Genomic DNA, 72,089 nt, shown 5'->3' on the forward strand with positions numbered 1-72,089 from the left:
AGCAGCTTGAGCCACAGGTACGCAGAAGAAAAGCCTTGAATGAGGTTTTGCATGAGACCGGTGGTGAATGCTTTGACGGGAGATGAAGTGTTTATCTGAAGAGTAATGCAATTTTGCAGTCCGGACTCTCAAGGTTCAGAAAAATTATGGAGAATTTATTTTTCTCTATGTGGCTGAGTAGCTTGATAATAAGTTCTACTGACTACTGAGAGGTTATTTCTCTCAGTGGTGGTGTACGACAATCAGATTCAGCAATCAAAGTTGATGTCCTAAATGATGGTGGAACATCATGATTACTGGTTGTTAACAAGTTCACCACTATATTCAGAAGTGGTGTTTCTAAATATAACAGGAGCATTATAGGGAGCTTCTGGCCCTATCCATAAGGGTGTATCGGAAAGGCAATACTTCTGAAGATGGTAATTAAATCTAGAAATTTCTAGAAGTTCAACATCAGATAAGGGATCTGATAGACATGTCTTTCAAGGAATTAGTTTCTTCTTCAACAAGGAACAGAGTGGCAGTCTGAAACTTGTGCAAAAAGGAAGCTAAAAACATTTGATATGAAATATGTGAAAAGTTCCAAATCAGGTGTGTCCTTGCTTATGTGAACAGCTCAGGGTACTTGATATCTCTCTCAAGGAGTTGATGATTCTGGGTCTGTAAAAGTCAAGATGATTTTACAGTATGAAGTCATACTCAGTTGGATGTCCAACCGGGAGTCAGTAATAATGGTTACCCTACACTAGAGCTGCAGTAATGTAGTCATGGGGATGGAATGTTAGACAAAATGTCGTGACATTTTAGTACATTTGACAGGGCGATGGTTAAACCAAGTAAAGGTGATTGGTGTAATCATTTGATCTCAAGTTTCTCAAGGTTGACTTTGAGAAATTATGGGGAGTCTGAGAGAATTTATTTTTCTCTGCAGAATCTGAAGGGGTATTGAGATCAATAAAGACATTGTACTTATGCTTCTAATCATATGGAAAGTCTTTCAAAGACTAATCTTTTCAAGCCAGAAGAATAATATCGAACAAGAAGTCAGGACATATCTCAAGACATGTTTTATCCTTCAAGACCAGCAGGGATTATTCTTAAAATGTTGTATCTAAGACGTGTATTGATGGTGTGTATCACGTGTTCTGACTTGGTGCATGTTTTGGAAACGGTCATTTCTAGAATAAACTGGGTGTATTAAAAGCATTATGAAGGATAGAAAAACACTTAGAAAGGGGGGGTTTGAATAAGTGTAGCTTTAAAAACTTGACAGATAAAAATAAATTGCACAGTTATTTTTATCCTGGTTCGTTTTTAACTAAACTACTCCAGTCCACCTCCGCAGAGATGATTTACCTCAACTGAGGATTTAATCCACTAATCGCACGGATTACAATGGTTCTCCACTTAGTCAGCAACTAAGTCTTCCAGAGTCTTCTGATCACACACTGATCACTCCAGGAACAACTGCTTAGATACCCTCTAAGACTTTCTAGAGTATTCTGATCCACACGATCACTCTAGTTACAACCTGCTTAGATACCCTCTAAGACTTCCTAGAGTATTCTGATCCACACGATCACTCTAGTTCCTTACAACTTAATGTAATCAATTCTAAGAGTATTACAATTGCTTCTTAAAAGCTATAATCACAAACTGTGATATTTCTCTTAACGTTTAAGCTTAATCTCACTAATATATTACAGCAGCAATGTAGTGAGCTTTGATGAAGATGAAGATTCTGAGCTTTGAGTAGAACAGAGTTTCAGCAAGTTAATATGAGTTGTTTTGTTCAGAATCGTTAACCTTGCTTCTCATCAGAACTTCATATTTATAGGCGTTGGAGAAGATGACCGTTGAGTGCATTTAATGCTTTGCGTGTTCCGTACAGCATCGCATTTAATGTTATACGCTTTTGTCAACTACCTCGAGCCTTGTTCACGCTGTGTCTACTGACGTTGCCTTTAATAGCTTTTAACGTTCCTTTTGTCAGTCAGCGTAGCTTGCCACTTGTACTTCCTTCTGATCTGATGTTTGTGAATACAACGTTTGAATATCATCAGAGTCAAACAGCTTGGTGCAAAGCATCTTCTGATCTCCTGACCTTGAAGTGCTTCTGAGCGTGATACCATCAGAACTTCATTGCTTCTGATCTCATGTTCTTCTGATGCTTCCATAGACCCATGTTCTGATTCTGCTTCGACCATCTTCTGATGTCTTGCCAGACCATGTTCTGATGTTGCATGCTGAACCCTTTGAGACAAAGCTTCTGAGCGCTGAATTATGCATACTCTTTATATATTTCCTGAAAAGGAAATTGCATTGGATTAGAGTACCATATTATCTTAAGCAAAATTCATATTATTGTTATCATCAAAACTAAGATAATTGATCAGAACAAATCTTGTTCTAACAATCTCCCCCTTTTTGATGATGACAAAAACATATATAAATGATATGAATTTGCGATCAGAAAGAGCAGACGGCAAAAGACAAATTACACAGCTATAGCATAAGCATGTGAATATGTCTCCCCCTGAGATTAACAATCTCCCCCTGAGATAAATAATCTCCCCCTGAAATAAATACTCGAAGAACTTTAATAAAAGACTTCCCTGATTATTTCGGTAGAGACGATCACATAAGCTTCTGTCTTCAGAGAATTCATAGCTTCTGACTTCTGCTTCCATTGGACAGCTTCAGAACTAGAATTTCTTTAGATCCCTAGAACACTCACAGCTTCTGATTCCTGCTTCCATCTAGGACAGCTTCAGAACTTGAATTTCTTTGATCTTCAGAACATTCACAGCTTCTGATTTCTGCTTCCATTTAGGACAGCTTCAGAACTTGAATTTCTTTGATCTTCAGAACATTCACAGCTTCTGATTTCTGCTTCCATTTAGGACAGCTTCAGAACTTGAGTTTTCTGGATCTTTAGAACATTCACAGCTTCTGATTTTTGCTTCCCTCGGATAGCTTCAGAGCTTTGAATTTCTACCAACATCACTTCATGCTAGATTTGTATCAGAACATTGTTGAATGTACCAGAGCATCATCAGAGCATCTCTACATCCTGAAATGTTACAGAACAAAAACTAAACGACAAAAGTCAGCATGAACGAGTCAGAACATAAAATGTATATTAGAACACATGATATGTATCAGAGCCATATAGGCTAAAATAATGTAACAGAGCAAATAGAATTTTGTCAGAGCAAATAGACAAATATGGATCAAATTCTATTATCAGTGCTTCTGATTCATTCTTCTTTCTTGCTTCTGATTTCTGAAGCTTGACAGCACTCAGCTTGCTTCAGTTTCCATGAGCTTATTCTTTTTACAGAATAACACTTCTTATGGTTTTGCTTCTTGTGTTTGCTTTGAAGATTCTCTTCACTTCTTTATACCTGCAAAAAACTTAAACCATATAGAACTTGCAGTTCTTGTTAGTAAAAGCAACTGATTAAATCAAATCATTTATCACATATTTCTCCCCCTTTTTGTCATATCATCAAAAATTAAAAAAGATTCAGAGACAACCAAAACGAAACACACAGAGGAAGAAGATGATTTCATTGAAGTTCAAACAGCAGGTACAGAAGTACATGAAGATAAGTAAGATCAGATGCACAAAAAAAACAGATGCAACGAAAAGAAAGAAACAACACAGACTTAATCTAAGATGGCCCTAGCCTTGACAAGATCTTGGCCAGCATCTCTTGAACCTCATTGTTGTGTCCATCTTGCCTCACCATGAAAGCTCTATACTCAGCATTGAGTGAGCTTTGCTCATCCTGTCTCTTCTGAATTTCTTCCAGAGTCCTTGCAAGACGAGAAGATTCATCAGAAGAAGCTTCACCGCTTTCAACCACAGGAATAGCAACTTGATCTGTAGCTTCCATGGATAGATCATTTGCAGGGATTTCCTCAACAGGATCTGATTCAGCCACATGATCTTCAGCATCTGCTTCTTGCATAGAAGCATCTCCATATTCTGCAGCAGGAATTTCCGAGTCTCCATTCTCAAGTGCCTGAAGAATGGCAGCTAGATTCTTGGGAGCAGAAGGACCTTCAACTTCTGGTGGGTCAACAACTTCTGGAATGACCAAGCTTGGGTCTTTCTCAGAAGGGTTTTCCCTCAGATAGTCAAAGAGAGTCTTGAAGTCTCCGAGCAGAACAGGATAATCAGGAATAAAGATAACGATATCCCTGCATGGATTTGCTTCCATTTCAGCAGCCAGTCTTAATTGTTCCATCTCATCCAAGAAGGGCTTCTCTTCCAACAGATGTCTTCCTTTGAGACTAGCAAACCAGAAGTCTTCATAATTCCTCAGAATTCCACGAGGCCGTGGGGCAGCAGCTACACAGGCTTCCTGAAGTTCTAAAAACAGAGCATCTGATTCTCTGCGAAAGATCCTCCAGAAGTTCCGCATAGCAACATCATTCAATCCAGAACTTTCAGCAATTCTGAGAGTATCAAAGATACTTCTGAGATTCCTCTTTATGTTTTCAAAGACTACACCAATAGGGTATACAGGGCGGAATTTTATTTGGGTTTTTGAAAAGGCAGGGTTGGAAGTGAAGTACGGATGAGGTTCTCTATCCAACCTATAAGAAGATTCTGCTTCAGTATCAGAATCTAACACTACCACTTCAGCTTCAGGACGAGGCTTGGGAGTGTAGTTGCAATCACGGAGCAGCTGCTCATGTGATGCAGAGGTTGGAAGAGGAGAATCACAAAGATTGTTTTGAGAGGTGGATGGAGTATGTTCAAAGGTGGCATTGAGAGAAGGTTGAGATGGAAAGAGAGTTTGAAGGGGTGGTATATCCAGAACAGGATTTATGGTAGGTGGAGAGGAAGGAATGGTTATAGGAGAAGATGGAGGTGTAAGAACATGGACAAAGACAGGTGATTCTGATGTGGCTTTTTCTGGTTCAGGTGTAGGGACAACCTCTATTGGTGCAACTTCTGAACGAACAGCAGGAACAGAATCAGGTTCAGAAATGCATATACCTTTGGAACCTCTCAGAAAAGCTTTGGCCACATCCTCAGTCTTCTTCTGCTTCTTACTCTTCGGCTCTTCAATAATCTTTGCTTTGCCGCTAGAGATTTCTTTCCTTCTGACATATGCCAGAACTTCTGGTTGATTCTCAGCCTCTTGAGAGACATTTTCTTCATCAGACTCTTGAAGAATCATCTTCCTTTTTCTTGTTTTCTTCTTCTCAACAGCTTCTTTCCCTTTCTTCTCAAACCCATCAGAGACAGACTTAGCAACCTTTGCAATGACCTCTTTAGAAACATCTTGTTTCTTAGAGACAGCAGAAGGATAATCATGCTTTCTTTTAGTCCTTTCTTCCTTCTTCTTATTTATTTTCATTGGAGCACCCTTCTCTTGATTTTTGAGATATTTATTTTCTTCTTGTGATAACAGATACCTAGTTTTGACTACAGGTACCTCACAGTTGAAGAAAGTTTCAAACTCAGCAAGAACAGGTGCTCTTCTGATTCTTGTATCAGTAAGAGGTTGAGGAGTCTTACTGATAGTCTTAATTACTTTCATCTTCTTCAAAGTGAATGCATTCAGACAAGCCCCAGATGTGACAGCAAGGTCTTTCACAATACCTTCAGATTCCAAGCTTTCAACAATCTTTGAATGCACCAAAAGATTTGAAATAATCCTTCCAAAAGGAATGATTGTTCCACCTTTTTCTCTGAAAGCGTTTCTGGAATCCTTTACTGCTTTCCACAAGTGGTTGAAGATGATGTAGATCGCATCAACCTTCTTCCTAGTGGCAATGCAATAAAGAATATACTTTTGCTCATTACTGATGAAATCTGAGGCATGTGTTCCTTTCCTATGGTAGAAACACCCAAGAATGATCTTTGTCCAGATTTTGTAGACATCTCTCAAATCCTTGACGCTTTTTGTTTTCTTGACATTTGGATAGAGAGTGGATAGAACATCTTCCCAAACTGCCCTTTGATCAATCTCAAAAGCCCCTTCAGGGTTTTTCAGATCAAACATCACTCTTAGGATGTTTTCAGTAATAACAACAAACTTTCCATGGACGAAAGAAAGTATTGATTTTGGAGCAACCACAGCATGTGCCCAGAACTCCTTGACAAGATCCGGATAAACTGGGCCAACGAACTCAGCAAACAACGAGGTCCATCCTTGAAAGATGATGTCTTCTTTAAGATGAAATCCATGTTCTTCAAGGTTGTCAAAATCAACAATAAGTTCACATAGAACTTCTAATTTGTCCTTGGGAATAGAGCATGCAACAACAGGAGTAAGATGCAAAGTTTCTTCTTGGAGATGGTGAGGAACAGATGTATCAACATTTTGGGATGAGAAGGCAGCCATGGATGCAGAATGAACAAAAACGAACAAGAGAAGAGAACTGGGTTTTTGATTAGGGTTTTAGAGAACGGCTAAGAACTTTTCAAACGAGAGAATGCAAGAAGAAAGAGAGACAAGGGAGCGAAAAAGATGTATGATATGATTTGAAAAGAATATAAGGAGACGAATATAAAATAGAGAATGAAAAAGAATAAATAAACAAAATGAATAGTTTCAGAATCAAAAGAAATCATTTTCATTAAATGACGAGTGACGTGAGGAGAGAGATCGTGGTAAAAGAAATGATTTAAAGCAGTTACCTAGGTCGGCGTCTTTTCAACTGCACGCTTCGTACTGACCGTAGAGACACGTGTTCATCATTAGATAATGGATGACAGGTGTGAAATATTCAATAGGCTTTACGCCTTCTGATTTCGATCACTGCTTCTGAATTGATCAAATTTCTCTTCTGGAAACACTCCTTCTGAAGTGTGCTGATATAAATCTGAATGATCTTCTGATCCATTACTTCTGATACACACAGCTTCTGGAGATTCACTTCTTTGTTCTGCAGCTTCTGATAAGACAAAACTGTATCTGCAGAAATTCTTAAGCTGCTTTGTTTCATCAGAAACAAGTTTATCATCAAACCAGATATTTATTGATTCGTCCACAATCAATGTTTCAATATTGTATATTCTGTAGCATTTAGAGCATTCAGAATACTCAAGAACGAAACATCATTGCTATAGAAACAAACAAAACAAATGGTTCCAAGACTAATAAACTTTCTTTTCTGATCTCCTACGAACATAGTTTCTTCAACAGATTTAAGTACCAGAACTTGGAAGACAATCCTTCTTCCCTTCAAGTGTTGAGACCAACTTGAGTCCAGGTGACATGACATGTTGACTTTTATCTTCTTTGTCGCTAAGAGAATCTGCAAAAGAATTAGTCTTTTTCTTTGGTACCCACATCTTCTTGGGTCCTTTCTTGTTAGATTTTCTCAAGTTCTGATTGAACTTGGGTTTAACATTGTAAGCAATAGGAGGAACAGCATGATAATTTTTAATGTGAGTTTCATGATATTTCCTAGGTTGTGTCACATGCTTTTTGGTGTGTGTTATGTGAAAACTTTGAGCATGTGAAGTGTGCCTAATATCATGGGAGTGGCCATACTTGAACTGATCATACAATGGCTTGTATGTGAATTTCATTTCATCAACAGGTTCAAGTTTGTATGGGGTTTCACCCTCAAAACCAATGCCGACTCTTTTGTTTCCAGACACAGCATATATCATAGAAGCTAGCTGACTTCTGCCAATACTTCTAGATAAGAACTTCCTGAAACTTAAATCATATTCTTTCAGAATATGGTTTAGACTAGGAGTGGATTTTTCTGAATCAGAAGGAGATCCAACATTATTGGATAATTTTAAAAGTTTTTCTTTTAATTCAGAATTCTCCAACTCAAGCTTCTTTGTTTCAAATTCAAATAGCTTTTTCAGCTCTTTGTATTTGAGACTAATCTGAGACTTGAATTCCAGAAGTTCAGTTAGACCGGAAACTAACTCATCTCTAGTAAGTTCAGAAAATACCTCTTCAGAATCTGATTCTGATGTAGATTCTGATCCGTCATCTTCTGTCGCCATCAGCGCACAGTTAGCCTGCTCATCTTCAGAGTCTGAATCATCTTCTGACTCATCCCAGGTTGCCATAAGACCTTTCTTCTTATGAAACTTCTTCTTGGGATTTTCCTTCTGAAGTTTTGGACATTCATTCTTGAAGTGTCCAGGCTCATTGCATTCATAGCACATGACCTTCTTCTTGTCAAATCTTCTGTCATCAGAAGATTCTCCACGTTCAAATTTCTTTGAACTTCTGACGGCTCTGAACTTCCTTTGCTTGTTCTTCCAGAGTTGATTTAGCCTTCTGGAGATCAAGGACAGTTCATTTTCTTCTTCAGATTTTGATTCTTCAGGATCTTCTTCTCTAGCCTGAAAAGCGTTAGTGCATTTCTTGATATTGGATTTTAATGCAATAGACTTACCTTTCTTTTGAGGCTCATTTGCGTCCAGCTCTATTTCATGGCTTCTCAAGGCACTGATAAGCTCTTCTAGAGAAACTTCATTCAGATTCTTTGCAATCTTGAATGCAGTCACCATAGGACCCCATCTTCTGGGTAAGCTTCTGATGATCTTCTTTACGTGATCAGCCTTGGTGTATCCCTTGTCAAGAACTCTCAATCCAGCAGTAAGAGTTTGAAATCTTGAAAACATCTTTTCAATGTCTTCATCATCCTCCATCTTGAAGGCTTCATACTTCTGGATTAAAGCGAGAGCTTTAGTCTCCTTGACTTGAGCATTTCCTTCATGAGTCATTTTCAAGGACTCATATATGTCATAGGCCGTTTCCCTGTTAGATATCTTCTCATACTCAGCATGAGAGATAGCATTCAGCAAAACAGTTCTGCATTTATGATGATTCCTGAAAAGCTTCTTCTGATCATCATTCATTTCTTGCCTTGTCAGCTTTACGCCACTGGCATTTACTGGATGTTTGTAACCATCCATCAGAAGATCCCATAGATCACCATCTAGACCAAGAAAGTAACTTTCCAGTTTATCTTTCCAGTATTCAAAGTTTTCACCATCAAATACCGGCGGTCTAGTATAACCATTGTTACCGTTGTGTTGCTCAGCAGAGCCAGATGTAGATGTAGACTTTGCAGTTTCATCAGCCATCTTTTACTGAAGCGTTTTTCTCTTCCTGAATTTTTTCTAAACACGGTTAAGTGCTTGCACCTTAGAACCGGCGCTCTGATGCCAATTGAAAGATAGAAAAACACTTAGAAAGGGGGGGTTTGAATAAGTGTAGCTTTAAAAACTTGGCAGATAAAAATAAATTGCACAGTTATTTTTATCCTGGTTCGTTTTTAACTAAACTACTCCAGTCCACCTCCGCAGAGATGATTTACCTCAACTGAGGATTTAATCCACTAATCGCACGGATTACAATGGTTCTCCACTTAGTCAGCAACTAAGTCTTCCAGAGTCTTCTGATCACACACTGATCACTCCAGGAACAACTGCTTAGATACCCTCTAAGACTTTCTAGAGTATTCTGATCCACACGATCACTCTAGTTACAACCTGCTTAGATACCCTCTAAGACTTCCTAGAGTATTCTGATCCACACGATCACTCTAGTTCCTTACAACTTAATGTAATCAATTCTAAGAGTATTACAATTGCTTCTTAAAAGCTATAATCACAAACTGTGATATTTCTCTTAACGTTTAAGCTTAATCTCACTAATATATTACAGCAGCAATGTAGTGAGCTTTGATGAAGATGAAGATTCTGAGCTTTGAGTAGAACAGAGTTTCAGCAAGTTAATATGAGTTGTTTTGTTCAGAATCGTTAACCTTGCTTCTCATCAGAACTTCATATTTATAGGCGTTGGAGAAGATGACCGTTGAGTGCATTTAATGCTTTGCGTGTTCCGTACAGCATCGCATTTAATGTTATACGCTTTTGTCAACTACCTCGAGCCTTGTTCACGCTGTGTCTACTGACGTTGCCTTTAATAGCTTTTAACGTTCCTTTTGTCAGTCAGCGTAGCTTGCCACTTGTACTTCCTTCTGATCTGATGTTTGTGAATACAACGTTTGAATATCATCAGAGTCAAACAGCTTGGTGCAAAGCATCTTCTGATCTTCTGACCTTGAAGTGCTTCTGAGCGTGATACCATCAGAACTTCATTGCTTCTGATCTCATGTTCTTCTGATGCTTCCATAGACCCATGTTCTGATTCTGCTTCGACCATCTTCTGATGTCTTGCCAGACCATGTTCTGATGTTGCATGTTGAACCCTTTGAGACAAAGCTTCTGAGCGCTGAATTATGCATACTCTTTATATATTTCCTGAAAAGGAAATTGCATTGGATTAGAGTACCATATTATCTTAAGCAAAATTCATATTATTGTTATCATCAAAACTAAGATAATTGATCAGAACAAATCTTGTTCTAACACATTCATTGCTTTCAGCTGGTGCACAGTCTTACCAGATGCTATTTTTGTTAAATAGCGGTTCTTGACCAAGACAATTGTTACAGTCTAGGTACATTATTTTGGTTGCTCAGGTATTTAAAGTGTCTTTATGTTTCTTTTTCTTCACTTCACATTTTTTTGTGTCTTTGTTTATTTTGCTCCCATGTCCTTCGTTCGGACATGGGTAAGTTTAGAGTATGTGAAGGTTATGTTTGTCAACTTGTGGAAAACATAGGGAAAAAGGGTATTGTTCAGACATTGTTAAGTCTGAGGTTAATCTTTGCAAGTGTTTTGCAAAGATGTCGAATAGAATGTTCTATGCTGAGTCTGTTTTTGTTGTAGTTTTGCAAGCTTTTCTTTTTGTGTCTTGTTTTTGTACTGAACACAAATTGTGTCCTGTGTTCTGAGTTATCCAATATAGAGGTCTAGTTTCTCTATGTCAGTGAATGGATAGTTCAAGTGTTTGTTTCTGTTGGTGTGTTTCCTCTTATGCTCTAGAAGAGGATGTTGTGTTAATCTGTCTCTTAGCATAGTTCTTAGTTTGAGGGGGGGTTTTTAGTATCTTCTTGCTCATGTGCATCATGGCGTTAGTTTTTCTCCTTTTATGTAAAATTGGTGTCTGTGGTGTTATGTTTTGTGTGCTATAGTGAGTTCTCCTTCAAGAAGTCTTTGTCATATTATGGCTAAAAAGGGGGAGAAGTGGTTATGTTATGTTATCTCTAGAGAGCATCTTTTAAGGGAAAGAAACTATGTGTTATCCGTGGGATACTTAAAAGAGAGAGAAAACATTGGAAAGTGGGCCTGCCATAAAGATGTCCTGGTACGATGTCTCGACATCATAGACGAAGACTGAAGACTGTCTCATACAAAGATTGAAGATCATAAACAGTTACTATCCGAAGACTTCCAAATTGATGCTGTTGTACTTAATTATTAAAGACCATTGTATTTGTTTAGCTTTTGTAATACAAAGGCTGTATAAATTAGTTTTAGCCAAAATAAGCCAAAGGGGGAGATTGTTATTTCTCTATAATTTGAATTGGCATTATGTTTGGTAAAACTAATATAGTAGCAATTAGTTAAATAGGATATATTACTTGTAAGAGAAAGCAGGTGGAAGTTCTATTTGACAAAGGAACATGTAAAGTTGATTTGTTTCAACATCTGGAAAACATGTCAAAGAAGATGTCTGTAATACGGTGGGAGAACTGGCTTTTTGAAATGTTGCGGATAGCAAGAGTCGCCACCGACTTTTATTTTATCCAATTTGGAAAGGCAAAAAGAACAGGAAAAACCTTTGAAAGATTTTGAGTTCGGGGGGTAGGTTATACAAAAGGAAGGTGTAAGCACCCTTTGTATCCATGGTTATCCATGGGCTCTTAATTGCTTAGCTCACTTTTATTTTCAAAATGTTTGAAGTGTAGTGTGTGAATAGTAAAAAGAATTTGAATAAGAACTTTAGCTTGTAAATAAGCGTAGTCTTTTTGAAATTGTTTGAAAAGAGGTGTGAAAAGCAATTTGAATTTTTGAGACTTGAATATTGAGCAAGCAATTAAAAGGTAATTACCCTTAAGTTAAAAATTGTTCTTTTAGCTTTTCAGGACTATCCATACCATAGGAGGGTAGGAAGTCCTTTCATTGGATGTTGAAGGGTCATCGAGATATCGTTCGCCATAAAACTGTACCTACCATGTAGAGGTAGATAGTCTTTAGGGAAGGATAGAATAGTCATCAATCTTTTTAGGCATCATGCGAGGATACCTTAGCAATGGGGACAAATCATCATTTACCGAGGCAACATCGAGGGACAAAATTGATGATGAATGAACTAAGGGCAACATTTGCTTTAGGTATCCTCGGAATCGAGGGACTTGACTATTTTAAAGGCATAATTAGTAAGGCAACAAGGCAACAGTAATAAGGCAACAGGCAACAAGAGAGGTTACCAAGGTGTGTGTGTGGCACAATCACGTGGTTAAATTCAATTATTTTATCTTGTATAAGTTAGTGATTCTACATTCAATTCATGGTTTTCACTCCCTAAATTACTAACCACGCAGTTAGAATAAAATAAAGGCAGAAATAAAAGTTACTACGCTATTACAATAAACACCTGTGGGCAGAAAAATAAAGGCAGAAAAGAAAACCTAAGCTATTACAATAAAACCGTGAGGGTAACAGAAAATAAAGGCAGAAAGGTAGAAAACTTTTTACAAGGCTTTGGGGCAGATACATTACAGATCAAAAATTAAAGTTGTAAACCCTGCAGAGGCAGACGATGAAAATAAACAAGGCAAAAAGGCAAACCCTGAACAGGGAGAAGTTAATCATGGTTAATAGAACGAAGCAGGTTAAAAACCTAAACTAGAGTTAGGGTTTAAAATTATCTTGATCACAAACCTTAATCAATTAAAAAACCTAATCTAATTAAATTATCTAAACCTAATTTAGTTAACCTAAAATCTAATTAATTAACCTAAAATTAATCTAATTAAATTAATTAAAAAAACATTTTTTGGTGTTTTATGAATAAAAATTAGTAAATAAAAAAAATGAAATAAAATAAAAAAGAACTAATTTAAAAAAACCTAAAACTAAGTTATGAAACTAAAAACCTATATTAATTTTAGTTTTAATAAAATAATAAAAAGAAAATCATTATAACCAATAAAAGAAAAAAAAAGATAAAAGAAAAGAAAAAAAAAAGAAAAAAGAAGAACCAGCGCATGATTGAGTGTGGGCAGCCTTTGAGTGCCCACGATAGGGAGGAGTCCTTGGATTAGTCCTTCAGAATGAGAAATAGCATTCAGCAGAATAGTCCTTGACTTATGATGATTTTTGAATTGTTTCTTTTGATCATCACTCATTTCTTGTCTTGACATCTTTGCTCCACTAGCATTTACTGGATGTTTGTAACCATCCACAAGCAAGTCCCATAAATCACCATCTAGACCAAGAAAGTAACTTTCCAATCTATCTTTCCAGTATTCAAAGTTTTCACCATCAAATACTGGTGGTCTAGAATATCCATTTCCATTTCCATTGTTGTGTTGATCATTTGAAGTAGATGTAGAAGTGGGTGTAATAACATCAACCATATTGACTTAGTGTTTTTCTTACCCTGAATCTTTTTCTAACACGGTTAAGTGCTTGCACCTAGAATCGGTGCTCTGATGCCAATTGAAGGATAGAAAAACACTTAGAAAGGGGGGGTTTGAATAAGTGTGACTTTAAAAACTCTCGTTGTTAACGAAACTACTCCAGTCCACCCCCTTAGAGTGATTTACCTCAACTGAGGATTTAATCCACTAATCAATCTTGATTACAATGGTTATCCACTTAGAAACACTCTAAGTCTTCTAGAGTATACTGATCACACCTTGATCACTCTAGGAAATCAACACTTTGAAACTTCTAAGTCTTCTAGAGTCTACTGATCACAACTTGATCACTCTAGGAACCTTTTACAAATCAATGTAAAATAAATGTTTACAAGAGTATTCAAATGCTTCTTAAAAAGCTATAATCACAACTGTGATATTTCTCTTAAGTTCTAAGCTTATCACTCACTAAATATTACAAAGAATGTGAGCTTGAAGATGAAGTTCGCATGTTTTGATTTCAGCAGCGTTTTGGTATTCTTGCAAGTATTGTTCATAATTGCTTCTGATCAGAACTTCATATTTATAGGAATTTTGAGAAGAAGACCGTTGAACTGCATTTAATGTGTTGCGTGACTGAACAACTTTGCATTTAATGTTTTCACTATTTTGTCAACTACCTCGAGCCATGCTTTTCTCGGCTTTTACTGACTTTGCCTTTTGTAGCTTCTAACGTTCCTTTTGTCAGTCAGTGATTAGACTTCGTAGCCTGTCATCTAGTACTAACTTATGATCTCGGATTTTGTGAATACAACGTTTGAATAATCAGAATCAGAGTTACAACTTGGTGCAGAGCATCTTCTTGTCTCCTGACTTTGAAGTGCTTTAGCGTGATACCATAAGAACTTCAGTGCTTCTGCTTCTGATCTCAAGTTCTTCTGATGCTTCATAGACCATGTTCTGATTCTGCTTGACCATCTTCTGATGTCTTGCGAGAGCATGTTTTGATGTTGCAATCCTGAACCTTCTGAGTCAGTGCTTCTTAGCGCTGAATTGTGCATACTCCTTATATATTTCCTGAAATGGAAAATGCATTGGATTAGAGTACCACATTGTCTTATACAAAATTCATATATATTGTTATCATCAAAACAAGAATATTGATCAGAACAAATCTTGTTCTAACAGACTGGCCAATAGCATACAGCGATCAAGCCACGCATGCACTTCCACATTCCAAGGGCACTGTTCACGTTCTTCTTCGCTCACCCCTATGGAATTTCCTGTAGAATTACCCATGGGATTACCTGCGGATTTTTCCGCGAGTTCGTCCTTTCCATGGCTGTGATTAAAACCTGCAAAACCAGTAATCCAACAAACGCGAATACCACCCTGATCACAAAAATTGGACCTTGTGAACACGCTGGTGACATTAGCTTGGACTGAAACGCCCTTAATCTACGAAAACGAAAACAAACTTCTTAACACCATAACAATGGTGTTTTGCGTTTCCAGTCATGAAGCTTCATACCACTGCTGCTTTGAATCCTCTCTAATCATCACCAGGAACTCATTCATATGATTAGTTTTGATCAAAACACATTAAAACATGAGATATCAAAATCAGAAAGTATATGAATATGGTGGACATGATACATGCATTCTAAATGTTACGAAGCTTAAATAACGATTCAAACTCACTCTATATTACCTCAGCAACGAATTGAAATAGTTAGGATGCCTTGAAAGTCGCCTCACTTCAAATTCACTCGTGCCCTAGTTTTTGAATCTTTGGAAACTTGAAAAATCTGGCTGCTTTGTCTAATTTTCGTCCCCTTTCTTGTGGTTCTATTCAGAATATATAAGGGGTGGTTTTTAGGGTTAGCATGGACTTGGACTCTTGGCATTTGGAGAAATATAGAGTTGATTCAAAAAAATATGTGATTTCTTTCTATTTTTGCTTTCAATATTGATTCAATATTTCCAATCATATTTACCACGAATTTTTATAAAAAATAATGACGTTTGGATGACTGGATTTGATTGGTGAGCGAAGTTTTGATTAAATCTAATTATTTCATATTTTACTTAATTTATTTAATATTTAAATGAATAAAATTCAAATAAATTAAATAAATGCCATAAAAATAAAATAATAGATTTATAAGTCTTGATATTGTCCATGGATATGTTTGAGATCCAAGAATTGGGCCCATTAGCTCAAAAACACAAAATTATGCAGTTAGGGTTTTGGGCTTTTCTTGAAATTTGGCCAAGTTCTGAGCCTCATATCTCCTTCAATTTTTTTCATATGAATATGTTGTAGGTCTTTTTAGAAATCCCAAGATGTTCTCTACAAGCCACTTTAGAATATTTTTTCCATTTGGAGATTTTATCTTGAAGATATGGCTTTTGAGAAAAAATAGCTTTTTGCGAGCTTCTAGAAGGACCTGTAATATTTTGACTCATATCTCTTATGCTGAAGCATTTCTCGATCTTGGACCCAACATCAAAGTTGTAGAGAATTAAATTTCCTTGAGAATGAGCTTTGGTTGGGGAATTTCTAAGAAAGTATGAGAGAGATATGATCGGTCAAAGTTAGGTTGACTTTTACCTAGAAACCCTAATTTAGAAACTTGGACTTTTGATGACTTTAGAGCTTTTCTTGATGAATCATGATCAACTCTTGATCAAATGATGAATGTTACTTCAGAATGTTGATTTTGACTGTACTTTGGCCACAGTTGACTTTTAGGTCAAACTAGTCGACTGTTGACTATCTGAGCAATTGACTGAGTAATCTTTGAGATTGAAGCTTGAACTTTGTCATGGGGATAGTTTGAAACATCATAATTCATATGAAACCCTTTGGAGGCCTTGATTCATTACTTTCCTTCAGAGAACACAAAACCCTAATTTAGGAGATCTCTACTTAGGAGAGTGTGCCTTAGGTCAGACCTTTGAGTCTTGAACCTTGGCTTGAGTTTGAAAGTGGAAATGAGATAGGAAAATTTTGGGGTATGACAATGTCCTATGCAAGCCATTCGACATCGCGCCTGATTCAGAACTGTTGATTGAATCTGACTCAGCAATTAACAGCAATGCAGAATATTACTAACCAATATTATGCAATCATAGGTGGTGCATGAAAGATCTGGAAGAATCAAATCAGAATATGTTTGAATGAAGACTTTCTAATTTTGGAAATTTATTAGGAATATTTGATTGAAGACCTATTCTGTAGGGAATCTTTTAGAGATTTGTTATATCATATTTGCTGTAATTAGAAGCCCAATTCTAGTTGGGTAATAGGTTATAAATAGAAGCATTGTAACATAGAAAGTCAAGCCAGACACCATGTAAATTATAAGGGTTGTGTTGGTCGATGAACCACCTAGTTTGTGGGATGGTCACCATGTTCTCACTCAGAAGCCTGTAAGCAATTAGTTGAGTTGTGTTCTTGGAGGAAGCTTTTAAGCAACTCCGAGATGATGTTCTTAGTTTAGAGTCAAGACTGAGTATGGAGGGAATTGCGGATTCCTGCCTGGAATATGAGTGTGTCTCCTCATCATGGAAGTGTGTCTTCTACTTTTCAGGTGTTTGAAGAGTTGTTGGAAATTAGGTCGTCGATGTAGTGGCTGAGGTGTTGACTGCTAGACATCATTGTGATGATAAGGAGTGAGAGGGGTTTCTCATATCTAGGGAGGACCTAGGTAGAAGGGTCATTGGGTAGTGATTAAGTTCGTAAATCGTCAACAGGTGTGTTGGTTGTAGGGTCTGAAAATTGATACTGCTAATAATAGTGAACTTCATCCCTGGCTTGGTAGCCCCCAGAGTAGGTGTTGTTGTACACCGAACTGGGTAAACAATTCTGTGTGTTTTTATCTTTTCAGTACTGTTATTTTCCTGCCCGTGTTATTAATGTCAGATCAGATGTCTCAACATCCTTATAGGACATTTGAGTCTGTTGTACCAAAATTTTAAATTAGTTGCATATGAACTCAAATATGAGTGGATGTTGGGATGACCGATTTCGAAATAATGAGAAACCTTAATTGAGCAACAGAATATACATAGGATATGGGCCCAATAAACCGTACTATAAACATATTATTTTTTCTCCCGTCTGAATAGTGTGAAAGATAATAGGAGTATCAATTGAAGAAGACTCACAATCTAACCAGTGTCAATCACTAGTCTATGCACTTTCTTGTTTCAGGATTACCGCAAAAAGACTTTTATGCAATGGATCTAAGTATTCTTGCAATCTCATCTCTCATAGACTACGTTGTAGATCCTCTAATTATATACACATTCATTTGTTTATTCTATTCTACACTGAAGTATATGATATAATATATTAAACATGTATATGTGATTAATTGTTACTGATTTGATTCCAACAACGCACTCAAACACTAACACACTTTATTTTAAGCAACACATATCTTTAATTTTCTAGATGTGAAAGATTAAATATTGTTGCAAATATAAATCATACTAAGAACTTTTTATCCCAAATACAACACCTTAGTATCCATCTGGAAATGTCTCTATAATTCTCTCCTATATGAAATCAAAATTGGTACTTACAAAAGCAAAAAATAAAGATAATAGAGTATATATGTTGGCTAAGATTTCAATAAAAGGCAAAATCCATCCCAGAGATTTTAAAAACGGAGTCGAGTTAACCATAAACAAGATATGGAGAAGTCAATTGGGCCTGAAGATAGAAGTAGTTGTGTGAGCCTGAAGAGTTGGGAAGTCCAGTATAAGAGGAAGGCCTAATTGAAGTTAGTTTGTACGAAGTAAAATTAGACGTGGGTAACCTAAGTGTAGAACGTGAGTCCAATAGAGGAAGCATTAAGAAACTCTGAGGATACACGTGGCGTGCAAAGAGACGAAGACCGGCAAAAAGCAGTTACATTTTTGTATTATAAATAAAACTTTGTAAATAGTTGTAGTGGTGACCAAGCTACGAGGGAAATGAGTCAAGCAAGGGCAGTGTGTGTTTGAATCACCATTTTTCTTTCAATTTCAAATGTTATGTCATTTATCTTTCTTTTTCAAGTTTTCTTAATCTTTACAAGCTTATATTTTTCTTTTCAAAAGTTCTTTGAACGTTCCTTTACGCAAACAAACAGCTTCGACGCTGTGTCGAACACGTTTACAACATAATCCACTTGTAACTCTTGTTAGAATACTTTCAAAACTGAAGTGCTGTTCTGAGATTCTGTAGCCGATTTCGCAAAGTAACCTTTAAAAGGAGACTAGCGTTGTTTACTAAATTTCAAGATAAACAATATCACACCAATAATTTTTATGTGAAAAATCCTCTCAATATGAGAAAGATCAATCATGAGACCTACGCCATTAAAATATTTCCACTATAGAAAAGTAGGATTACTAGTTCTCTTAGTACTAGAGGATACCTATAAACCTAACCCAACTCGAAAAATACATAATATCCCTCGGCCCTCACCAAACTATGACAAAAATACGATATGTTTCCTCTCAATCAGACTAAAACTCTATTTCTAACTATTATTAAAAGTCTCACATAGAATAATATATGATCTCAACATGTGCTAATAAGTAGAGACAATTTACATCAAAGACATTTGAAGGTGTTTTAAATTGGCGGTATTTTGTGATAAAACATTCCTGGTGTATGTATGTGGAATTATGCAGGATCGTATGTTTATGGACGTCATGCTTGATGTCTTGACATTGGAATCTGACAGAAGTAGCTGTCATCTTTTAGTTGTGAGGTTTCCTTTTTTTATCTCAGGTCTCTTTAGGAAACTATATATTGTGCGATGTTTGTTTTGTGCTAAAATCGATTGAATCACAACGTATGTGATCATCCTGATGATGTGGAAATTAGGTTACCTGGGTAACCCTAATTTATGTATGAAAGGCCCATGGCCCAAGTCCTTCTGCCAGCTGACTATATATCGACTGCAAATCCTACTTTCAGCGGCAGAGTTTTTGAGCATGAAAGATTATTAAACTCTCTGTGTTTCCATCTAGTGTGTTTCTTGTGATCCAAACAATTATCATGTTGATAATTGTTGTGGAGTAGTTTGTCCATGACAGTGGATTGTGAAGAAATGTTGTTCTGTTTTTGTTACTTATGATCCACGCTATTATCCTTGATGATTGCGTTGGAATTAGTTTGTGTTTTTGTTGTGTCACTCTAAGCTTTTAAGCACGAGTGTGTGTCTCTTGATTGAAGCTTTTAAGCAGATCAAGGTGTGTTTTTGAAGTGTGTCTTCTATCTGTAATTGTTTATTGTGTATGTGTAATCACTGCTGTGATTGAGGGGGAGTGGAATGGAGATATTCCATATCTAGGTAGAACCTATGTAGAAGGGTCATTGGGTAGTGATTAAGTGAGAAGTTGTAAACGGGGGAGTTTAGATTTGAATTGATACTACTGATAGTGGACTTCATCCCTGGCTTGGTAGCCCCCATAGTAGGTTGTTTGAACCGAACTGGGTAAACAATTCTGTGTGTTCTTTACTGTTTTATGTTGTTTATTATTATTGTCTGTGCTGCGTAATTGTGGATGTCATAACATCCAGTTTGACATCGAGCGTGTGTTACTAGAATTTTCAATTGGCATCAGAGCAGGCACCCTGTCTGTTTACATCTGGGTGAGATCTAGGGACAACAAAATTCTGGTACTATGAACAAGAATAAAGAGGACACTGCACAATATGTCACAGCACTAAAGAGTGCTTGTGAATCTGATGATGATTCCACTAAAGATGAATTGACCTTTGATGAGCTTGCAACCTCCTACAAAGAGTTATATGCCAAAAGTACTGAAGTATGTAAGCAAGTGGAGAAGCAAAAGAGGATCATAAAGGAGTCGGAAACTGAAAAGAAAGAACATCTAGCAACCATAGAGTCACTCAATGATGAGATCAGCATGCTAAACTCCAAGATGGATCAAATGTCAAAATCTGTCAGAATGTTAAATTCTGGAACTGACTCCCTGGAAGAGATACTGCAAATTGGACAGAGATCAGGATACATGTTTGGAATAGGATTTGTGGGAAGATCAGAATCCATCTTAGGTCTAAAAAGTCCAAAACCTGAAGTTCACATTCCAGGTCGGATGTCTAGACCAATGTCACAACATCATAAGGACAGAAGGATAAATTATGTTAGGAGGAAATTTAATCAATGGAGATGTCATCACTGTGGAAGATTTGGTCACATAAAACCTTTTTGTTTTAGATTGTATGGCTATCCCAATCAGTTGCCTCAAAAGAAAACCAAGCAAAGCGCCTCAGTCAAGAAACAACAATGGGTTCCTAAAGGCATTGCCTTAATGGCTCACACTCCCCTGCGAGTTTCATCAAAAGAAGACTGGTATTTTGATAGCGGCTGCTCAAACACATGACAGGTACAAGAAATCTGTTAATAGATGTCAATCCTCATTCCACTAACTATGTCACGTTTGGTGATGGAGGAAAAGGAGAAATCCAAGGGATTGGAACTCTAGAATATCCTAAAGGTCCAAATCTGAACAATGTTCTTCTGGTAAAAGGACTGACTGTGAATCTAATTAGCATCAGTCAACTGTGTGACCAAGGCTTCAATGTCAGATTCATCAAGAATGAATGCATTGTCTCAAATGAAGACCATATGGAAGTCACGAGGGGCTCTAGGTCTAAAGAAAACTGCTACTTATGGGAACCTAGTATTTTAAACTGTTCCTCTGAAGACTCCATGACGAAGGAAGAGATCGAGGAAAATCAACAAGAAAGATCAGTTAAAAATGTAGCTGAAAACTTGAGAGAATCAGATAAAGAAACATCTGCCAGCGATCTCACAGCCAGAGAACTTGCTACTATTCTCTCTGAAAACTATCTAAGAAATGAGAGACTATATGCAAGAATGTTAGGGGATAGAAGTACTTACACTCTCCTACAAGAAGAAAACATAAGCCTTCGGTCAAACATTGATGCTCTGAAAGAGAAGTTGTTGAACAAATCTCACAACAAGGATGGAAAAGTAAGAAATTAGACTTACTTGACGAAACAGATGATGCCTAATCAAAGGATGCAACATAAAAGGCAACATCAAGAAAGGAGCAACTATTTCCCATATAAGAGATGATATCAATGTGGCAGGACAGATCACTTGAAGTCCACATGTCCTGAAGCTCATGCTCTTACCAGAAGGATGATATATCAACAGAGAAATCCTTTAAAAGCTGAATCATATCTCCTCGAGCTAAGTGATGAAACTGAGCATCCAAGTTTAAATACAAAGATTTTAGGAAGAAAAATAAACATTGTAAAAAGGAGAAAACCGTATCAAACTTCTAAAACTTGGTATGAAAGAAAAGCTGGAAATGGATACGAAGAAGAGATATTCAAAACCTTCTTTGTAAAAATTGAAGGTGAAAAACTAATGATGTCTGAATACAATGTCACTCAGAATGTCATGACATTGTAGTATGAGAGGGGTACTAATGTGTCAAAAAGGACCACCCAACTCATCAGAACCAAGCACATGGAAACAACATGTCTCTCTCTCTCAGGAACCTTGCATCTAACAAAGTTTTTATCATGAAGCATGAAACTTCTATGCTACCAAGTGGAGACATCCTTTCTGAGAATCTAAGCACTCTCCAAATTGAAATCTTGAAGAACAAATTAGGTATTTACTCCTATGAAGTGTTATAGAAATTATAGTGTCTAGGGAACTATTTTTTGAACAAAGAAATTAACTCAGATTTAATGATTGGTCAAAATTTAAATTCCCCCCTCCAAGTACAACACTTTCCTCTATTCCTTCATTCCCACTTCGCTGGTCTCCTACACTTCTCTCATCCGACAACAAAAATAACCAGACACTTAGATCGTCTCCAACATCTTCCTCAATGTCTCAACAATCTATTCCTCAGTCTTCGTCAAAAATGATCACTTCTGCTGCTCATGAACAAGACGCTTCCAATGCTCCCATTAACCCTAGTGAGATTCTTGAAGTCACTCCTTTGCAGATGGTAACCCCTTTTGATCTCGTGACAAAACGACCCAGAACAATGCATGCACGAAGAACCAAAGAGACTGCAAGAAGACCTAGGAATCCCAACTCTGGTCAGATTTCTCAATCGTATGTCCCTTCCTCTAGGGAAGATCCAACCAAAGAAGTCTCAAGGTCTAATCACATCGCTATTGTCAAAATTGTTACCGAAATCCTAAATGAGGACAATGTTTCATCCAAGATCCCTGGTCCTGAGAATCCTGTGCTTCCTAAGTCAAATGTCATTAGGCATGTTAGTGACACCGCTGGCGCCTATGTCCCAACAAATGATGAAATTAATGAGAATGTGCATGTGAATGATAAGAAAAGAAATGATGTTAGTATTGATCACATTGAAATTCCTGATGGTGCTGAACACAATGAAGAGATCCCCAGCAATGTTTCTACTAACACGTGTGTAAATCACCCTGAAAAGGGCTAAGCTAAAGAAAAAGAACCAGAGAAAACTCAGACTGACAAAGTTATCAACCTTGATGATCTCTCTGATGATGACCTGGTTGCTTCCATCAATCCAAGCATAGCCAGAAGGCTAATGAGGAGGAAAGGAAAGCAAGTTGTAGTTGAGGTCTCTCCGAAAAAGAAGACAGTGGCTAAGTCCGTTTCTGTTGGACCAAAGAAGGCATGGAGCAAAGTGGTGCCTAAGAAGAGAAAGGCCAGAAGCAGTTCTGAGAATGAGTCAGATTCTGATGTTGCTGCGGATGTCAATGACATTCATCCCAAGAAGAAGGTCTCTACTAGCAAGTTGGCTGCTAGTGTTTCTGAAGTACCTATTGATAACATTTCATTTCATTATCCCTCCACTGTACTCAGATGGAAATTTGTCTATCAGAAAAGACTGGCCTTAGAGAGAGAACTTGCTCAGAATGCTCTTGAGTATGAAGAGATCATGAATCTTATTCTTGAGGCTGGACTAATGAAGACTGTGACTCAACTCTCTAAGTGTTATGAAGTCCTGGTGAAGGAGTTCATTGTGAATCTACATGAAGACTGTGGCAATAAGGAAACTAAGGAGTATTTAAAAGTGTTTGTCAGAGGAAAATGTATTAACTTCTCACCCACTGTGATCAACAAATTTTTGGAAAGGTCAAATGAAGCTCAGTCAGAGCTGGAAGTGTCTGATAATCAAATGTGCAAAGAGATTACTGTTGGCCAAGTGAAGACATGGCCTGTCAAAGGGAAACTGACTGTGAGCAAACTAAGTGTGAAGTATGCTGTACTTCACAGGATTGGAGCTGCCAACTGGGTGCCAACTCAACACAAGTCTACAATCTCTACTCTCCTAGGTAAATTCATCTTTGCTATTGGTACTAAGTCCAAAGCTGATTATGGTACTTATATTTTTAAGCAAACCTTAAAGCATGTTGGTAGCTATAGTGTCAAAGGTCCCATTGCCTTCCCTTCCCTTATTTGTGGGATCATCTTAAAACAATTTCCTAATATATTGACTGACAAAGATTCTGTGTGCAAAAGAGCAAGTCCTTTAATTTTTCATCATAAGCTCTTCCAAAGAACTCATGTTCATGATGTTAACACAACTACGACTGGACCATCAAAAGAGAGCATAATTATGAGTAAAACTGCCATGATTGCTATGCTCCGAGAGACCTGTAAGGAGCTGGAGTCCAGAAAATTGGCTCTTGAAAGATTGATCAGCTCTCTTGAAACGAGTGAAAATGCTAAATCTGCAGATACTGCTGAGGAGGAATAGGGTGAAGATGATGATGGTTCAGACAGTGAGATTGAGAAAGAAGCCAGTACTGATGATGGCACTAATAATAGTGTAGAACTCAGTAGCTCTGAGTCTGAAGACTAAAGCAAGTGTGTATGGTAATCTTCCCTAGCATTGTTTTTTTTGTCTAAGAATACTTTGGCAACATTTCTGGTAAAAAGGGGGAGTAATAATGATATGGTTGGTTGAGACTGTAATGATGGGTTTGTTTTGGTATTGTGTTTTGTTTTGTTTTGGACATCTAATTTGTGTATTCGGGATGAATATTTAGTTAATTGGTATGTACTGGTAAGCTGCTTTTAATTCCATAATCTTCTTTATTTGTGTGTTTGTTCTCTGCTGCAAAGAATCTCTGATATCGTGGCAACAGAATGTTTTAACCAAAAATTTGCCAAATGGGGAGATTGAAGGTGTTTTAAATTGGCGGTATTTTGTGATAAAACATTCCTGGTGTATGTATGTGGAATTATGCAGGATCGTATGTTTATGGATGTCATGCTTGATGTCTTGACATTGGAATCTGACAGAAGTAACTGTCATCTTTTAGTTGTGAGGTTTCCTTTTTTATCTCAGGTCTCTTTAAGAAACTATATATTGTGCGATGTTTGTTTTGTGCTAAAATCGATTGAATCACAACGTATGTGATCATCCTGATGATGTGGAAATTAGGTTACATGGGTAACCCTAATTTATGTATGAAAGGCCCATGGCCCAAGTCCTTCTGCCAGCTGACTATATATCGACCGCAAATCCTACTTTCAGCGGCAGAGTTTTTGAGCATGAAAGATTATTAAACTCTCTGTGTTTCCATCTAGTGTGTTTCTTGTGATCCAAACAATTATCATGTTGATAATTGTTGTGGAGTAGTTTGTCCATGACTGTGGATTGTGAAGAACTGTTGTTCTTTTTTTGTTACTTGTGATCCACGCTATTGTCCTTGATGATTGCGTTGGAATTAGTTTGTGTTTTTGTTGTGTCACTCTAAGCTTTTAAGCACGAGTGTGTGTCTCTTGATTGAAGCTTTTAAGCAGATCAAGGTGTGTTTTTGAAGTGTGTCTTCTATTTGTAATTGTTTATTGTGTATGTGTAATCACTGCTGTGATTGAGGGGGGGGGGGGGGGGTGGAATGGAGATATTCCATATCTAGGTAGAACCTAGGTAGAAAGGTCATTGGGTAGTGATTAAGTGAGAAATTGTAAACGGGGGAGTTTAGCTTTGAATTGATACTACTGATAATGGACTTCATCCCTGGCTTGGTAGCCCCTAGAGTAGGTTGTTTGAACCGAACTGGGTAAACAACTCTGTGTGTTCTTTACTATTTTATGCTGTTTGTTATTATTGTCTGTGCTGCGTAATTGTGGATGTCATAACATCCAGTTTGACATCGAGCGTGTGTTACTAGAATTTTCAACATTATTTAACACCTACCTATCAAGCTCCGACACACCAATCAAAAGGCGTGTCCCCGCACCGGACACGTATTGGACACCGACACACGTACAACACGCGTATGACACGTATCAGACACTTTTTTGAAGTGTCCAACGAGAAAGAAAATTAAAATGCAACAGATACAGATACGACACACTATTTCAAATAACGGACACATCAACTTTTCAAATTCTCAGAATTGAAAGAAATAAAAACATTTTTTTACCTTTCATATTCTATTTCCCCACTATAAAGACAACTTGTATTTTTTTTTCATCTTCTCTGTTTATTTTCATCTTCTTTGTTTGTTTTCATCTTTGTTGCATGGCGCTTCGCCACAGTCCGATATTCCACCGTTGCCACCGCCGATATTTCACTCTTTCACTTCCTATACTGATTCTTTTTCTTTCTTAATTGAAAGTACTCAATTTAAGTGATGTTTTAGTTGATTAAGAGTACTAAGTTTGAATGTACATAAATTTTGGTTCTCATTTTAGACTCTTTATAAATTGTGCTCATAAATTACATTATTTTATTAATATATAAAATATGTATAGCCGTGTCCGTGTCCTATATTTTTTACATTAGAGGTGTCCTCGTGTCCGTATCTATGTCGTGTCCCGTGTCCGCAGTGGCAGAGCCAGAAATTTTAGAGAGCCTGGGCAAAAAGTTTACACCTTGTTTTTACTAATTTTACATCATGTCTCTACTAATTTTGCTCTTGATTTTATCTAAAAAAAATCTCTTGATTTTGTCCAAAAATTTCACACCATATTTTTACTGATTTTGTCATTAATTTTGTCTAAAAATTACTAATTTTGCCACTGGTATTGTCTAAAAATCAACTATTAAATGGAGAGTATACAACAAAAGGAGGGGTTGAGCGCAGACGCGTGTCCGGGTTCACTGGACTGTAGCTCCGCCCATGATTTTGAGTACCTTGCCTTTTCTAACTTGTACTCTAAAAAAGATGATAAGGAAATAATGAGTATTCCAATTATCTTTAGTTTTTGTTAGATCTATTTATAGTGAACAATAGTAAATATTCAATTGTAAACGTGTGTGCCCTTGAGGAAACTAAAAAACTTTAAAAATTCAAATAGTTTTTTTCCACTTTAGTTTTTATATTGATTTATTATAATATTTATAATTGAGTTGAAATTTCAAATTATTATGCATTTATTTTATTTTATAACTATAAATTTACTATACATTAATTTTAATATTATTTTTACTAAAGATAATTTATTCAATAAAAAAGAAAATAAAAAATGAGGGACATAAAATATAATCCCTCAAAAGCTAACAAAATAATAGTTGGACATTTTCAACTTATCTTAAAAAAAACCCCAAAAATTTTAATTTTATTTATTATGTGGAAAACTTAGATAATTTCACAAATTAATTTTGCTTGAACTCTCTAATTTGATCACATAGTAAAACTCATCATTTTCATACATTTCAATTTGTATTACTCTTACCTTTTAATTAAATTTAAACGCCCATAATTTCTTGTTTGATTTTATAATATATGAAAAATTATAATGTCGCTATAAAATTATAATAGAAAAGAAGTAAAAAAAATTATAAAATTAGGGAAGGTCTAATCAATTATAAATTTTTGAAAGCATAAATTGCAAGAAGACTAAAAAATGAAAATGATATCATTCAAGAAAAAAAGTCGAAGAAGATAATTAGCTGATTGGAGTTTTATCAACAATATAAAACTCTTATTATCATAATATTTAATAATAATGATTAAATATGTATATCTTGAAGCACCAACAGTCAAAGATAAAGAGGGGAAAGATGAAACATCAACCGTTAAAGACAAAGAGGGAAAGATGAAACACTAGCGGGTCTATAACACTGTAGCATAATTAATTTTTTTTAAATTTTTTTGTTATAATTCATTCATATATAATTAATTGGGTTGGGCCTGTCTGGATCATTGGGTACTCATCTATTTTAGTTTTCACACCCTTATTTTTATTAATTTTGTCCCTAATTTCGTCTAGAATTCGACTATTAAATTGGGAGAAATATAAAGAAAATAAGGGTTGAGCCCGGGCGCGTGCCCGGGCTCGCCGGGCTATAGAACCGCCACTGCGTATCCGTGTCCGAGTCCGGGCTTCATAGGCACCTACTAGTCTTTTGAATGACGAAAGTCACGAAACTATTCACAAAGTCTCATATGAATTAACAAGGACTAATAATTGTGTCCGAGCTGCCATCCATCTTCTTGGATCCTGGTACTCCTCTTAAATTATTCATTTAATTAAACTCTTCTCGGGGAGAAAAAAGGGGATCGCAAGCGTTGAAAATTTTCACTCATTTCAACTTTGTCTTCACAAACCATCTTAAAGGAGTATTATGGATAAGATTGAACTTCGCCCACTGTGCTATGTTACACTATTTAATTCATGGCTTTCCTTGTATAGAAAGCAAATCATTATATTATATTATTAATAATATTAAGATATACGTTGTTAGATCTCCAATACGAATGGAACCACGATAGCACCTTCTTCAAAGACTCAATAGCGCCTATAAAAAGGTTACTTATCTCTAAGTGGAACTCATTCACCACACTTAGTATCTTTCTAATAGAAGAAAGATGGCTCAGACACTAGCACTTCAGTTTCTTACTTTACTCCTTTTCTTTTTCATGGTAATTAATTCAATTATATATTTGGTTTCTGCTAGTTTGCAATGATGCCTTGTTAAGGAAACTTTCTATTTATAATTAAGACCTATTTGTGTGATTTGGAGAAAATAATGTGTTTTCATCAACTTTAAATATTTTTTATTTTGTTTTCTTTCTTATAATTTTTCATTTGAATATAATCTCTAGCCATATATAATTGTAAGAGAAAATACATGCCCTAACATTTTTTTAGCTAAAGGTTCATGCAGATAAGGCATGTAGCAATAATATTATACTAATGTTCTCTTTGACATCATTTTTAGAATGGACAAGGCATCACTGCAAGAGACTTGAAGACAGAGTTACGAGATGTGGATTCCAATGAACAACCTTACATTACACAGTACGGACACACTAAACCAGATTATGCAGCTTCATATAATACTCATGATTCCAATGGACCTTACAAAACTTCCTACGGTAACCATGAAGCCGAGAAACCAGATTATAATACCGGATATAGGACTCATACCCACCATTCCAATGAACTCTACAAAACTTCTTACGGTAATCATGAGGCCGAGAAACCAGATTATAATACTGGTTATAAGGCTCGTACACATGATTCCAATGAACCTTACAAAACTTCCTACGGTAATCGTGAAGCCGAGAAACCAGATTATAATACTGGTTATAAGGCTCGTACACATGATTCCAATGAACCTTACAAAACTTCCTACGGTAATCGTGAAGCCGAGAAACCAGATTATAATACCGGATACAGGGCTCATACCCATGATTCCAATGAACCTTACAGAACTTCCTACGGTAATCATGAAGCCGAGAAACCAAATTATAATACCGGATATAGGGCTCATAGTCATACCCATGATTCCAATAAACCTTACAAAACTTCCTACGGTAATCATGAAGCCGAGAAACCAGATTATGATACCGGATATAGGGCTCATACCCATGATTCCAATGAACCTTACAAAACTTCCTACGGTAATCATGAAGCCGAGAAACCAGATTATGATACCGGATATAGGGCTCATACCCATGATTCCAATGAACCTTACAAAACTTCCTACGGTAATCATGAAGCCGAGAAACCAGATTATAATACCGGATATAGGACTCATACCCAAAATTCCAATAAACCCTACTTAACTTACGCTAACCATGAAACCGATGAATCCAATGGACCGTACATAGCTTCCTACGGTAAACATGAACCCAATCATCCTTACATCACACAGTACGGACCAACTTCCCTTGATCTAAAAGACCTCACGTCTCCAAACTCAAAAAATCTAAAAGGGTCTGCATCTTCCAATTTGGATCGCACAGAAGCTTTCAAAACAGGCTTTTTCAATTTGGATGATCTTTATGTTGGACATGTAATGACCCTCCAATTTCCAGTCCAAGAGGTTTCTCATTATCTCCCAAAAAAAGTGGCTGACTCCATTCCTCTCTCAAAATCACAACTCCCAAGTGTTCTACAACTCTTCTCAATCTCTGAAGATACATCTCAAGCCAAATCCATGAGAGGAACACTTGAAGAATGCGAAGGAGAAACCATTACTGGAGAGACAAAAGTCTGTGCTAATTCTCTAGAGTCGATGCTCGAATTCGTTGATACAATCATTGGTTCAGACACCAAACATAGCATTCTCAGTACCAGCCAGCCATCACCTACCGCTATCCCTCTACAGAAGTACACCATTTTGGAAGTATCACATGACATTCACGCTCCTAAATGGGTAGCTTGCCACCCCCTACCTTACCCATATGCAATTCACTATTGCCATTACATAGCTACAGGGAGTAAAGTGTTCAAAGTCACACTTGTTGGTGATGAGAATGGAGACAAAATGGAAGCTCTTGGCATTTGTCATTTGGATACATCTGATTGGAACCCAGATCATATTGTATTTAAGCAGCTTGGAATTAAGGCTGGGAAGAATACTCCAGTGTGTCACTTTTTTCCTGTAAACCATCTTTTGTGGGTTCCTGTGGAGCCTTCAAAAGCCACCATGTGAAGGGACATGAACAATCTAGATATGTATAATAAAGGTTGATCAACCTTACCAATCCGCAATAGCTATAGCAGCATGCATGTTGGTGAGTGATGACTGATGACCAATTTCCTAATTGTATGTTTGTTAGCTGCTTTATGTATAAGTAAGTTAAGAGTATTTTTAACGTCAAAATATATTATGAACTATCACTTCAAGCACAAAATGTGCAAGAAGTAGAGAGGAAAAGTAGAAGATAATTTTAAGCATGAAGCTTAGTAAAATGATCCATAAATATCAAAACAACAAATACTAGCAATGACTGAGAAAAGCCAACAGTACTACCCTGCAACAACAAAAAAATAGCAACCCTAGACCAGTAAAACATGAAGAAAAATTGTCTGGAATGAAACCATGATTGTTGGGCAAGAGCGAAATCCCCCACTACAGCATCACAATATGCAAATTCTCATTAGGTAATTAAAACCCACAAGGGATCCCCATGAGTAGTCACTAATGAGACACGGATTAGAAGCCAAACTTTCAAGAAACTATTGCCAAGAAATGGACTTAGTATTATCAACTATCCAACGAACATCTTCCGCTGTGTTATTGAAAATACAGTCATTACTTGTGGGGAAATAATCAAATAATTGGAATATTTTTTAAGTGGAATGTTGGAAATAAGGCCTTTTTGTGTTTAGGGAAAGTGTTTAAGAATATTGGAGGCTTCAATAGAAACATAATAGATAGGAGAATTTTTTATGGAAGAGAGAACCTAGTATTTTTCTTAATGCAAAAGTGTGAGATTACATCTCTATTTATACACAAAAGCCCTAGGTGTATATAGATACAATGCAAAGTTTTTTAAACTGCATGGAGTGTAATTATACCGGATGTGAGTAAAACTATACATAAGTTCTTTGATAATGATAGAATGTACTTAGATGTTAACTTTGCCCTTGTTACCTTAATTCCCAAAACTCCCAAAGGCAACAACAATTAATAATATGCAACCTATAGCATGCTGGACAACCCTTTACAAGATTATTTCAAAAATTCTTACTAACAGATTGAGCAGAGTCATAAATAAAGTGGTGGACGAGAGCCAATCAACATTTCTACCTAAAAAAGTTATACAGGACAACATTATCATAACTAAAAAACTCTTAAAAGGATATAAGAGATAAAACATATCTTCAAGATGTGTCATCCAAATGGACTTACAAAAAGCATATGATACACTGGAATGATCTGCTCTTGAAGCTATTATCAGAGAGCTGAATTTTTCCACAAAGTTCATCAAGTGGATTAGCCTGTGTGTCACAACTATCTCCTATAAGTATAGTATTAATAGGCAGAACAACAAATACCTAAAGGAAAATAGGGGCTTGAGATAAGGGGATCCCATATCCTCATTTGTTTTAATTATGGAATATATGCATAGATGCCTAAGAAAGCTGCAAAGGATTCCAAACTTTAACTTCCATCCAAAGTGTGAGAGGCTTAAAATCAATAACATTTGTTTTGAAGATGACTTAATTCTCTTTACAAGATAAGACATAGTGACAATTCAAATCATGATGAAAGTTATGCATGAGTTCTCAGCAGCTATAGGTCTTAAAGCTAACTCTACAAAATCATTAATATAAAACATGCAAACAACAACGCCAAAGTCACCGAGGTTCGCCCCAAAACCGTAGTGACACTACTAAACTAATGCACTAACATTTTTTTTATATTTTTTAAGTGAAAATTTAAAGTTATAGTTACGGTTAATTGCATAACCGTAGTGATACAGTCTAAATTTTCTGGGATTGATCCTCAGCTCCCTTAAATAGTGTGAGAATTGGATCAAACTTTTGTGGGTCAAAGAGTAGCTTCTGGTTCGACAGGATTTATGCATGAGGTCGAAGATTGTTCGCATGCTGCTGTCTAAGTAGTGCGTGTTATAGTCGAAGGTGTTCTAACACGTATTAGTCGAAATGCTAGGATTGTTAGTATTTCGAATTGGGCCTGTTTGTTATGTCCAATTGTTTAAGTTAGCTTCTACCCTAAGTTGACTTGTAATGGGTATTTGTGAAAAAGCCCATTAGTTTAGTATGTTAGGTTTATTATAAATAGCATAGTAGTCTCCCATCATTGCATACGACAAATTCTAATTTAGGGTGAGAGAGTTATTTTTTATTCTTGTAACACTTGTAATCTTGTTTTAAAGAAAAAGTAAAGAATAGCAGTTATAACCAATTCCTTGATGTTCTTCTTGTTTCCTATTTTGTTCCCTATTATACTCTGTTCTTCGCATCTTTTTTTCACAACAAATTTGTGCGGTGAGCATGAAGAAGATGCCTTCAACAAAGTATGAGATTGAAAAGTTCACCATAGTGAACGATTTTGGTCAGTGGCGCTTGAAGATGAAAGCTCTACTGGTTCAACAGAGTTGTTTGGAAGCGTTGAAGGGAGCGGCGGCTATGGATGATGTGTAAACGGAAAGAGAAAAGACGACCATGATAGAGAAAACCCACAATGTTATTTTGTTGAGCCTTGGTGATAAGGTTCTTCGACAGATATCAAAGGAGACGATGACATCAGGGTTATGGGTAAAACTTAAAAGTTTGTACATGACCAAATCACTGGTGAATCGACTCTACTTGAAGCAATCTATGTATTCATTAAAGATGATTGAAGATAAAGTGTTGGCTGAGCAGTTGGATGTGTTCAACAAGCTGATTCTCGATCCTGAAAATATTGATGTGAAGATCGATGATGAAGATTAAGCGCTGTTACTATTGTGCGCTTTGCCTCAAACACATGCTCACTTCAAAGAAATTCTCTTGTATGGAAGGGAGTCCCTGAACTTTGAAGAAGTTCAATCAGCCCTGTACTCTAAGAATTTGAACGAACGGAAGGAGCACAAACCTTTGACTATTGGTGAAGGATTGACAATTAAAGGGAAATTCTTGTGAAAGGATGGTAAGTTCGAAAAGAAGAAGGGCAAAAGTCGGTAGAAGTCTTATAGTGGCGAAGCATATGGTATTCAATGCTATCATTGTAAGAAGGAGGGTCACACAAGAAAGGTGTGTCCTGAACGCCTGTAAGATCATGGAGGTAAGGATAATGGCAATGAAACTATAATTCAAGATGATTTCGAATCATATGATATTCTTGTGGTTTCGAGCAATGACTCTAGAAAGGAGTGGATTATGGATTCAGGTTGCACTTGGCACATGAATCCAAACAAAGACTTGTTCGAGGAATTATGTGATCAAGATGGTGGATCCTTATTGCTGGGAAATAACAAAGCTTGCAATATTGGGGGTGTTGGATCTGTGAGATTCAAGCTCCATGATGAGTCAATAAGGTTGTTGACTAAAGTCAGGTATGTTCCTGATTTGAAGAGAAATTTGATTTCTCCTAGTGAATTCGACAAGGATATGTTTTCCAAGGAGAGAAAAGTATCCTAAGAGTCATGAAGGGGTCAAAGTAAGTCTTGAGAGGCGTGAAGAAATAGGCTTGTATACCATTGAGGCTAGAGATGTGGGTGCTTCGACAAATTTTGCATCCACAAAATCTTTGTCGAAGACAAAAATTTGGCATATGAGATTGGTCCATGTCAGTGAAAGTGGTCTAGTCGAATTGGGAAAACAAAATCTGCTTGGTGGAGACAAAGTCAAAAAGTTGAAGTTTTGTGAACCATGTGTACTTGGAAAATCTTGTTGAATTAAGTTCATCAAAGACAAATAAAGAACACATGGATCCCTTGATTACATCCATGTTGATCTTTGGAGGAATGCAAGGTATCCATCACATTCAGGAACAAGGTATTTTCTATCCATAATAGATGATTATTCTACAAAATTATGGGTATTCATCCAGAAGACTAAGGATGAAAAATTTGAGAATTTCAAAAGTTGGAAGACTCTGGTAAAAAATTATTCTGACAGAAAGGTCAAGAGGTTAAGAACTGATAATGTCCTTGAATTTTGAAATGAGGCATTCGACAGTTTTTGTGCTGCCTCTGGTATTGCAAGGCATAAAACTACTGCAAGTACTCCACAACAAAATTGTTTGGCTGAAAGATTTAATCAAACTATTTTGGAGAGAGTCAGATGCATGTTGACTAGTGATGGGTTAAAGAAGTTGTTTGGGCTGGGGCTGTTTCGATAGCAACATATATGATAAACAGATGTCTGTCGACTATGTTAGATATGAATACACCTGAAGAAGTTTGGTTGGGACATCCACCAGATCTCGACAAATTGAGAGTATTTGGCTACGTAGCCTATGCTCACATTAGGCAAGACAAGGTCAAAATTAGAGCTCTGAAATGCATGTTCATAGGATATCCTTAAGGAGTAAAAGCTTATAGCCTATTGTTCCTAGAGCCAGGTCACAAAAGGAGTATCACCAGTTGAGATGTAGTTTTTAATGAAGCTGAAATGGCTTTTAAGAAAACTAATGATCTTGGTCAAAGTGCAGAAATATATGAGGAAGAGCTGAAACATGTAGAAAGTCCTGTTGAGGTGGAGCATGTTGATGCTGAATTGCATATCTGATAAGTGCCAAAATATACTTATTTTGTGTATGTAAATAGTGGCACTTATCGATACTTTTGTTAATACTGTTTGAATAATTCTCCGTTTTGTGTATAAATACGTATACTTTGTGAATAGTTGTATTTTCATATACTTTTATACCATTTGCTAGTTTTTCCTTTGTTTTTATTGGTATTCATGCTTATTGGAGCCTTGAGGAATAAAGTGTCAAAGGCACGACTTCGATTTTGCAATTTTGGTGAAAGCCCGCTTAGCCACCGTCAAGCGGACTTCCAAAGACTTAAAATAAGGATGACCAAAATCATCATTTTGGTTTCCATTCATTAATTATTGGATAGAGCATTGAATAAGCTTTCCAACGCTTCGAACCGGGCGCTATTCGGAGTTACGGTTCTCGAGTTATGGCGAAAACAAAATCTGATTTTTAGCAGACTCCGCTAAGCGGAGGGGGTCCGCTGAGCGGAGTTCCAGCGGAGCAAATCAGCGTCTGGATGCAATTTTGAGCCCGTTGAGCGGAGGGGGTCCGCTAAGCGGACCTGCTAAGACAGCAGCTCGTTAAAAGGGGCAAAAATCACATTTTTAGGTCATGGGTTGGGTATTTTTGAGTCCCAACACCATCAACTTCATTCTTAGATCAAAATTAGCTTAGAAAACAACTTCGGAGGTTGCATTCAACAAAATGGCGCCGTTGCCGGGGATGGTTGTGATTGCATCGCAATAGTTTTCGTGGTTTTGAGCTTTGTATATAACGTATATATTGTATAGTTTCACTTGTATATATATTTACTTGTACATGTTTACTTGTTTATGTTCACCATATAGTTACTTGTATATGTTTGCATACAAGTATACTTTGTTAGTGAATGTTGGTGAAACACGTTGAGATCGGACCAGTTTGTTATTCAAAATCTTCACTTTTCAACTTGTGAATCCAACATTCACCAATTTTCTTTTTTTGTATGATAGTAGTTGTTTGTGTTCCATACTTGTGCATATGTGTTTGTTTGTGTATATAATTGTATACTTTTGTTTTCTTTTATGATCGTATAGTTGTTGTATATATTTGTACCCGTAACGTTTGTTGAGTGGTTGGTTAGGACACTTTCTTTAGGCTTGTGCGGTGAGACGTCACCATGGCATGACGAGAGGAGGCTACTTTCCAAACACCAAAACAATAAAGGCGTCGAGCTAACGACGTAAAACAAGCGCTTGTTGGGAGGCACCCCAACGGTTGTAAAGTTTTGTTTATATTTCTGTTTATGAGGTATTTAGGTGAAGTGGTGAGTGATTAGAACAACTGTTTCTGTTCTGATTTTTCTGGTTTTTCTGTCATCTGCTAAGCAAGCCTAGCTCCGCTAAGCGATGACAGCAAAATTTTGTCTTTCTGCTCTGTACCAGTGGGGTTCCCATTCCACTTGGTTCACTTTTTTTCCCACTTTCACCAAGACTAATTAGTAATATATATTAGTTTTGTTTTTCTAATTCTTTTATTGGTTGTTTGGATTCAAATTTTGTTCGGTAATTCGAAGATTTTTGAGGTGATTTTCCGAAGCTTGAGTGTTTCAACTTGCGGATGTATGGTAGGATTTTTTTTTGAAGTTGTATCATTCAAGGTACTCATTTATCGCTTTCTATAGCATATCATGTTTAGGAAACTTTTCATTTGTACAATTACCATACAATTCATTCTTTTGCATTACTTGCTTATTGATTGAATCACTTTAGTTCCCAAACCATAAATGTGAGGAAGCTTTCCATTGTTTACATATGCTGGAGGCCACAATCTTTGTTTTAACTGGATTTTATTATGCTTAATCTTTTGTTTATGTTGATTTTATGAAAGCATGAAAAGGATCAAGGCATTTTGTTTCATTTTGAGCACAACCACCATAACCAAATAGTCAATTCACCTTGTGAGTGTGTGATCATTTGTTAACCCTTTTGAGCCTTTTTGTCAATGTCCATGTTGTTTTTGCTAAATGCTTATCATTGAGTGTTTAGTTCTCATTTTTGCATGGATGATTGTTTCTTTGTTTTCTTGAACCCTCAACCATGATTTTTGTTATGAATTTTTACCTTGCCTTAGAAAGTAGGGAGTATTCATATGATGGTGTGGTTGAATTCAAGTTGGGGAGAGAAATGGTTGCTACTTATGTGGTTGTTGATATGAGGTTGAAAAGAAAGAAAAAAAAAAGAAAAAAATGTGAAAAGAAAAGAAAAGAAAAAGAAAGAAAAAAAAAGGAGAAAAAGTTTTGAAAAACAAAAAGAAAAGAGAAGCTAATAATTGTGCTAATAAGTATTGTGATTGGTTTGAGAAACTTGTGGTTAAGGAAGAAGTTTAATCGAGATTTTGTTGTTTGAATCTTTGGTGGATTGATCACTCCCTTAGGTTTAGGCAAGTTTTTGTTTCGATTAGCCTTAGGACTTATCCTTTGTTTGTTAACCAAGCCACATTACAACCTTGAAAAGTCCTTGTGATTCTTGCTTTTGTATCTTCAATGTGATTTTTGGATGAATGCATAATTTAATCTTTTGTTTGCAAGATTGTTGGATGAGTGTTAAAAGTCCTTCACCTTTGTGTGTTCTTCATCCATTGATGAATTTTTGCTAGGTGTGATTCATGATGTGAGCATGTATTGTGTTAGAATGTTTTGTATGCTTTTTTTGCTTAGGATTTGTTTCGTTTACATGTTGTCGTTGTAGGATAGTGGTAAGTATTTACTTTGTTTATACGTTTTTGTATTAAACCTTACATTTGTTTTTGGTTTTCAAAACTTGTTGATTCACAATTCTTTGGTTTATTACTTTAAATTCTTTGATTTATTTGACATTGTTTGAGGACAAACAAAGTTTCAAGTTGGGGAGAGTTTGATAAGTGCCAAAATATACTTATTTTGTGTATGTAAATAGTGGCACTTATCGATACTTTTGTTAATACTGTTTGAATAATTCTCCGTTTTGTGTATAAATACGTATACTTTGTGAATAGTTGTATTTTCATATACTTTTATACCATTTGCTAGTTTTTCCTTTGTTTTTATAGGTATTCATGCTTATTGGAGCCTTGAGGAATAAAGTGTCAAAGGCACGACTTCGATTTCGCAATTTTGGTGAAAGCCCGCTTAGCCACCGTCAAGCGGACTTCCAAAGACTTAAAATAAGGATGACCAAAATCATCTTGGTTTCCATTCATTAATTATTGGATAGAGCATTGAATAAGCTTTCCAACGCTTCGAATCGGGCGCAATTCGGAGTTACGGTTCTCGAGTTATGGCGAAAACAAAATCTGATTTTTAGCAGACTCCGCTAAGCGGAGGGGGTCCGCTGAGCGGAGCTCCAGCGGAGCAAATCAGCGTCTGGATGCAATTTTGAGCCCGCTGAGCGGAGGGGGTCCGCTAAGCGGACCTGCTAAGACAGCAGCTCGTTAAAAGGGGCAAAAATCACATTTTTAGGTCATGGGTTGGGTATTTTTGAGTCCCAACACCATCAACTTCATTCTTAGATCAAAATTAGCTTAGAAAACAACTCCGGAGGTTGCATAAGGATGATCGGGGTTGGATTGAGCGTCGAACGGAGCTGACAAACCGGGAGATCTTCGGTTCATTTCTCTTCTTCTTTGTGTATTTCTCTTTGGTTGGGTTTTGTTTGTATATTTACTTGAATCTTATGTATATTTACCAATTATAATGTTATGTTTAACTTGCTTTACAAATCTGTGTTGATATTATCCTGGATTTTTGCTCTAGGCTGGGGATTTGGGGTGCTTTAGAGATAAACTTCTTGAATCCTTATCTAGGATGATAATCTGTTGGTTCTGAACTCAAGAGATAGATTTAGAGCTAACATTCATTGTGGGTATCTGTTTTTAATGCTTTCGTGTTTGAGCGGCGCGCGAGAGATCGCCGACGCGAGAACACGGATGTTCTCGCGACTTCGCGTTAGAGATAATCTTAGTTGTGAGATGATCTCGTTTGTGCTCCAGAGATGGACGCTTATGTGAGAGATACGTGATGACATAGACGAGTATCGTAGGTTGAATATAATGGGTTGGTAAGTGTATGTTTGTGAAGAGTGAATATATTTACATTCCTGATAAGTTCTTTCTCTTCTAAGAATGTGTTTGTTATTCTTTCCTGTCTATATCTTTGTTTACTTTTTGCTCATTCAAACCCAAGCTCGAAACCGTAGAAACTGTTGAATGGCATCTCTCCATCTCTGTGGACGATAATTCCTGGATCAATATTTCCAAATCTTGTTTGTTGCTTGCCCTATACTGCATTCAACAATATCCTAGATGAAGTCGAAGAAGAAGCAGAAGATGCTAAGGAAATTGAGGAAACTGTCGATGACTACCTATTGTCAATAGATAGGCTGAGAAGATTCATCAAGCCACCTTAGAGACTTGGGTATGCAGATCTTATAGCTTATGCCTTAATCTCTGCAAGTGAGGTTCTAGACGAAGAACCTAGAGACTATAAGGAAGTTATGAGGAGTCGAAATAAGATTGAATGCTGAAGGCCATGAATTATGAGATGAAATCTCTTTATGATAATCACACTTAGGAACTAATTAAGAAACCTGCTGGAGCAAGGTTAGTCAGTTGTAAATGGATTTTCAACGTTAAGGAAGGAGTAACGTCAAAAAGATACAAGGCAAGGTTGGTCGCAAGGGGTTTCACTCAAAAAGAAGGTGTTGACTTTAATGATGTGTTTTCTCCTCTTGTGAAGCATAAATCTATTAGAATGTTGCTTTCCATGGTGAAAAAGTTCGATCTTGAACTAGAACAGATGGATGTGAAGATTGTGTTCTTGTATGGTGATCTAGATGAAACGATCCTAATGAGGCAACCTAAAGGGTATGTCAAAAAGGGGAAGAAAGATTATGTGTGCAAGCTAAACAGATCTTTATATGGACTGAAACAATCTCCTCGACAGTGGAATAGGATATTCGACAAGTTCATGGCATGCATAAGTTTCATTAGAAGCTAGTTCGATCACTGTGTTTACTTTCGATTTCGACCTGGTAATTCATTTTTTATTTTGTTTATTTATGTGGATGATATTATCATAGAAAGCAACAATGTCGAAGATGTAATGAGGATGAAGGCTGAACTCAATAAAGAGTTTGATATGAAGGATTTGGGAGTTGCATCCAGGATTCTTTGGATTGGCATTCGAAGAGATGAAAATATTCGAAATTATGCTTATCTCAAGAGGCATACCTATAGAATATTCTTGACAAGTTTGGTATGTCGAATTCAAAGCCTTTTGTGACTCCGAAAAATCCCCAATTCAAGTTGAGTATTGATCAGTGTCCCAGTACTGATTTCAAAAAAGCATATATGAATAGCATTCCATATGTTAATATAGTAGGTTCTTTGATGTATGTTATAGTCTGAACAAGACCCAATATAGCATATGCAGTCATTCTTGTAAGTAGGTACATGGCGAATCATGGAAAGGCTCACTGGAAAGCATTAAAGTGGATTCTAAGGTACATAAACGGGTCTTTGAACAAAGTCTTAATTTATGATGGAGCCTTGAGTGAAGATAGCAAAATAGTAATCAAAGAATATGTCGACTTTGATTATGCAGGTTGTATGGAATCCAGAAAATCTATTTCGGGATATGTTTTCACGATGTTTGGCACAACAATTAATTAGAAAGCAACACTTTAGAAGGTTGTTGCTTTATCGATCACTGAAGCGGAAAATATTGCCCTCAGAAAGCAACACTTTAGAAAGCTGCATGAAGAAAGCTAGTTTGTTCTTTGATGTTATAGAGTTTGATCCAAGGTGGAGAATTATGAGAATTGGATCAAACTCTAGTGGGTCGAAGAGTAGCTGTTGCTTCAACAAGATTTATGCATGAGATCAAAGCTTGTTTGCATGTTGCTGTCGAAGTAGTGCGTGTTGTAGTCGAAGGTGTTCTAACATGTATTAGTCGAAATGCAAGGATTGTTAGTATTTCGAATTGAGCCTATTTGTTATGTCCAATTGTTTAAGTTAGCTTGTAACTTAAGTTGGTTTGTAATGGGTATTTGTGAAAAATCTCATTAGTTTATCTTGTTAGGTTTATTATAAATTACATACTAGTCTCTCATCATTGCATACGACAAATCCTAATTAAGGGTGAGAGGATTATTTTTTATTCTTGTAACACTTGTAATCTTATTTCAAAGAGAAAGTAAAGAATAGCAATTATAACCAATTCATTGTTGTTCTTCTTGTTTTCTATTGTATTCTCTATTATACTCTGTTCTTGGCATCATTTTTCACAACAAATAGTTTATCCCTTTTACGTTAATGCACGCCTTTTCAATTATATTTATATATAATTAAAAAATATAGGGATATCACTACGACTCTTTTGTAAAATCGTTGTTATACGCTGGCGATTCTTTATATATATATATATATATATATATATATATATATATACTAAACACTATGTACCAACGCCGTCGACATCGTCGGGAAGAAGAAAACAAACCTAACACTCATTGTTGTTGTCCAGTTTGGTCTCAATGTCGCATTTGAAGAGTAACTCATCCAAAACTGTAAAATTTCGATCTGGAAATTTCTGTGGTTGTGATAGTTGTATGGTTTCGTACCAATGCAAGAGGGGTAAAGACAAAGGAAGACTATTTTGGAGATGTCCAAATTGGTGGAATGGTGAAACATGTAATTTATTTATATGGGATGATGAACAAAAGTTGGAAGATGAGAGTAGTATGATGCCAGAGTTGGAATTTGTTGGATATTTGAAGGTTATGTATACAGATTCAAAAAAGAAGAACAAGAATTTGAAGAACAACCTGAAGTCAGAGAGATTTTCTGGAAATTTGATGGTGTTATGTTTTCTTATCTCCTTTATGTTTAATATTTACTTTGTTATAAAATGCAATAGTTGAATTAGAGTATGAAATTTGAAAATGTTATGTTTTGATACATCTTTTATGTTTAATATTTAAATTATTATGAAATGTAAAAGTTGAAGATGCGGTGAACTTGACAGGAATATGCAACTATTAGAAGGTTTCTTATGAGTAAGTTCATCGCAACAATTTTATTATGTGTTTTATGTATTTTGTAGTTTAAGCCGATAAGTTAAGTTGAATGTTTAAGATGATAACCTTAAGAGAATTAAGCAGATTAAAACTTCATTACATAAGACTTTCATTACATGATCAAAAACCATAATCAAATCTAAATCCTCTCGCTGAGAAAAAGTTAGACCAATCATAGCTATTCTCCTCCTCCTCATCATCATCATCAGAATTGAAGAAAATCATCATTTGCTTTCTCAACCTTCTTATTCTTATTTTTCTTCTCCTCACTCTGAGAGGTCTCATTAGTCTAAATGCAACACCTTCTACAATAACATCTTGAATCTGAGTATGGTTTTGCATCAAAATACCCTATATAACTACATCTTAATTTAGAAGCCGATTTTGCACCACAACACCCTCTACAACTATATCTTGATTTCGAGAGTGGTTTTGCATCATAACACCCTAGTAAAATTTTGATTCTCAACATTGTGGTTGGTAGCTTAAGCAGGATAACACATGTTGATTCCTTTGAATGAAGTAGTTTTTGTTGTTTTGGTTTTCATGCTTTTACAATGTTCCTTCTGATTCTTTATCTTCTTCTCTTGGAAGTTTAAAAACCAAAGTCATCATTGTTTCTTTAATTCTATACTCTATCTTTTTTCTTGGAAGTTGGGAAGATTGCATACCTCGAACTGTTCAAATTTTGACGTACTCAATGGAATTGTGTATTTGTAATACAAGTTTTGATATCAATTCAAAATTGGTTTAGTGCTGATTCTGGAATGAAAATGTGACATTTATTAATATGAAATATCACAACGGTTAATATGAATAACCGTTGTTATAAGGCGCGCTCTTTCTAGTTTACTACGACGATCACTGAACCGTGATTGTAAGTACCGAATATACAACTACACGCTACATAACAACGCATGGTCCCCCGTGGTTATATATCTTTCCCAACCGTTGTTAACTGTCTTTTCCGTAGTAGTGAATGTAGGGTCTACTATGGAGGAGTAATGAATGAAGCACAAAGTAAAATATAGGAAGAGAATCAATTTAATATTGGTAACCAAATACCAAGGTATGCCCTTTGGTAGAAGGAAATTGAGTGTGCATCACTGCAGACCCTTTATTAACAAGATGATGGCAAAATCAAACATTGGCCTGCAAAATCAAACCCCTTATTGAGGTAATCAAATTATTTTTTGGAAATACAATTATTTATTTAGCATGATTATTATAATATTTTAAAGGTTAAAAGATAAATTAGTTTTAAAACTCCTCCCCTCCCCTCGTAAATCAAACATATATTTGATTAAATATTCTCCCTCCCCTTTTATCCTCCTCTTTTGAACCAAACATACATTTAATTAAAATAACTCCCCTCACCTCCCCTCCCTTTCTCTCTCCTTTATTAAAATTCATCATCTCTCATCCGTTGAACCAAACAGACTCGTAGTGTATCAAAGGCAATTGATTTAACCATCTAATCCACAACACTATTTTGATAAATTGACTCCGATAAATAATATTTATTATTAAAACAGAAAAGAAAAATAAAAACTCAACTAAACATTCAGAAATACTTCATAAAGAAGTTTCCACCGATCGTTAGTGGGTTCAGTAGTGATTGACGTCAAACTTCATAGGGAAGACCACGATTTGATCCCTGTAACTGCGATCGAAAGAAGGTGCCAAAACTGGCCTCTGAACCAGATTAGACGGTCCATTGAATCGGATATTGGTAGTGAAAACCAAATCTCACGCAAGCGAAAACCTCTAGAAATATTCCTCCTCCTCCCTCAAACACGATAAGATTTTTATTCCTCATCCCTCTCACATGAATCTTAACACTTCTCCCTTTGCTACTCCTTCCACGTACGCAACTGTTCCTTCTCCCATCTCTCACTAAATTCACCACCACGGTTCTGCATTCAGCTGGAAGGATTCATAAATCCTTAGTGTTCTAGATTATCAATGTGGACACAAGTGTAAGGGAAAACAAGTCTACATCTTTGATTAACACTTTGAAATTGCGGCTCCTTATCAGGTTATAATACTTTTGCCTATAAATTGAATTTCTCGAGTAATGTTTCAATGAATTGGTTTATGCTACTATGCTGAGGTTTGATCTCTTCTTATTAGATTTTGAAGAAAATGAGTTTTTAGTGTGTTTTAAGTGGTTTGATCTCTTCTTATTAGATTTTGAAGAAAATGAGTTTTTAGTGTGTTTTAAGTGTTTATTTTTGTCGCTCTAAAAAATAGTTATGTTTTTTTATTTAAAAAGATCCATTATGTATATTGCAGTAGATATTTCTTGTTAATTCCTATGCATTTTTAATTTATTATCTTAGAGAAAAAACGCTCATAAAGTGTGACCTATATTTTTTAGAGAGTGAAGACTCATTTTGATCCCTCACAAACCTACACAACTCAAATTTGTCATCTAAAAAAAAGTATCCGATTTAATCCCTTACAAAATATAACCGGGTCATATTAGTCCTTCTATTAATATTTTTTTCGAACCGTTTTTTTTAAATACTAAATTAATTTTATTTTTTACTTTCGATTTTATTTTTAAACAATTCAAATTTTAAAATATCAAAAAAGATAAAAATTGTTTTGAGAAAGAATCGAACTCAAGACATTTAAGCCACATCTTATGCCTTTACCACTATGCCAACGTACACTACTGACAAATAATTCACATGATTTATAGTAATATTAAACAATTCTAAATTTAAAATAAAAAATAAAAAATTAGTACCCATGAGGTCTCAAACTCAAGTACCTTCAAATTTAATGATAGTCACTTCACTGTAAATATGAAAAATGATCTAAGAGCGGGTGAATCAGTTAGATTAATCGGTATTAGTGAATTTTTCTCGATTATGAATGTTAGTAATGTTGTTCTTATTTTTTCCGAAATTGTTATAATAGTTTTAAAAAAAATCAGAACATTGTTAACATTCATTATCTAGACATTTAAGCCACATCTTATGCCTTTACCACTATGCCAACGTACACTACTGACAAATAATTCACATGATTTATAGAAACTAGATGTTAACCCGCACGATGTGCGGGAAGACTTAAAAAAAAGCTAGTAAAAAATTATTATCATATTTTAAAATATTTTTTATTGTAAATGTTTTTAAATTATACTCCCTCCGTTCCTTTTTAAGTGTCGTTTTAGAAGAATTTTTTTGTTCCTATTTAAGTGTCGTTTTATAATTTAATGTTATAATTTGTCATTTATACCCTTATTTTCTCAATAACTCCACCTCAAATTTTTCAATTAGTTATTGGAAAAAGAGAGTGTATGATTGAATTTATTTGGAAAGAGAAAAATAAATAAGGGTATAATAGAAAAAGTAACTCTAATATTCCACTATCTTGGTTGAAGAGCTTTCTGCTAAAACGACACTTAAAAAGGAACGGAGGGAGTAATTTATTAAGATTATAATTTTATAAATTTAAAAATCTCAAAGCAATCTCTTCTATATTTTTTTTCTTTTGTCTTTAAACTAAAATAAAGATGTTGTATATTTTTTATTGTCGATAAAAAAAGTTGGATACAATACTTATTAATCAAATTTTTTATTGATGTAATTTTACATAGTATATTGAATAGGATATTGAGAAAACAAATTAGAGTTTAAAGTGAGAGGGAATATTTTTGTAGGTCTAACTCTTTCAATTTTTACAACAACATTGTAATATATTATTAAGCTTGTTAATATGATATAATTCATTGGACAAAAGAATTTACGTCATATTTAGTATATTATACTTTAAACTTGAAGAAATTGTCGCGCTGCATTTTTTTTTTGTTAGAAAGTAGTGACATATATAATTGTAATAAAATTATTACGACAACTAAAATAAAAAGTTGGAATTTATAAGAACTAATTAAGAAGTCAAATAAAATAAATAGAAGAAATATGAAGAGAGAAAATTTAATAAGGTTTATGTCACAAATAAATATGAAAGGTCGTGAAGCTTCGTAAGTAGGATCTCTTGTACATTAATTTAGGTCATTTACAACACTAATAAATATTGTATATCGATTACATTTCCATGTGTTCAATTTTTTTAAGATTGGGGAGGGGAGAACATCAACTCCTTTGATTCTCCTATACAATGATTTCAATAGAGACAAATATTGAGTATGTTTACTATTGAACAGCTAATGTTGAGGAGCAAATCCTTATATGATGTGAAGTTAAAATTATAAAATAAAATATTAGCAAATACAATAATCATATAAAACTACTAATCTAGCTAATAATAATAATAATAATAAATAAATGCTTAATTGATGAAAATGGAGAAATAGACACCTTATATCTAAAGCTTCATGGTTGAACAAAGTTCTTATAAAAAAATAATAATTAGGGCCAGTTTGTTTCAGCTTTAAAAAAATGGATTTTTTCTTTGTATTTTTGAAAATAGATTTTCTAAAACCGTTTTTCAAAATATTACAAAATTTTTTATATTCGTTTTTTCTAAAATGAAATACTTAATTTGACATCCTATAACTTAAACATACATAATTGAAGACTAAAACTTAGTCAAAATCATAATTTTTTAAAAAAGTTGTATTTCAAAAATGATTTTTATGAAAATCTATTTGAAATAGCTTCAAAATTAAGTGATTTTTTTAAAATTTTGATATGCAAATTTTTTTGCCATAAACAGATGAAATACCTAAAATCACATTTTATGAATAACTATTCAAACAAATGTACACTACTGACAAATAATTCACATGATTTATAGTAATATTAAACAATTCTAAATTTAAAAAAATAAAAAATTAGTACCCATGAGGTCTCAAACTCAAGTACCTTCAAATTTAATGATAGTCACTTCACTATAAATATGAAAAATGATCTAAGAGCGGGTGAATCAGTTAGATTAATCGGTATTGGTGAATTTTTCTCGATTATGAATGTTAGTAATGTTGTTCTTATTTTTTCCGAAATTGTTATAATAGTTAAAAAAAAAATCAGAACATTGTTAACATTCATTATCGAGAAAAATTCACTAATATCAATTAATTTAATTCATGCAACCCCTCTTAGATTACTTTTCATATTTACAATAAAGTGACTACTATTTAATTTGAAGGGACTTGGGTTTGAGACCCAGTAGGTACCAAAATTTATGTTTCTTGTTTTAAATTCAGAATTGTTTAATATTACTATAAATCATGTCAATTATTTGTCATCAATGTATGTTGACACAGTGGTAAAGACATAGGCTGTGACCTAAATGTCTTGAGTTCAATTGGACTAATTTGAGTTCTGTAGTTTTTGTGAGGGACCAAAATGAGTCTTCACTCGTTTTTAGATATCTATCGCAAAATACATAATGTACTTTTTTTTAAAGATAATCTTTGTAAAAGAAATACAATAAAAACTTTTGAATGACTTGGGACCAAAAAAAAAAGTTGTAAGATGTATGTCCGGCCGTTATTTTATGCAACTTTAAAAAAAATTATAAATCATAGTTGAAAAAAGATTTAAATTGAACCAATGCATTTGAAAATTATTCTTCATTAATATAGTTGAAAGAATAAATACCATATATAAATAATAGTTTTTCACTCCTTTGAATAAAAAGTAATTTTGTTTAAAAGCTATTAAAAATAACTATTTCATTTTCACAGATATCAAGCGTGATACGATTTGCATTATTGGAGATTATTGTATTTGTACCAGTCAACTAGTGTCTTACCCGTGCGTTCGCACGGGTACCCGTCGTTTTCGCGCATTGTGATTGAGAAAAATAAAAGATATTAGTAAAAGATTAAGTTTTGGGTAAAATTGAAAAAGTTATAAAAATAGTAATATTTTATTTAACAAATTATAATGAAGGAAAAGTTTTAAAATCGCAAATTCACGAATTATAATGAAGAAATATTCAATCAAATTATATAATTCAATTAGTGATAACTATTAGCCCAATCTCAAACTATCAGCTAAGGAGAATCGATTATTTTTTGCTAGCTAAGGAGAAAATTAATTATTTTGGCTCAATTATAACTACAAACTATCAGCCCAATCTCAAACTATCAGCTCTGTCTTATAGGCCAATGAGAAACCACTACAAACTCCATTTATAATAATGATTCATTCAAAATGCATAATTAATAGAAAAATACTTTGACCAGTTACTTCATGTTCCCGTTAATATTCATTATTTTGATAAGTAACTTCGTATTCCCGTTAATATTTCAAATTTCTTCCCGTTAATTTTCAAAATTTTGATCAGTAACTTCATGTTCTTGTTAATATTCATTATTTTGATCAGTAACTACTTGTTCCCGTTAATATTCATTATTTTGATCAATAAGTTCGTGTTCCCGTTAATATTCCAAATTCGTTTCCGTTAATATTCAAAAAAATTATCAGTAACTTAATGTTCCTGTTAATATTCAATATTTTGTCAATAACTCCGTGTTCCCGTCAACATTTATTATTTTGATTAGTAACTTTGTGTTCCCGTTAATATTCAAAATTTGTTCCTGTTAATTTTTAAAATTTGGATAGTAACTTAATGTTTTCGATAATATTCAAAATTTTGATCATTAACTTTGTGCTCCCGTTAATATTTAATATTTTAATCAATAACTCCGTGCTCCCGTTAATATTCAATATTTTGATCAGTAACTCCGTGCTCCCACTAATATTCAATATTTTGATCAATAAACTTCATTTCCCATTAATATTCAATATTTTGACCAGTAACTTCATGTTCTCCTTAATATTTAATATTTTGATCAGTAACTTTGTGTTCTCGTTTATATTCAATATTTTGTTCAGTAACTTCATGTTCCCGTTAAAATTCAATATTTTGATCAATAGCTTCAAGTTCCCATTAATATTCATTATTTTGATCACTAACTTCGTGTTTCTGTTAATGTTTCAAATTTGTTCCTGTTAATATTCAATAGTTTGATTAATAACGCCATGTTTCCGTTATTATTCAATATTTTTAGCAGTAACTCCATGTTCCCGTTAATATTATATACTTTGCTCTGTAATTTAATACTCACGTTAATATTCAATATTTTGATTACTAACTTCATGTTCTCGTTAATATTCAATATTTTGATTAATAACTTCATGTTCCCGTTAATATTCAATATAGTTTGATCAATAACTTTGTTTTCTCGTTAATATTCAATAGTTTGATCAATAACTTCGTGTTCTCGTTAATATTCAATATTTTGATCAGTAACTTTATGCTCTTGTTAACATGCCATTTTTTATCAGTAACTTCATGTTTCCGTTAATATTCAATACATTTAATATTTTGATCAGTCGTCTACAAGGCCTCCGATGTAACCAAACAGGCCAACTACATCTACAAGTCCTCCGATGTAGCCAAACAGCCGAACTACATCTACAAGGCCGCCAATGAAGCCAAACAATTGAACTACATCTATAAGGCCGCTAGTGAAGCCAAACATTCGAACACAAGGCCTCCGATGTAACCAAACAGGCCAACTACATCTACAAGTCCTCCGATGTAGCCAAACAGCCGAACTACATCTACAAGGCCGCCAATGAAGCCAAACAATTGAACTACATCTATAAGGCCGCTAGTGAAGCCAAACATTCGAACACAAGGCCTCCGATGTAACCAAACAGGCCAACTACATCTACAAGTCCTCCGATGTAGCCAAACAGCCGAACTACATCTACAAGGCCGCCAATGAAGCCAAACAATTGAACTACATCTATAAGGCCGCTAGTGAAGCCAAACATTCGAACACAAGGCCTCCGATGTAACCAAACAGGCCAACTACATCTACAAGTCCTCCGATGTAGCCAAACAGCCGAACTACATCTACAAGGCCGCCAATGAAGCCAAACAATTGAACTACATCTATAAGGCCGCTAGTGAAGCCAAACATTCGAACTACGTCTACAAGGCCTTCGATGAAGCCAAACAACCCAACTACATCTACAGGGCCTCCGATGTAGCCAAAGAGGCCAACTACATCTACAAGGCCACTAATGTAGCCAAACAACCCAACTACATCTACAAGGCCACCGATGAAGCCAAACTACCTAACTACATCTACAAGGCCAACGATGAAGCCAAACAACCCAACTACATCTACAAGCCCACCGATGAAACCAAACATCCCAACTACATCTACAAGACCACCGATGAAGCCAAACAACCCAACTACATTTACAAGACCACCAATGAAGCCAAACAACCCAAATATATTTACAAGATCACCGATGCAATCAAACAACCCAACCCCAACTACATCTATAATACTATCGATGTTGCCAAACAAACTAATTACATTTATAAGACTACGGATGAAGCCAAACATCCCAATTACATCTATAAGACTATTGATGAAGCCAAACAACTCAATTATCTAGAAGATTCTCCTTCAAACAACTTTAATCATTCATAAGCCTTTAAGATAGGATTTTTCAATATAGGTGATCTTCATGTTGGAAATGTGATGACCCTCCAATTTCCTATCCAAGAGGTTTCTAATTTCCTTCCAAGAGAAGAGGCTAACTCAATTCCTCTCTCAATTTCACAGCTCTCAAATGTTCTCCAACTCTTATCACTCCATGAAGATTCTCCTCAAGCAAAATCCATGAGAGAAACACTTGAGCAATGTGAAGGAGAAGCAGTCATAGGAGAGACCAAAATATGTGCCAACTCTGTAGAGTCCATGCATGAATTTGTTAACACAATAATTGGTCCAGAAACCAAGTATATTGTTCTTACTACCAGCAACCCATCACCCTCAGCCACCCCTCTTCAAAAATACACCATTATGGGAATATCACATGATATTAATGCTCCTATATGGGTATCTTGCCATCCCCTACCACATCCTTATGCCATTTACTATTGCCACTACATAGCTACAGGAACTAGAGTGTTTAAGGTCTCACTGGTAGGTGATGTGAACGGAGATAATATGGAAGCTCTTGGTGGTATGTGTCATTTGGATACATCTGATTGGAATCCAAATCATATGATATTCAAGAAACTAAGAGTCAATCCTGGGAAGGATACTCCCGTGTGTCACTTCTTTTCTATAAATCATCTTTTGTGGGTTCCACCACAGTCTTCAAAAGCCACCATGTGAAGTGAGTTGATCCATCTTGTTCGACATGTATAATAAAGGTTGGCCAGAGTTGTCAATATGCAGAATCTATTATTATTATTATTATTATTATTATTATTATTATTATTATTATTATTATTATTATTATTATTATTATTATTATTATTATTATTATTATTATTATTATTATTATTATTATTACTATTATTATTATTATTATTATTATTACTATTATTATTATTATTATTATTATTATTATTACTATTATTATTATTATTATGATTATTATTATAGTATTATGATTATTATTATTACTATTATTATTATTATTATTATTATTATTATTATTATTATTATTATTATTATGATTATTATTATTATTATTATTATTATTATTATTATTATTATTATTATTATTATTATTATTATTATTATTATTATTATTATTATTATTATTATTATTATTATTATTATTATTATTATTATTATTATTATTATTATTATTATTATTATTATTATTATTATTATTATTATTATTATTATTATTATTATTATTATTATTATTATTATTATTATTATTATTATTATTATTATTATTATTATTATTATTATTATTATTATTATTATTATTATTATTATTATTATTATTATTATTATTATTATTATTATTATTATTATTATTATTATTATTATTATTATTATTATTATTATTATTATTATTATTATTATTATTATTATTATTATTATTATTATTATTATTATTATTATTATTATTATTATTATTATTATTATTATTATTATTATTATTATTATTATTATTATTATTATTATTATTATTATTATTATTATTATTATTATTATTATTATTATTATTATTATTATTATTATTATTATTATTATTATTATTATTATTATTATTATTATTATTATTATTATTATTATTATTATTATTATTATTATTATTATTATTATTATTATTATTATTATTATTATTATTATTATTATTATTATTATTATTATTATTATTATTATTATTATTATTATTATTATTATTATTATTATTATTATTATTATTATTATTATTATTATTATTATTATTATTATTATTATTATTATTATTATTATTATTATTATTATTATTATTATTATTATTATTATTATTATTATTATTATTATTATTATTATTATTATTATTATTATTATTATTATTATTATTATTATTATTATTATTATTATTATTATTATTATTATTATTATTATTATTATTATTATTATTATTATTATTATTATTATTATTATTATTATTATTATTATTATTATTATTATTATTATTATTATTATTATTATTATTATTATTATTATTATTATTATTATTATTATTATTATTATTATTATTATTATTATTATTATTATTATTATTATTATTATTATTATTATTATTATTATTATTATTATTATTATTATTATTATTATTATTATTATTATTATTATTATTATTATTATTATTATTATTATTATTATTATTATTATTATTATTATTATTATTATTATTATTATTATTATTATTATTATTATTATTATTATTATTATTATTATTATTATTATTATTATTATTATTATTCTTCTTCTTCTTCTTCATGATTGTGATTATTATTATTATAATTATTATTCATGATTGTGGGTTATGCCAATTTGCTATTTGTGTGTGTTGTAACTTGTTTTGTGCATAAATAAAATATGTGTGCTTGTTAATGTTTATGTGTGTGGGAAAAACGTTGCAAAACATAAGCAAAAAATGAAAACTTAGATCTTTTACAACCTTTAAATAGTAATATTAATTAAATTTATCTACTAAAAAATGAATAACTATTTAATATAAAAGACTAGAGGTATCCCAAAACCTAAAAAATATATAAGTAAATAAAAAATGAATACAATACAGAATAAATGATTATAATAATAAAACTAATTTTGTGTCGCTAATGAAAATTGATTACTAAATGTTTCTAAGTAATAAAATTTATAAATATGTATCCACATAAATTGTTTTATTTAACAAAACGACTTGCATTCTATTGAAAGTAAAATGGGGGTTTTCAAAATTTATTTGAGAAAATAATAAATAAAATTGTTGGAAAACTTGATCAGATTGACTGTGATTAGATTTTATTCGAATCCTATAAATGTCACTGTTGATGACTATATTTATTTGTATAAAATGTATTTAGCATGTGTTGCACCCCAAAATTTTCCCTCCTATTTTTTCGTCTAACTGGCTTAGGCTTCTCTTTCATACGCATCTCTCTACTAGGTCATCTAACATATCATACATCATTAACCAATAATTTAACATTAGATCAAGAATCATGAAGCAAACTGAGGTCTCATATAGGTCTCGGCACAAGCTTATTTATTTCTTTAAAAGAATGCTTGATACTCAAACAGAAGATTGGTCCAGTCTCGAAAAGTACTTGATCATGTGGTTCCTGTACAAAGATCATCAGTGAGGTTAATGTTTATATTGCGGTTCATTACTTCAAGGTCTCATTTGTCTCGCATTACCATTCAAGGTTTGGTTCATCTTGTTACTTGGGATACGAGCTATTTGTTTAAGGCTTGATTAAAAGAGTGTGGATTCATTCATTTGGAGTTTATATTGGGCCATTTTCAAGTTTGAAAGCCAATGACTAAAACTTTGACTTTTGGTCAAAATTAACCATAGAAGGTTGACTTTTGGACCAAGGACCATACTAAGTTGTCTTGAGCTTTCATCTCATTGATATTATGTGAGTCAGTAATGCAAGACGAGAAAAAGGTTGAAATTCAAATGGAAGTAGTGAAGAAAAAAAGAATTCAAAGATAGTTTAAAAGAAAAGGACCACCTCATTACAATTTCAAAGTCCATTACAAAAGTTCAATCCATGTCACATATTGTACAAGAAATTCTTTACAAAATTATACAAGAAAAAAATCAACCTCTATTCATCACTTCCACCATCAATCCATTCATCTTTCATATCCACGTACATAGACTCACAATCAATCATAAATTGTAGACTAACCTACGGACAGTACATGTTCAAGCTCATTATCCATTACAAAATCCAATCTCATTTACACTATACTAGCTACTGCATTGAACCATCAATCATCACTTCAACCATCAATCCATTCATCTTTCATATCCACGTACATAGACTCACAATCAATCATAAATTGTAGACTAACCTACGGACAGTACATGTTCAAGCTCATTATCCATTACAAAATCCAATCTCATTTACACTATACTAGCTACTGCATTGAACAGAAAGATTGCTACTAGACTTTTTCTTCTAAACTCGACTTCGTCATGCTTTCAAGAGTGCTACCATGCTAATGGTTTTGTCCAAAATCATCACATATGACCTGCATAAAAGATAACCAGTTCAGGTCCCTACACTTGCTAATTTTAACCTACAACAATCAACCACAATTCAAATTTCAAACCATAATATCAATACATAAGTCAGCCCCATTCTAAACCAGAATATAACGTGAACACATTCCAAAACTGAACCATACAAAATACTTTCATCAAAATCCAAGACTTATCATAGCAAGTCGCACGTCTTAAATTCTACACAAACTTCATAAGTCCATAAGCCATGTGTAACGCCCCAATTTCGATATTTATTTTATTACGTATTTATTGGTGTATTTGGTGCTTAAATTGATATTTTAATCATTATTATATTAATTTGTTAATTTAACTATAATATAATAATAGGGTGATTTAATTAAATTAGACTAGGTGTGTGATTAGTAGTGGGGGAGGGTGTGTACTAAGCCCAGTAGCAATTTAATAATTAGTAATGTCTTAATAAAAATAATAAGGAATTAAGAGGAAAAAGGGAGATTAGTGAACATTGGTAAAAGAACGTGAAATTCAGAGAAGAGGATAAGGCAAGAGATAGAAGAACTCCACCATTGTTAAAGAAAATCAAGCTTCAATATAAGGTAAGGGGGAATGTGTTCTTTAAATGGTGACTTAAGCATAAGAGGGTAGTGGGGGTTCCTTCCCCTCTTTAGGTTTCATAATTGATAATTTGATTTCTTCCTTGATGTGTGAATTGGTTTGATTTGTATGTTGTTCTTCATGACTAATAATGTTGTATGATTTCTGGACGAAATTCTATTTTGAATTGATGAATTATAATGTGGATTTGAAGGTTGGTTGAGTGGTTGTTATGTTCATAATAGGGACTGAATATGAATGTAAAACTGTCCAATTTGTTGAGTAGAAATTGAGTTGTTATCAGGTGAAATTGATGTAGAATAATAGGTTAATGAATCTAGATGAAAGGTATGAGTTAATAGGTAAAAATATGTTGTTTTAGACCTGGAATCGCAGACTGGAAGTGATGAAAACGAGCTGAAAACGAATTGGTGCGATTGGAGAATTATGGGTTCACGCTGGTGTTTCGCGTATGATACGCGTATGGGGTTGGGCCATACGCGTATGAGGGACGAGCCCAGGGGCTATACGCGTATGGTACGCAGGCCTGTCCCAACACAGTGCAACCTTCTGGTGGAACACGTATGGTACGCGTATGGAAGGGAGGCCATACGCGTATGGGAATGTGATACGCGTATGGGAGGAGTTTTAGTGCAAATCTGGTTCTGGTGGTACGCGTATAGGACGCGTATGGGCAAGGGGCATACGTGTATGGGCTAGCTGTACGCGTATGGTCAGGCTAGTGTGCAGAATTTCCCGTTTTTGTGATTTTTCTTCCGATTCTTGAGTGAGATAAACACCTTTCTGAGTTCCCTTGATTAGTAAGACTTAAGTAGATATATGAAGACTATAAAAGTTATACTTTGGACATAATATGTTGTGGTAAGATTAATGTTGATTGTTGTGAATTTTGATTATAAGAAAATGAATCATCTTTGCATGTTGTTGAACAAGTTGATAGCCTAATGGTGATGAGTTGAAGGCTGATGCCTTGCGATGTTGGATTGTGTTGGTTGGATGTCCATGTTGCATACATATGTCGTTGAGGGCTTATGCCCTGTTGTTGGCCTGGATTGGCACTGTTGAGGGCTTCTGCTCTGTTGGTACCACATGCATGTAGTGTCGATAGTTGCATTTCATGTCACCTAATTGATTGTTAATGTCATATATCATTGTTGTTGTGTGTTTGATAGTGTGAGAATCCGTTGTGATTGTTGTTTGTATGTGGTGTAAATACTACTCCTTAGCATGTGATATTTCACCGTATATTTATTGAATGTAGTTCTCACCCCTTTTCTGTTGTTGCATCTGTGCGTCTTCGGAAGTACAGATAACCAGGTACCAGAGTAATGCTTGGACTTTCGAGTGTTACCTGATCGAGTCTTAGGAGTCCCTCTGATACGTAACACGGAAGTTTTAGGATGCGCTATGTTTTTGATTTCTTTTCAGCTATTTGTTAATTGTTACGTATCTTGATTTTGACATTATTGTTGGACCACCTATTTAGTGGAGATGATTTATTTGTTGAGGCCTTAGTGCCATGAGGACTAATAAGCTGTTTTAAATTCCGCTGCGGTGTTAGATTTACTTTAATGAAAACTTATTAAATGAAGCGATGCTTTTTACGGATTCTTAGAAGATGTGACATCCTACTCGTATTACTCTGATCATTTATGTATTTATTATCCTGAGAGTGTTCGGGGTAAGAAAGAAATTGAGTTCCTCGAACTGAAACAGGGGAACATGTCAGTGACTGATTATGCTGCGAAGTTCACTGAATTGGCCAAATTTTATCCATATTTTGATGGAGAGGGTGCAAAATTTTCAAAGTGCATCAAGTTTGAGAACGGGTTGCGCTCTGAAATCAAGAAGGCTATAGGGTATCAGCAAATCCGCATTTTTCCTAACTTGGTAGACAGTTGCAGAATTTTCGAGGAGGATAATGCTGCTCATTATAAGATTGTCAGTGATAGAAGAGGCAAGCAGAATCAACAACGTGGTAAGCCTTATGATGCTCTAGCTGGCAAGGGCAAAAAGAGGGCTGCCCCGGGCCAGAGGACAAGTGGGGGAGGTTAGGAGAGATAACGTGAAATTTGAAAAGATTTGCAAAGTTACCTAGGGCGGCGTATCATCACTGCATGCATGCTTATCCCTTCAGAATGAACACGTGGTCATCATCTGGAATAGCTGGTGACAGTTGTATTGCTTTAACAAAAATTCTGGATCATACTTAGACATATGAAATGTTAGCAATAACAGAATCAGAGTATCTAAATGATCAACATATCCAGAACATCTGATAAGAAAATAAATACACATTTCAAATCTAATCCATATATCAGATCTTCTAATCCTTTCATTCTGGGCATAAATCCATACTGATATTCTTCAGAATGAACCTAAACCTATCTTCAGCAAGGGGTTTTGTAAAGATATCAGCCCACTGATGTTCTGTATCCACAAAGTTTAAAGAAAGAACACCCTTCTGAACATAGTCCCTAATGAAGTGATGTTTAATCTAAATATGTTTAGCTTTAGAATGTAAAATTGGATTCTTAGATAAACAAATAGCAGAAGTATTATCACAGAATATAGGAATGTTACTCTCATATATCTGATAGTCTTCTAGCTGACTTTTCATCTAGAGCATCTGTGTACTGCATCCAGCGGCAACAACATATTCTGCTTCTGTAGTTGAGAGTGCAATGGTAGCTTGCTTCTTGCTGTACCAGGAGATCAGGTGACTACCCAGAAACTGACAGCTTCCAGAAGTACTTTTCTTTTCAACTCTATCTCCAGCGTAATCAGCATCACAATATCCTACTAATTTGTATTCTTCAGATCTTCTATAGACTAAACCAACATTAGTAGTACCTTTCAGATACCTAAGAATTCTCTTAACAGCAGTTAAGTGAGATTCTCTAGGATCTGATTGGAATCTAGCACACAAGCATACATTGGATAAAATATCAGGTCTAGAAGCAGTAAGATATAGAAGAGATCCTATCATACCTATGTAGATCTTCTTATCTACCTTCTTGATTACCTCATCCTTACCTAATACACACGTTGGATGCATTAGAGTCTTTGCTTCTTTGCTTTCAGCCAGATTGAACTTCTTCAGATGTTCTTTGACATACTTGGTTTGATGAACATAAGTTCCTTCAGAAGTTTGACTGATCTGAATGCCTAGGAAGTATTTTAGTTCTCCCATCATGCTCATCTCATATTCTGCCTGCATAGACTTAGCAAACTCCTTTCCAAGTGTAGCATTAGATGTTCCAAATATGATATCATCAACATAAATTTGGCAAATTAAAATATCCTTTTTAAAGGTTTTACAGAAGAGAGATGTGTCTACTTTTCCTCTAGTGAAACCATTATCCAGAAGGAAAGAACTTAATCTTTCCTACCAAGCTCTGGGAGCTTGCTTCAAACTGTATAATGATTTCTTAAGTTTGAAAACATGTTCAGAAGACTTAGAGTCTTCAAAACCAGGAGGTTGGTGGACATAAAATTCTTCATCTATATAACCATTTAGAAAGGCACTCTCAACATCCATCTGATACAGAGTAATGTTGTTCTGAGTGGCAAAAGAAATTAATAAACGAATAAATTCTAACTTGGCCATTGGTGCAAAGGTTTCTGTATAGTCAATACCTTCTTGCTGACTATAACCCTGAGCAACCAGTCTGGCTTTGTTTATTATGACTTCACCTTTCTTACTCAGCTTGTTTCTGAAGACCCATTTTGTTCCAATGATGTTAAATCCTTTAGGTCTTGGAACCAGATCCCAGACATCATTACTTGTAAACTGATTAAGCTCTTCTTGCATGGCAATTATCTAGTCAGCATCTTCCAGAGCTTGATCAACAGAAGTTGGCTCAATCAAAAATACTAGACCAAATTGACATTTTGCATTGTTCTTCAGGAATGCTCTTGTTCTGATGGGATCATCTTTCTTTCCAATGATTACATCTTCTGAATGAGCAGAGTTGAGTCTAGAAGATCTTATGAGTGTTGGCTCTTCAGATATTCTGAGATTCTCCAAAGACGCTGCAACTTGATCTTCTGCATCATTCTTTCCGTTGGGTTCTTCGTGATCTGAGTTAGATATATCTATATGTACAAAATTCTCAAACTGCTTTGGCTTTTCATTGCCAAGCTTATCATCAAATATGATATTGATTGATTCTTCAACTACCAGAGTTTCAGTATTGTATACTCTGTAGCCTTTTGAGCGTTCAGAATATCCAAGTAGAAAACACTTCTGAGCTTTAGAATCAAACTTATTCAGATGATCTTTAGTATTCAGAATATAGCATACACATCCAAATGGATGGAAATAAGAAATGTTGGGCTTTCTGTTCTTCCACAATTCATAAGGAGTCTTATTTAGAACAGGTCTTATAGAGATTCTATTCTGAATATAACACGCTGTGTTAATTGCCTCTGCCCAGAAATGCTTAGCCATATTTGTCTCATTGATCATGGTTCAGGCCATTTCTTGTAGAGTCCTATTCTTTCGTTCTACAACTCCATTTTGCTGTTGAGTTCTAGGACAAGAGAAATCATGGGAAATACCATTTTCTTTGAAATAAATTTCAAAGAATCTGTTCTCAAATTCACCACCATGATCACTTCTGACTTTTATGATTTTGCATTCCTTTTCAGATTGAATCTGAGTACAGAAGTCAAAGAACACAGAATGTGACTCATCCTTGTGTTTTAAGAACTTTACCCATGTCCATCTGCTATAGTCGTCTACGATGACTAATCCATATTTCTTCCCTTTGATTGATGCTGTTTTGACTGGGCCAAAAAAAATAATGTGCAAAAGTTCTAGCGGCCTAGAGGAAGAGACAACATTTTTATACTTGAATGCAGGTTTTGAAAACTTCCCTTTCCGACCTGCTTCGCAAAGAGCATCTGATTTATATTTCAGATTAGGGAGTCCTCTGACCAGATTAAGTTTGTTAATCTGAGAAATCTTTCTCAAACTAGCATGACCTAATCTTCGGTGCCAGACCCACTGCTCTTCACTAACAGACATAAGGCAAGTAACCTTTTGATTCTTAAGATCTGAAAGATCAATCTTATAAATGTTGTTCTTTCTCTTGCCTGTAAATAGGATTGAGCCATCCTTCTGACTGATAGCTTTACAAGACTTTTGATTGAAGATTATGTCATAACCATTGTCACTTAATTGACTTATGGACAATAAGTTATGAGCTAATCCATATACTAAAAGAACATTAGTTATAGAGGGAGAATTACCAATGCATATGGTTCCAGAGCCAATGATTTTGCCCTTCTGGTTCCCTCCAAACTTTACTTCTCCAGCAGATTTAAGTTCCAGGCTTTGGAACATAGACCTTCTTCCCGTCATGTGTCGTGAGCACCCAGAGTCCAGGTACCATGACATGTTTACCTTTGTCTTTTGAGCCTTGAAGGAGACCTGCAACAAGAATTATCTTTTCCTTACGTACCCACATTCTTTTGGGTCCTTTTGGGTTAGTCCTTCTCAAGTTCTGATTGAACTGAGATTTAGCATGAGGTTTAACATAAGATTTTCTAGATTGTGTAGCAACATATTTCTTGGTGTGTGTTATGTGGAAACTCTTAGAGTGAGATGTGTGCTTAATATCATGAGAATGGCCATAATTGAACTGTTCATACAAAGGTTTGTATTTGATAATCATCTCATCAACTGGTTCAAGTTTATATGGGGTTTCACCCTCAAAGCCTATGCCTATTCTCTTGTTTCCACTTACACCATATATCATAGAGGCTAGCTCACTTCTACCTATACCTCTATATACGAACTTTCTAAAGCTTAAGTCATATTCCTTAAGAATATTATTTCTACTTGGAATAGACTTTTCTGAACTTGAAGATGATTCAATATCTTTGGTTAATTTTAAAACTTTTTTCTTAAGTTCAGAATTTTCTACTTCAAGCCTCTTAGTTTCAAATTCAAAGAGCTTTTTAAGCTTTTTGTATTTGATACTAAGTTGACTTTTAACTTCCAGGAGTTCAGATAAACTGGAAACAAGGTCTTCTCTAGTAAGTTCAGAAAATACCTTATCAGAGTCTGAATCAGAAGTAGACTCTTCACCAGCATCAATTGTTGCCATCAGTGCTATGTTGGCCTGCTCATCTTCAGAGTCTGACTCTTGATCAGAAAATTCTGAGTCATCCCAAGTAGCCATTAGGCCTTTCTTCTTTTCAAATCTTTTCTTGGGATTTTCCCTCTGAAGCTTTGGACATTCATTTTTGTAGTGTCCAGACTCTTTACATTCATAGCACGTCCCTTCTTTTTGCTAGATCTTCTGTGCTCAAAAGATTCTCCCTTCTCAGGTCTTTTGAAGTTCTTGAACTTTCTCTGCTTGCTTTTCCAGAGTTGATATACTCTTCTGGATATTAGAGATAGTTCATCTTCTTCTTCTGACTCTGACTGGTCAGATTCTTCTTCTTCAGCCTGAAAAGCGTTAGTGCATTTTTTATTATTAGATTTTAATGCAATAGACTTACCTTTCTTCTGAGGTTCATTTGCATCCAACTTAATCTCATGACTCCTCAGGGCACTGATCAGCTCCTCAAGAGACACTTCATTCAGATTCTTGGCAATCTTGAATGCAGTCACCATGGGTTCCCATCTTCTGGGTAAGCTTCTGATGATCTTCTTTACATGATCAGCTTTGGTGTAGCCTTTATCTAGCACTCTCAATCCAGCAGTCAGAGTCTGGAACCTTGAAAACATTGCTTCAATGTTCTCATCTTCCTCCATCTTGAATGCTTCATATTTCTGGATTAGAGCTAGAGCCTTTGTCTCCTTTACTTGAGCATTACCCTCATGAGTCATCTTTAAGGATTCAAAGATATCATGAGTTGTTTCTCTATTTGTTATCTTCTCATACTCAGCATGAGAGATAGCATTTAACAATATGGTCCTTGACTTGTGATGATTCTTAAACTCTTTCTTTTGGTCATCACTCATAGCTTGTCTTGGAATATTGACTCCACGGGTGTTTACAAGATGAGTGTAACCATCCAACACTAAGTCCAATAAGTCACCATCTTTACAAAAAAAGTAACTTTCAAGTCTATCCTTCCAATACTCAAAATTTTCACCATCAAAGACAGGTGGTCTATTGTAACCATTGAAGCTACTGCTTCCATTGTTACCATTGTTGTTCTGTTCAAGAGGAGTAGATGAAGTTATTTCAACCATTTTGACTTTGTGTTTTTCTACCTGAATCTTTTTCAACACGGTTAAGTGCTTGCACCTAGAACCGGCGCTCTGATGCCAATTGAAGGAGTGAAAAACACTTAGAAAGGGGGAGATTGAATAAGTGTAACTCAAAAACTTGGAAGATAAAAACAATGAACACAATTATTTTTATCCCGGTTCATTGTTAACCAAACTACTCCAGTCAACCCCTGACAAGGTGATTTACCGCAATTGAGGATTTAATCCACTAATCCAACTGATTACAATGGTTTTCCACTTAGATACCCTCTAAGTCTTCTAGAGTCTACAGATCACAACTTGATAACTCTAGGAAATCCTTTTACAATCAATGTAAAAATAAATTTTTACAAGAGTTTAGATTGCTTCTAATAAAGCTGTAATCACACAAAGTGATATTTCTCTTAAGTTCTAATTCTTAACACTCACTAAGATATTACAAAGATGTGAGGTTGAAGATGAAGTTCTTTTTTCTTTTCAGTTTGACAGCGTTTTTGTAAGTTTGCGCAAGAGTTGTATGATGCTTCTGAATGGAACTTCTATATATAGGCGCTTGAGAGGAAATGACCGTTGGGAGCATTTAATGCTTTGCGTGAATAGTACAACGCTGCATTTAATGTTTCACACTTTTGTCAACTACCTCGAGTCATGCTTTTGCTACTTTTACTGACTTTGCCTTTTGTAGCTTCTAACGTTCCTTTTGTCAGTCAGAGATTTGACGTTATAGATTTTTCATCTTGTACTTTCTTCTGAACTCAGAATATGTTGAATAGACATTTGAATTTCAGAGTCTCCAGCTTTGGTGTAGATGCAACTTCTGTCTTCAGACTTTGAAGTGCTTTGAGCGTGATACCATCAGAGCTTCAGAGCTTGTACTTCTGACTGCCATCTTCTGATGCTTTCCAGTTCACGTTCTGATTCTGCAGGACCATCTTCTAATGTCTTGCCAGACAATGTTCTGATGAAGCCATCCAGAACTTCTGAGTCAGTGCTTCTGAACGCTAATTTGTGCATACTCTTTTATACTTTTCCTGAAATGGAAAACATAAAGGATTAGAGTACCACATTGTCTTATACAAAATTCATACTTAATGTTATCATCAAAACTAAGAATATTGATCAGAACATTTCTTGTTCTAACATTTCTTCTTGTAGATAGACTTCTTCACTCTTGAACCGCAGTTCCTTGTAAGAAGCAGCTAACTCCTCATGAGTTATTTCTTCATTGTAGAGGTTTACATCAAAAGCATACTTTCATGTCTTGACAGATACAAAATCAAGATTACTATCCTGATCAGATCAAGAATTAGAAAGCCCATTAAGTTGTTTCTTGAAGTAGGTAGGGAATTCCACTATAGCAAGTCCAAAGCCTTCACATATATTGCACTGAATACTTTCACTTTAGATCCAACTTTACTTTGATCATCAAGGATCTTGATGATTTTATGGATGATGTTCTTGACATCTGGCCTTGACCTTCTATTCACTTTCCCATAACCTGATTGAAATGCATAATCGCATTAAAATAACCCTTTTATCATATATCAGGTTTAAAACTCCTACAGAGTTGGAGACAAAAGCCATTCTTTTATTCTATTATTTTGAATTGTCATTCTAAAATAGCTCACAAAAATGAAGTTCCCCAACAAGTTAACTACTCTCATGATCTTGATATCTCGAGCTTCATCAATGGTTGTCACTTTCAAGTCCAATATCTTGGGTAGAGACCTGAGTATCTTCGTCCGAATCAACCTTTCTTCTGGACTTTTTACTCCCAAAACACCTGGATATGCCTTTATGAGTGAACAAGAGAATTTCCCAAGTATCTTTGACCCCAACACATGGGATAATCATTCTGAACAAATGCTTATAAATTCCATTGATTATTGCATTAACAACTTCAGAATTACAAAGAGCCAATTCATACCCTTCCCTTCTGTATCCAGGACCAGGATTATCACATCCTGATAAACTTCAAGATTTTATTGTCCAATGATTTCCAAAGAGCTATCATTCTAGCTTTCCCAGAGAAATACAGTACCAAAAAATTATCTCCCTAGAGCTCACCCGATAAATAGAACAAGGTGTCTGCTCTGATGCCAATTGAAATTCTAGCACTTTTAAAACATGTCACTACTGATGTCACAACATCAGAACATGATGTCAAGACAGATGTTACAACATCTGTTGATAGATAGAACCCAATAAATTAGACTGTAAAATATGCAGAAATAAATTGCAGAATGGTAAATCACAATGTCAATTATTAAATCAGTTCGGTGCAACGTCACCTACTCTGGGGGCTACAAAACCAAGAAGGAAATTCACTATAATAGTATTAGTTCAAAGCCTAAACAGTCCCAACTTACAACTTCTCGCTTAATTCCTACCTTGTGCAACTTCTACCTAGGAACCTCCTAGATATGAGACCCCCTCTCACTTCCTACTACCACCGTAATGATTAAAACAAACACAATCCCAACAACTGTACCAAAAACCAATCACAATCCCATTGATTGAATCAAAACTTAGAAGATTACACTTCCAATACAAAATACTTAGTTTTGCTAAAAAGCTTCAACCAATAATAATACTCAACTATATGCTTACAAGCTTCAAGAGTGAGAACAATAACTTGACAATTAGTTAAGTAACAATCAGTCTACCTCATGGTATCAAAAGATACATGGGTGACTTACAAACACAATAGACTCTCAAAACCTAAGACTTCTAACCTTCCCCTAATTTTACAATTGTGAAAGACTTGATTACATTAGGTTAAGGCACCGCTTTAAATACTACTGAGCAGTCCATGTGCTTCGAAATCTTCACCCAAATATTACTTGATCCACAAGCTGAGAGCTGCACCACTTATGCAGAAAATCTCCTTAAATCTTGGAACAAAACCTTAAGTTTCCTAAATTGTCTCAATATCCAATTTTAGAAACTCATGTACAGTTAGAGATCAAATCACTTGTTCTAGATTAAATCTTCTTGATCTGCGAAAATAATTGAGATATATCCAAAAGAAATATCACAAAATAAAATCAAATCTGTCAAGATTTAAAACAACTTGTACTAATGTTCTAGTTCAGCATGTCACAACATCTGTTAAAACATCTTTCTTCAATGCAACTTTCACACTTTGTTGTATCAGCTTGATCAAGATGTTATGACATCTTACTCACTATCTGTCATAAACCATGTTTTAGCAAAATTGTTGTCAATCCTAAAACCATGGTACTAACAAACACGTTTTTGAATAAATGATATTTACGAAGATGCCTCTTCATATGCATTTTTTCACATATGAAAATGCATCTTCAAAGTAATTTTTTAACATAATAAGGGTGTCTCTCCAATTTGAACTTAGAAATGGTGAAAATATGTTCGCGCGGATAAATGCTAGGGATAAAATGAATTTTTAACGGTGGATGCAGGAACACATGCACGGTGCATAAGTCTCGTACGAGTAATATTTAAATTGTTCCAAGTAACATTTTAGTTAGAAACGAGTAATAATATCATAATCCATGAATAATATATGCATTATTTGTACACATCTATCTATTAATTATGAGTAATTATTAATTGTGAGTAATGAATACACTATTCTGAGTAATATTTACATGATTCTGAATAATATCGAATTTTAACTATTTTGAGAAATATATTCATTGTTCTGAGTAATATTTATATTATTTTGAATAATCTATATATTATTTTGAGTAATAAATATAATACTTTGAGTATTTATGCACCGTGCATAAGGATATACTTTATACACATCATCAACATATTCCCAAAAACACCTTTAAGAGTGAAATCAACATTTTCTTAAAAATAAAAATTTCTATGATCTATAAAAGAGACTATCAAAGATTTTAACGATTTAAAAGACTATCGAGATTTATATTTATATTGCAAAGGACCATATCATAATAATTTATAAAATTTGTATTGATTTCGTGGATTTATAATATTTTAAAGGATTCAAAAAAATTTAAACAAAGATTGAAAGTAAATTATTAAAACACAATATCTAAAACTTTATTGAATAAAGTTATTCTCAATACACAATGTTTTATTTGTTAAAATTCAAATTCGATTCATAAAACTCAATCCCATACATTTAAAATTATGACAACCCTAATTATTTTAATTTTATCTTCATAAACTTATGCAAGAAGATTTTATTAATTTTTTTTCAAGGACCGTAAATGTCAGGAAAATGAAGGGGTTTTTTATTTTTTATTTTTTATTTTTAAGCAAGGATATCAAATGAAGGGTTGAATTGTGGAATTTGTACTAAAAATAATTTTCTCAATTTATCCTTGAAAAATGATTGTTAGAATAGTAAACTCTTCCTACTGGTGAGAATGAATAAAATCAAGATAGCATAAAGAGTATGTGTTGAGTGTTTGTGTGTGAATGAATAAAGTAATGAAAGTAAAGTTTAAGAATAATCAAATGAGTAATTTATACTAGTTTATCTAATGTGGCTAATTTTAATCCTCATAATTTATGAGATTTTTCACTGATCCTTGAAAACACTTCCTTTGAGATGTACTTACATAACTATGTGTTTTATTAGTCTCATCACACTTGCATCATTTAATTTATTAGCTTCATCAAAGTACACTATCTTCCAAATTTAAAAGAGACCCTGCATCTGATCACCACCGCGTGATATAATTAATCATCTATAACCGTAAAACATTAGGTTCATGTGAATTTTTTCACTAATAAAATGTTCAACTTCTATTTTTTCAAGTAGTGGAGGACTTTTAACTCATAATTGTTTCTCAACAATCTTTTCTTCGGATGTGAGTTTCTTGGGAGGATTGGTTGATAAATCCTGCTGAATGTTTGTAATTACATGGTTGGATCGTAAAAGTTCGGTAAAATTCCGACTTTTATCTTTGTACTGTTTGGGCACTTCTAGTGCCATATCTTAATATAATCCTATTATTTACCGGAAAAAAAAAATGTATGCTCACTTCATGTGGGAAATTCAACGGTACTCGCTATTTGACCACCATCTTATTAGAAAGATTGACACAAAAATCCCTCAACTTTGATACTATTATTAAATAAAAAAAATATTCATATTGGATCAAGAGCAATCAACAAACTCACACTTATATATCGATACAAATTATTGGATAAAACCACTTGTTAAAAAAACACCGTCAAAAACGATTATTTAACCTTTGTTATTTGGAGGGGAGAAAACAAGGTATAATCTAACTTATGATAGAGCTTTTCCGCTTGTCAAAGATACCATTTAACAACGCTTTTGCGTAGATAAAAACAATAATGTTCTAATATAGCTAGAATACACAACTTTTAAAAAGAAATGTTTAAAGCATAAAAAAAATCAGTCCATAATTTATATTTTAGCGTAGTGCTCGTTGTATTGTTCTATTGAATACTAATAGAGATGTATTCTATACTATAGTATGCTTGTACTTACAATCATTACACATATATCTCACCGTTTCATGCCTCCCATGCCTAGTTTACACATTTTCTATATAAAAATATCGTTACGTTCACGTGTACTGTTCAGTGATGTATTGACTCTATCCTATGCATCTTTAATAATTGTCACAAGCCAAAGAACACCCACATGCATTGCCTCCTTTGTGCTTTTAGTTAAATAAGGAATCTAGACAACCTGCAATTAAATATCCTTGTCCCAATACTGGACAATTTTAAGGATAATAAACCCCCTCACGATGGCCACCCTTGATGCAAGACGCGACTCCCGCTTGTTCAACTAATGGAATAATGAGAATTTAATGTTCATTTAAGGAAACTGAAATGTGCAGTTAAATGGTGAAATAAGATATTGGTGCGGTGTAGCGTGTTTTTTGAAACAACGGAGAACGGGGGTATGTAAGGTTAATGTTCCGCTAATGAATCAAAAATGCTTTGTGAAAAACTGGAGTAGAGTTTTGATGTTGTGTAGTGGATCTCCGATACAACGCTGTAGGAGTGAACTTGTTGATGATTTGAGTGAATTTCATGGTGGAGCATCTTTCTTGCTAGAAGATGAAATAACATCTGAATCATCGATGAATATAGGTTACTGATATTGGATAAACTATGAAGTTTTTGTGGGAAGGATGGTTATATTGTATTTAACAAGCATGCAAAAATTTATGAAAAAATTCGAAGTCTGAGTTATTAAAATAGAGACTTATGTCTATAGGAAAAAAGAGACCAAATTACTGCTAAAATGAAAAGTGCATATGAAATATATATTAGGAGAGGCCATTGGCTGGTGCGACTGGGACAATTGTTGCAACAAACGTGCATGCCGTCAAAAGTGATATTTTTTGTTCAAGTGTAATTATTGTTGTGATTCATGACTTTGGATAAGAAGAAATTCGAATATGAAAATTTGCAGGAATTATTAGTCAATTCCGACACACGACGCAACTATTTCTCTATGAAACCATAAATGTTTGGTGAAACTAGTGGGATACTCGTGCGTTCGCACAGATACTGGTGTGAACCTCGTGTACGACACAAAGGTGGACCTTTAAGCATAACACTCGAATGCCCAAGTCAATAAGAGTATGAGGAGCATGTGAGTTATGGATTAAAGGGAATACCTCAAGTTTCATCTGGGATGCCTTATTGTTAGCCTGCGATTTTCGTCTCGTCATATTCGACAGGAGTGGGGATGTGAGATAAAAATACATGCTAAACACATGTAAGCTAAATCATGTTTTCGACACCAAAATCATAAGATTCAACATATGAGATTCTCGACAGAGACAGTTAGAGGACGTGAAGTTATTTTATTTTTTAAAATTATAAAAACGACGTCGTTTTATCCTAAAAAATAACAAGCATTTAATCCACCGATTTTTTAAAATCGTCGATTCTCCGATTTTTATCAGTTTAGTCAATTTTAACTGGTTTTCACTGTTCAATAACTTATTTGATCTAGTAATCAAATCAAACTGAAGACTAGTCTAATTCTCGATACAATCGATCAGTTCAATCTAATTTTTAAAACACTACATAAAACATAATCATTACAACTACATTTGTTTTTTATTTTTGCTTATTTCTTTTACCAGCTACTTTGTGTTTGATAGGAAATTATTTTAGGCTAGATTATCTATTGGAAATGAAATGGATTCGTTGTCTTTCCATGATCCTTGGACGGAAAATATGGTGTTAAGGAATCATTTTAGACCTGGTTCTGTATATACAATGGACCACATGTCATTATCGTGGCTAAAAATAATGCTGCACAATTTTTTTCTAAAAAAGAAAATCAAATACCATATAGATCTTGACGTTTCTAATTTAGAGTAACTGTTAAGAAAGTGGTTGTCTGCCACAGACTATATTCTCGATGTCTCTATTTATAAAGTGGAAAAATATTTGTTTCTATATAAATATTATTTCAAATTATTACATATACACCATTTGTTTCTTTCTTTCAAATATCATCAATAATTTGATTTTACAGATGAAATATTTATGTTTTTATTTAGTAAATGTCGTACACTCACTAGTACAAAAATGTTAATTTACACCCGTTTTTTTTTTTAATTTACACCCTTTATTTTTAATAAAAATCGGGTGTATATCCACAGGGTGAGAAATGTCTAACGAGTTTACACCCGTTATTTTTAACAAAAATCGGGTGTAATTGGGCGTAGTTACGTTTTTAATTACACCCTGTTTTAATAAAAATCGGGTGTAATTGGGCGTAATGACGTTTTTAATTACACCCTGTTTCAATAAAAATCGGGTGTAATTGGGCATAATTACATTTTAATTACACCATATTTTAATAAAAATCGGGTGTAAATGGGCTTAATTACGTTTTAATTACACCCTATTTTAATAAAAATCGGGTGTAATTGGGATTAATTACGTTTTAATTACACCTTATTTTAATAAAAATCAGGTGTAAATACGCCATTTACGAATGAACAATTATATCTATTTACATCCTATTTCATATACATCATTTAGTTATATTTCATTTTCAGTCATAATATTGCAAATACTATAAAAATCATACACATAAAAATAATATTTTAACTAAGTCAAAATATTTTTGATATTAACCAAAAAGTATACAAAATCATGTTCAGTCATAATATTTTAAGGATTATAAAATCATACACATAAAAATTATATTTTAACTAAATCATAACACTTGCTTCATATATAATTTTACGCCATACTTGACGGTTATAGCTTCAGTGTTCTCTAGTCCAATTGAATCCAACCGCTTTTCACATGTAGCAATCCATGGCTAAAATACCACGCCCAGGAGAAGTAATTGTTTTATGTATGAAAAAAACAAGACACAAGAAATTATTAAAAATATTGAATCTCATTGGAATTAGAAGCCCACCCTTTAAGTATGAACTTAATTAAAAATATTCACACTAGATATGGTTGTAAAGTCTTACATACAATTGTCTTTTTTTTTTTTCAAACTTCATTTTATTTTAAAATAAAAATAAATATTGAGTTTTATTTTTATATAAACACATGTCCATGAGTTGAAAATTTTGCTACACTAGTATATAAAATAAAAGAATAAAATGAGAATCATGAGAAGATACAAAAACATGAATCCAGAACAAGGTTAGAAAGCATGATATCAGGAGAAGTTGAATAGCACACAAAAATTTCATATCCTTACAAGACTATACGTGATAGTTTGCTAGAAAAGTTGCATATCCTGCAGAGAATACATGAGCCTGGAAAATCACCAAGCACATAGAGAAATTTAGATGGAGAATGTTTCATCCAATAAAGCATACCTTGAAAACCAAGTGTCGAGAACATCCAGATCCTGAAATATTTCAACTTCCTTTCCATATTTCTTGTGAGCTTTTCCCAGTGCTTCATCAGCATTCCTAGCAACTATAAAATCCTCTTCTTTGTCTTTTCCAACAACGTACCAAACAGGTATCCGGTGTCCCTGCCATCAATAAAATAATGCTAGAAAAGTAATTTTACTGAATATTATTTTCTGAAGCATAAATCTAAAATAAGAATTTACATATATTTCTAATCCTTATAACTACTTTCCTATGATCATTCTTCTTATAACTACCACCATATTTCTGAATTCAATCATTCTTTCGGCTTTAGTTGGTTTGAAGAAGGATCCACTATGCGGATTGAATGAGATGAGATTGATCTTGTAAGGGATGCCCTTTACCAGCTCGATAAGCCGCTTTGCATCTTCATTGCTGCATTATAGAAATTAAAGCCGGAAAAACTGTAAAATCATTTATTAAACACAATCAATAAAGTGAAATAAGTTTTCCTAACCTGTCATTAATTCCTTCAAGCATCACATACTCAACAAGATCAAATAAATGAATAACATTATATTTAAATACAAGTCCTACTATCTAGTATCTCCAGCAGCTCCCATTTGGCGCCGGCCTTCAGAACAGAACATAGTATACAGATGATCAGTATAATAATTAACGATCTTTCTAAACAATGTACATATCCTTGATATGAAAATGAACAATGCAATAAATGCCATGCCAGGTGCCTGCTAGTAATATAAGGAGAGAAAGGTTTCCTGTAAAAGGAAATAAAAAAGTACTGGATTTAAACATCTTTGCCGCCCATAAAATGCTTACCAGACGCACATCAAAACAGTTGATTTCTTTTCCTGACGAGACATAAATATTATCTTCATTCCCT

The 72,089-nt window shown here is 34.3% G+C and overlaps 4 protein-coding genes across 5 annotated transcripts in view; 3 read left to right on the forward strand and 1 right to left on the reverse strand.

Annotated features, from left to right (window-relative positions):
• The first annotated feature begins 23,097 nt into the window (after window positions 1-23,097).
• Window positions 23,098-24,273, forward strand: LOC131623556 (uncharacterized). Its single transcript, XM_058894569.1, has one exon. The coding sequence runs from the start codon at window positions 23,098-23,100 to the stop codon at window positions 24,271-24,273; it is 1,176 nt and encodes a 391-aa protein (XP_058750552.1).
• Window positions 24,274-28,261: 3,988 nt separating this feature from the next.
• LOC131623496 (polygalacturonase 1 beta-like protein 3) lies at window positions 28,262-30,573 on the forward strand. The gene is made up of 2 exons (XM_058894503.1): window positions 28,262-28,396; window positions 28,696-30,573. Exons 1-2 carry the CDS (start codon window positions 28,343-28,345, stop codon window positions 30,415-30,417), a joined length of 1,776 nt encoding a protein of 591 aa, XP_058750486.1. The 5' UTR covers window positions 28,262-28,342; the 3' UTR covers window positions 30,418-30,573.
• A 19,932-nt stretch (window positions 30,574-50,505) lies between these two features.
• LOC131623509 (BURP domain-containing protein BNM2A-like) lies at window positions 50,506-51,147 on the forward strand. Its single transcript, XM_058894519.1, has one exon. It carries the CDS (start codon window positions 50,506-50,508, stop codon window positions 51,145-51,147), a length of 642 nt encoding a protein of 213 aa, XP_058750502.1.
• A 20,606-nt stretch (window positions 51,148-71,753) lies between these two features.
• LOC131623497 (uncharacterized) overlaps window positions 71,754-72,089 on the reverse strand; it is a 2,520-nt gene continuing 2,184 nt past the window's right edge. Inside the window, exons 4-5 of one of the 2 annotated variants that reach the window (XM_058894505.1) lie at window positions 72,026-72,087; window positions 71,754-71,819 (exon numbers count right to left, since the gene is read on the reverse strand). In XM_058894505.1, coding sequence (XP_058750488.1) covers window positions 71,766-71,819; window positions 72,026-72,087 — 116 coding nt within the window. In that variant the 3' untranslated portion in view covers window positions 71,754-71,765. Of the gene's footprint in view, window positions 71,820-71,854; window positions 72,088-72,089 lie in introns of those variants that run through there. The other variant, XM_058894504.1, reaches the window with a different exon arrangement.

This window comes from Vicia villosa, unplaced genomic scaffold (assembly GCF_029867415.1).
Source record: "Vicia villosa cultivar HV-30 ecotype Madison, WI unplaced genomic scaffold, Vvil1.0 ctg.000073F_1_1, whole genome shotgun sequence".
NCBI lineage: Eukaryota > Viridiplantae > Streptophyta > Magnoliopsida > Fabales > Fabaceae > Vicia > Vicia villosa.

Excerpts from the sequence above, each read along its gene's own strand:
- LOC131623556 (XM_058894569.1), top strand. The coding sequence starts at position 23,098 with ATGAGGAGGAAAGGAAAGCAAGTTGTAGTTGAGGTCTCTCCGAAAAAG.
- LOC131623509 (XM_058894519.1), top strand. The coding sequence starts at position 50,506 with ATGACCCTCCAATTTCCTATCCAAGAGGTTTCTAATTTCCTTCCAAGA.
- LOC131623496 (XM_058894503.1), top strand. The coding sequence starts at position 28,343 with ATGGCTCAGACACTAGCACTTCAGTTTCTTACTTTACTCCTTTTCTTT. Across the intron at positions 28,397-28,695 it reads TACTCCTTTTCTTTTTCATG|AATGGACAAGGCATCACTGC; the intron begins GTAATTAATTCA and ends CATCATTTTTAG.